This window comes from Symphodus melops (genome assembly GCF_947650265.1).
Source record: "Symphodus melops genome assembly, chromosome: 15".
Lineage (NCBI taxonomy): Eukaryota > Metazoa > Chordata > Actinopteri > Labriformes > Labridae > Symphodus > Symphodus melops.
In genome coordinates, this window is record NC_136705.1 from 2,738,460 (window position 1) to 2,810,374 (window position 71,915).

General features: G+C 43.3%; 3 protein-coding genes across 3 annotated transcripts; 2 read left to right on the forward strand and 1 right to left on the reverse strand.

Annotated features, from left to right (window-relative positions):
- The first annotated feature begins 258 nt into the window (after positions 1–258).
- Positions 259–31,976, forward strand: rmdn2 (regulator of microtubule dynamics 2). Its single transcript, XM_079362440.1, has 12 exons — positions 259–308; positions 1,391–1,520; positions 2,436–2,890; positions 13,273–13,459; positions 13,950–14,052; positions 15,406–15,466; positions 25,007–25,082; positions 25,881–25,958; positions 27,150–27,248; positions 29,220–29,273; positions 29,354–29,434; positions 29,524–31,976. Exons 3-12 carry the CDS (start codon positions 2,445–2,447, stop codon positions 29,575–29,577), a joined length of 1,239 nt encoding a protein of 412 aa, XP_079218566.1. The 5' UTR covers positions 259–308; positions 1,391–1,520; positions 2,436–2,444; the 3' UTR covers positions 29,578–31,976.
- A 1,964-nt stretch (positions 31,977–33,940) lies between these two features.
- On the reverse strand, positions 33,941–39,765 carry cyp1b1 (cytochrome P450, family 1, subfamily B, polypeptide 1). Its single transcript, XM_079362421.1, has 3 exons — positions 39,431–39,765; positions 38,294–39,298; positions 33,941–36,874 (listed from the first exon to the last, which is right to left on the reverse strand). The coding sequence occupies exons 2-3, from the start codon at positions 39,286–39,288 to the stop codon at positions 36,295–36,297; spliced, it is 1,575 nt and encodes a 524-aa protein (XP_079218547.1). The 5' UTR covers positions 39,289–39,298; positions 39,431–39,765; the 3' UTR covers positions 33,941–36,294.
- Positions 39,766–66,535: 26,770 nt separating this feature from the next.
- Positions 66,536–68,891, forward strand: nanp (N-acetylneuraminic acid phosphatase). Its single transcript, XM_079362443.1, has 2 exons — positions 66,536–66,715; positions 67,738–68,891. The coding sequence occupies exons 1-2, from the start codon at positions 66,626–66,628 to the stop codon at positions 68,377–68,379; spliced, it is 732 nt and encodes a 243-aa protein (XP_079218569.1). The 5' UTR covers positions 66,536–66,625; the 3' UTR covers positions 68,380–68,891.
- Positions 68,892–71,915: the final 3,024 nt, after the last annotated feature.

Below are 71,915 nucleotides of genomic sequence, written 5' to 3' on the forward strand. Positions count from 1 at the left end.
CAGAAAGCATTTGTGCAACACGCTGAGTCAGGGTCATTGTTGTTGGAAAGTTTTAAAATCATCTTCAAATCTACAAAATGAGAGGAACATGTGATAATTACAAAAAAAAAGGTTTTAAAAAAGAAGTAGTATCGAGGTGTTGCATCATCATTATATGAAATAAATCACTCGTTAACCACTCCTCCGCACCAATGCCAAATACTTGAATGAAACCAGTGAGGTCGGCAGGTCCAAGGTTGATGTGATAATAAATGTGTAGCACATCCTGACGCTCTGCAGGGACGCACTGAGCGGAGAGGATCACAGAGGTAGGTCTCTGTTTGAGTCTCTTATTACTATATTACTTTACTACTATTACTGTTTAGGATATCACCAAAGAAAGATACAGCAGAAGATTTTATGTGCACAAATCAAAACTGGGAAATGCAACATGCACTTTGTGTGCTTTAATTTTACAGATAGGACAGTGGAGTCAGAAACCAGGGAGGGAGGGAGAGAGAGAGGAAAGGACCAAGTCAGATGCAAACCTGTGCTGTTGGCTCTCAGGGACTTAAGCCTCTGTACATGGGGCGTGCGTTAACGTCTTGGCTCACGCCTCCTCACAACTAACCATTGTTAATGACTTTTTACTTCCTGTTTGTAAAGCTAATTGATTGCACACACTCCTCACACCGCTGTGACTGTTGTGTTGAACTTTGCTCTCTTGTTATTTACTCTCATTATGTTTGAGGAAGGTTGATGAAAGAGAAAAACAACTGTCATGAAAACTTCAAAAATGTGAACAGTTTTCTCCTCACGTGTGTAAAAACTTACATCTACAAATATCACCTCAAAACTACTAAATACCAGAACACAAGATCGTGAACAAACAGTGCATTTTTTTTAAAATGAGTCTATTTCATATATTTAAACACCCTTATGTTTTTTGGGGGTTTTGCACTTTAATTGTTGTCCATTGAGAACAACGTTATGAAACAGTGGACCATCTCCGCTCACTTTAAACCAAACACAAGTTCTCAAAGAGAGAGAAGCATTCTCAAGTCTCCTTAAAATCTGATATTTTCTCAAAGTCAAACTAAGCTTCTGCTTTAAAATTAAAATGAAATGAAATTCATGAACTCAACACATGAAAGTCGTGCAGAATCACCGCAATGCACTTCCTTAAACTCACGTTTACAGACTTGCTTGACCTGATGATCTTATTTTAAATTCACTTTCAGACAGTCTTACAGCTTGGCTCTGCGGCAGGCAGGTAACCTCCAGGTGGTCATTCTAGTTTGACAAGCTTTAGTAATTTACTCCACGCAGACATCTCATGAAGCAGCAGTAAAAAAACAAAAACAGATTTGACTAGTGTATTTTATCAAACTCATTGTGGTTTTTGTGTCAGACACCGTTTGACAGAAGCGAAGCCCGGAACCTTTGATTCCGGCGTCTGTGAGTCTGCACGGACTGTTGAGACGGGAACACGGGCGAACTGTCAAAGGCGACCGACGAGCTTCAGCCTCCTTCCCTGTCCAGTAAGATCTATTTTAACCTTGTTTTAGACACGTTTTACATACAAGACATGCTTATTGTAATTCTGTGTGTCTGACATTTAAAAAAAACTCGTTTTCTGCTTTAACAAACAAACAAACGTCTCTGCTGGATTCAATAATAACTTAATAATAACAAATAACTTAATAATAATCTTATTTAATCGACGATTTGAAGTGAATAATGACGAGACATGGCTTACTGTGTGTGTCTGTGTTTGAATTTATTCTCTTTTTTGATGGAGAGATCAGTGAGTGGTTAGCTGTGTTCATCCAATTATCTGAGCTCGGCTTGTTTACCCTGTCACAGCTGGCACGAGCTCCCACACCACGTGCACGAGCACGAGCCTCTGTGAGGTCTTTATATCCATTTTAAAGGGGACATGTCATGAAAACTCCACTTTGACAGTATTTTTGAACGTTTATTTCTGAGTGTCGATGATCCCACAAAATGAGAAACAAATCCATCCAGTTTCATTTTGCTTGTTTTACATCCCAGAGAAAAATGCTCAGTTTTTAAATGTACTCAGTTTGTGACATCACAAACACATCACGCCATTTTTTTCCTTGTCAGTGAAGGAGTGATGTCAGCTGGAAAAACTCAGGGGGCAGGTCGTCGCATTTAAAGAGACACGCACACCAAAACAGAGCGTTCTGAGAGCGCTGGTTCCCACAAGGTCACAAACCTCCTCTGCTGCTTGATTCATGTTATATTTGGACCAAAGCTCAGCACAGATGTTTCATTTCGACCACAGGGGGAGTGTTTGAAAAGGTGGACAAGGTTCATAATATGTCCTCTTTAATTCACGTCCTGTCATGTACGGGACCCTTGTGTTTTTATTTATGAGCTGATGATTTACTGGCTTCTTCAAACATGTGGTTCTTGTGTGTTTTCTGCAGGCCTGCAGGATGGCCCAGGCGGACAGCAAGGTGCTGGTTCTGGGAGCTCTGGCTGGAGTGGCTGGCGTCAGTCTGGCTCTGGTGTGTTACCGGGGCTTCAGGTCAAAACGAAGAAGCTCCTGTCCGGGATTCTACCTCAGCAGCAGAAACGAACAAGGAAGTGGCCTCACGCTGGTGGATGGTCCAGGTATGCCCAGGGGTCAGGTGGAGGTGCTGGAGCGCCTGGAGGCCCTGATCCAGTGCGTGTCCGAGCTGAAGGAGGAGATGAAGTCACTGAAGAACGCTCTGCCAGCTCTGCCGGACCAAATCAGGGAGGAGCTGAGGGGACGGGAGGAAGGGAGGCGAGCTAGCCCGCTCCAAAGGACCACACCCACACGAAGGAAAAGGGCTGCAGGCAGCATCCCCGCGGCCAGAGAAGGGGGGCGGAGCTCAGAGGAGGCGGAGAGTGAAGGAGGGTAAGTACTATAAGAACCTGTAGATGTATACATCCTCTAATTGTCACGTGTGTGTTTGTCAGGTCCAACCATTATCAACCATAAGAAAAGCATTTTGACTTTCATCACCTTCTTTGTTTCGAAGTCAAGATTGATTTTATGGATGTCACAGGGTGGAGCGTGGTTAAGGAGTTGCACCTTTAAATCCCAGCGTCCAGATTACACAAGAAAGCTCAAAGTAGCTTCATCTATGTCACTCTGAATGGGACCGTTATTCATTTAATGAGCATCATGCTGTATTGAAATGAAATCAGTGATTTCGACGGGACGATGTTTGTTGAGAGTTAATCTTCTGATGACACAGTCAGGCGCCCCCTGTTGGCCAATAAAAAGAGTGCTGGAAAAGCAGTTCCTGGTTGTTGATGCCAGGAGGCTTTCTGTGGTCTGTCTTTACTCGATATCAGACAGAAAGTGCATTTATTCCAACACAGATTTTGTGGCAGTGATTGTGAAGGCCATAGCGTCGGAGTCACTCCTTTGATAGAGGTGCTCGACCTGCACACATCACTCCCAGGAGGATTTAAAGATCAAGTCATTAAACAGTGCAACGCTTAATTAATTCAGTAAATGGGCTTGTGTCGAGCTTTTCTCGTCTCTTGTCTACTCAAAGTGTTTTTACACCGCAGGTCACACACTGATGGTAGAGGCCATTATGGATCCATCTGTAGTAACTAATCCTATACATACACATTCACAACTTGGGGTTAAGTGTTTCGCCACATTGGACATGTAGCTGCAGGAGCTTCGGGATCGAACCCCCAACCTTCCGGGTTGAGAGACGTCTAACTCCACCACTGACCAGCAGCCGCCCCCATGCAGCGTGTTCATTCACACTTTATATGTTCCACTGTTGTTTTAAAGGCAGGTTATCACTCAGGAGAGACCTGTTGCAAACACAGGCGTTGTGTAAATCATGAAGAACAGCAGATATAAATAATCAACATGGGTAAGATTAGGTCAGTTCGCCGTCGGCTTTTTTAATGAATTTTCGATTAATTGCTCAGCTCATGTATCAGAGCAGGTGGAGCAACAGACGCTGCAGGATCTTCACATGGCAGAAAGAACAAGTTCGAATATGAGGGGTGAATATTGAGAGGGAGATATTCAAAGTGCACATTAACCCCTCGATGCCTGATGTCGCTAATTTGCATCAAACCGCTTCTGCTCCAAATGCAGCCAAAACAGCGTCCGTATTCCTCCACCGCCGGCTGATGCACTTTCAATACAAGGAACCTTTCGCAAGCATTAGTTTGTCATAGGACCAACAACATCTTACAACAATCTTAATTTAGCATCGACTTGAAAGCAGAAACATGTAAAAAAGAAAAAGTTTTAATACTTGGAAACACATTCAGGCGTGGAGGGGTTAAGCAGTGTGAGCTGTGTGACGGTGAATACAGCTCTGGCTGCTTGTGATGATGTCGACACGGCGTCATCAGTTCATGGTTTGTCCAGCAGACTTCACTGTTTGCAACACTTGAGCCGACGTGGAGGCTGACGCAGGCTCGGCCTCGTCTTCACACTGAAGCTCGTCAGAAGCTTCTCGCTCACTTTCACCAGGATCATTTCACAACCAAAAAATAATCTTATCTGGAAAAATAAATCAGCTCCAGCCTAACAGGTGGCAAAGTGTGAATTGATGCCAGCTTCATTTAGCACATCTTATCTTAATGTGGATCAAACTTTTTTTTTTGCAGCCCTCCCACTTCAGCAGTTAGACTCGCTTGCTCCTTCTCCGTGCTAAATCATACAGATGACAGTGTGTACATTCGCCCGCGGCGCTGCACAGAACAGCAGACTAATCAAGCAGCACATGCCCAGTCATTCACCTCCAACCTCAGCCAAACGCCTTGAACGTGTGCCAGCCCCTGATAACATAAACAACAGATGTGTGTCTTTTCAATAGGCTACCATTCTGAGTCTCTTCTCATGTAAAAACAAACATCAATCTTTAAAAGATGGCGATTAAGCCCAGGCTTCTCTGCAGCCGGGTGAACGCATCATTTTGGAAACCGTATATATGAGAAGTGACAGAGATTGGGGGGGCTTAACCTGGCATGACCTGCGAACTATCCTGTAGGAAGTGAAGTTTGCAAAGTGCCAAGAAGTCAAGCCTCTGTCAGATCCTAACCGCACACTTTTAGGTGTTTAGTTAGATCAGAGGTGTGCGGCTCCTCCCTGCTTCTGTTACTGTTCTCACCGTGATTAATCAGCTGCCTCGGAGCCATTTTTTACAACTACAGCGGCTCAAAGTAGGCCATCCGAACATGCAGTGCACCCTGGGTAATAAATGTTAACTGTCTGTGTCCTCTAAGAATCACATTCCAGGCAGAGGTTGGGTCCTGTTTTTTTCCCCCTGTGTTGTTTATGTTTATAAAACATGGGATGTTATATAACATCATTTAGTGCGTAATAAAGGAGAGCATCAGAGCAGAAGGAGAGAAAAAAAAGAGAAGATTATTTTTAAGAAGAAGTTGACGCTATTTTTGATGGTTCATCGTTTTTCTCCTGAACGATGCGTCACATGAGGAGAAAAAGCTTCAGGTCATTCGTGTGTTCTGACAGACGGACAGCTTAAAACACCGTACGAGTCTTTTTTCATCATTAAGATGATTTCCTTTTTCCTTTAAAATAAATGATGCTTCTGTAAATAATAATAAGAAGAATGGGAGGAACATTTCGCCTAGTGTTTCTGAGGAACATCGACTGCTAAATTTTGGTAAAAAGTGAAAATAAAGATTTGTGGATGCAGCACACGGTCTCGAGACACTCAGGTTACCCCAAAAAACAAACGTTCAGTAAAACTGGAAATCCAAATCGATCGTCTAAAATGTGTTTAAGTCAAAGATTTTAGAGGCTTACTTTTTCATAGGCACACTTTGGACAGGTTTAGTGTGAGCCTAAAGTTAAGAAGAAAATGATTATTAATGATTAAATTTAGCTTTAAAGAATCTCATTTCTTCTGAAGGAGAAAGTTAAGAAAATAAATAAGCACTTTTTTCATGAATATCAAATCATCTTAACTCTTTTTTTTTTTCTTTTTTTTTAAGACTGAAGGAGGGTTTTGTGAATCCGGTCCCAGGATGTAAACTAAGGCCAACTTAACGAGAGCAGAGATGGATGAGATTGTGGGACACAGTATTAAACTTCTTCAGGCTCTTTAAAGCATTCATAGTTTGTTTTTATCGATGGAGGTAAAAATGATCATCTCTCTGCATGAAGGAGGAGACTCCGTGTACCACGTGCACGGAGGGGAGGAGGAACATCGAGCGCGCTCTGCTGGACAAACACCAGAGTGTTACGATGAACTCCAGCGTTGTTTTCTGTGATTTATGTTCTGCAAGACGGAATAATCACCCGTGCATATTCAAACGTATACACCAACATGTCGTGTATGCTGGTTAGCAGATGCACCAGGCAGCCTCTTTGTGTTGAACTGCAGGTTACACTTCACACATTTTGAGTGGCAGTTGTCGGCCGCATCAAATGCTCTTAATTACCACCCGGGTTATTATGCTTTAAAAGAAATCACATCACGCACACACCTCCCATAATTAAAGAGCCTTTCCTGCCGCTCTGTTATTTATGTGAGCAGAGGGTGTGGGGGTAAGCGGGAATGGTGCCGTGAAGAAACTTCAGCCCCTCAGGGAAGGTGCTGCGTTCCCCCTGAGGAGCCGGTTACACCCCTAATCCTCACATCCATTTAAAGGGCTCTTCATGTGTGTGCTCGGCGGCCCTGGGTCCTCACGTACGATTCCTCGCCGGAGACGCCATGCTCAGCGTTGAAATCTAAAGCCTTAAGAATGCATTTGAGATTAACGAGATTAGTGCAGGTACAGGAAGTGTGCAGACATCTTAGTTCAGTGTTTTAGTGCTGCATCGGTTGTTGTGATGAATTCGAGGAAACACGGCTTTAGGTGAAGCGGACTTCTGTGAAGAAAAGCTCAAGTCGGAGAAATGGCCCCATCAAGGTACAAACAGGAAGTGCCACACATCTCCCAGCAGGCATTGCTGCAGAACCTAATAAGAGGAAATCTTGAATAGTCAAAGCCTGGTATTTATATCCCTCTGCAGCGGACTTAAGCTCCTGGTTTCTTAAAATCGGAGTTGTAGGATTTTTAAAATCAGAATCTTTGCCAGCTATGTTTGAGCTGCTTTAAGAACAGCTGTTCTCCTGCTGAGAGGGAACTTACATCGTAAATATTTATTCCCCAAACATAGAACATACACAAACAATAAATACATAATAATTAATGTGTGTGATAGGGCCGACGCTTATTACGCTTACCCTTTGAATGTGCATTGAACCGTTTGTACAGTTTGTAGGTATGTTCACACTCACAACATGAAATCCCTCCTGTGACCAGTTTGATTGGCTCGTCTGAGCTCTCTGCACCGTGCTCAAACCCAGTACACCTCTGCACCGTGCTCAAACCCAGTACACCTCTGCACCGTGCTCAAACCCAGTACACCTCTGCACCGTGCTCAAACCCAGTACACCTCTGCACTGTGCTCAAACCCAGTACACCTCTGCACCGTGCTCAAACCCAGTACACCTCTGCACTGTGCTCAAACCCAGTACACCTCTGCACCTTGCTCAAACCCAGTACACCTCTGCACTGTGCTCAAACCCAGTACACCTCTGCACCGTGCTCAAACCCAGTACACCTCTGCACCGTGCTCAAACCCAGTACACCTCTGCACCTTGCTCAAACCCAGTACACCTCTGCACTGTGCTCAAACCCAGTACACCTCTGCACCGTGCTCAAACCCAGTACACCTCTGCACCTTGCTCAAACCCAGTACACCTCTGCACTGTGCTCAAACCCAGTACACCTCTGCACCGTGCTCAAACCCAGTACACCTCTGCACCGTGCTCAAACCCAGTGCACCGCTGTGACCCCGGCACGGTGGGGAGACGTGTGCTTTGACACGGTACCAATGCTCGTGCACGAGCTAGCCTTCGATTCGACTGTTCCTCTCCACAGTCAGACAGAGGCATGAGACGTTCAGAGTCAGCTGGATAAACTCCACGAGACCTCGGAGGTCTTCAGGGAATATCCCCGACTATCTAGTATTATGACTAGGTTTGTCCTAGTGCAATGTGAGTGCAGCCCCCCCTCCCTTTAGGGGGGGGGACCATGTTGCTTCATCACGGTGCAGGGTAGCTCGGTCTGGTGAAGTTACAGTGCAAATGTGTTCCAGTGTAGATTTCCACACAGAGTGCAGCGTAAACAGAAAATACTCAAGTCAACTCAAGTTTTATCGTTTGGTGATTGCAGTTAAATATTTAATGATCCCTATAAACCACGCTGTCTGTGTGTAAGTGTGACCAGTGATGGCACCATGTCTTGTTAAGTCTGCAGGTCAAACACAGTGAGCTCTCAGAGCCAGCCGCTGAAAGGTTGAAAGTTCCAGCGGTGTGTTTCTCTCGCTCGTCATGTGTCACAGCGGCTTCCTCAGAGCTGCCTCTGTGCAGGTAAGGAGACCTATCAATCACCCCGTCTGTGTGCCAAGCTGTCAGAGGCCTTATTTCAAAGTGTCTTGTAGGAACTTGTAATTCCTTGAAGAGTTCCCGTTGAGCTTATTCACATCACGTCGCTGTAGCTCAAGGACATTACCGCTTCTTCTTTTCCTTCTCCAGATAAATAGCATTTATGATATTGGATAGTTGTTGATTTAAGCAGATTTTAAGCAGGAGTTTTGTTTAGTGGCGGGCATGTCTGATCAACACACAGAAATGTTTAGAAAAGAGAAAAAGGGAGCTCTTTGTCTGCATAGCGATTAAAAGCTTTAGCACAACTTCCCTGTGACGTCATGGTACGTGTTGCTCGGCAGGCAGCTGTCCATAACCGAGACATTCACGTCTATATCCTCACATTGAATGAAAGACAAACAAACAATGGCGAACAGGGTAGACAGTATTCATCGAAGCAGACATGATGTGTTTCTGTCACCCTGTCAGGTTTGCTTCTGACCACCCACACCGGCTCTGCGATGAACCGACGACGCAAGATTAAAGACGTGTGGATTGTTGTTGTGGATCATCTCTGTCAAACGATTGTTTTCACCGCCATTTATCATCGTCAATAGTTACTTGGATTTTTTTAAAATGCATTTTCCAGAGAGAAAGGACAGTGGAGAGAGTGGGAATAATCAACAAAGGAATTTGAACCCGGGCTGTCGGCTCCATGGACCAGAGTCTCCACAGATGGGGCGTTTAAAAACTCCATATTACAACGCAGCATCATTTTCTCCTTTTAATCAGACATTACTCTCGATTAGTGGGCGACCTTTAACACAAGCGGATGCTGTGGTCTTTGTGGTGTGTTCTCGTGCATCTTTCGAGCCAAGACGTGATGCGACGCTACGGTAGTTCTTTGCCGTCTGAAGAAGGTGACGGCTTCAAAGTGCTCACTCTGTGAAATACACCGTTGTGATACTTTTCATTAAGAAATCTGCAGGACTGTTTGCACAAAATGACTCGCTGAAGTGGAATGATCCCAGTTTAATGTTCGGTTGATTTTATTTGTTTCCTGCAGCTTGTTTGTGTTCTTCTGAGACTTTGAGTCTTCCACCATGCTGACTGGCTTGCAGTCAGTTTCCACCCATTTAACATGAAACATTTAGTTTCATCCACACCAAAATAGTTCTCTGATGATGTTGGCGTTGCAGGTGCATGCTGGCATCAGTCCCATTAGCTGCACGTGGAAGCTCAGACTCATTCTGGTTCTGTTCGACACACGGTGCTGTCTGGGAGTTTTTCAAACTCAAATGAGTCCAGTGATTTTATTTTTTTTCCCGCCTCTGAGGAAGCTTAAAGCTTGCAGAAGTAAAAAAACAAACAACAAACAAACATCTTCCTCTCTAAGAAATTGGGGTTGCTTTCAAATTTATTTTTCAACTACAGCAGGAATGATTTGTTGTTTTTTTGTAGACTGATTTTGTGATTTTTAGAAGAGATCCATAACAAGTTTAAAAAATGAACCAGCTGAGAAGTCTCAGTGCTTAAAATAAAAAGTTAAGAAGCCCAAACTGGGTGGATCTATTTTCTCTGAGGTTCGTCTTTTCAATCATCTTTTTGGATTGATGTTTTTAGCTTTTAGTTTTAAGAGTCAGTGTGGGGAAGTGCATGTTTTGGATCTCAATGTTAGCTTTGTTTTGCTTTGAATTGGTGCATTCATCATTATGGACTCGTAGTGTCGTGATGTGTCAGTGACAGATGATTGACGGGTTATTTCCCCTCTCTGAGTTATTCCCCACAACAAAGGAGAGCTTATTTCTGAACTCGCTGATGATGTCAGCAGCTGATCGGTGAGAAAGTGAGAGTCGCTCCCTGCTCAGCCCACAGCTAAATGTGTGTGTGTGTGTGTGTGTGTGTGTGTGTGTGTGTGTGTGTGTGTGTGTGTGTGTGTGTGTGTGTGTGTGTGTGTGCATTGTTGTAGAGCTGGCTTTCAGTGGTACAGCTACACGCTGTGAATGAGCAGGGCTGCATGTTTCAGAGCTCGCTGATGTTGGGATGGTAACTCTGGTTTTGTTCTGAACGTGTTACCATGGAGACTGCCACAGTTTAGCTCTATTGATGGATCCCTTCTTGGCCCCTTTGGGGCCTGGGCAGTAACCGGCTCGTCTCCTCCAGTGAGCACACAGCATGTTCAAAATCAAGCCTTCCAGCTTTACACAATACAACAAGTGTAACACGGTCAGACAGGATATTAACATTATGTGTAGCCAAAGTGATGGTTCATGTTAAGCTCTGCTGCTCTACAGGTTGAAAGTCAGATAGTTGCAGGTGATGCATGACGTGCAGCTTCTGTCAGCATATGACAGTGTCTAAGAAGAGCAGAGAGCTGAGTGCAGTCAAACCAGCAGCAGCAGTTGTGGTGGGAAATTAATTGTGTGAAATCTGGTGATTGCAAAGAGATCCAGCACTCGCCGTCTGTGCTAACGGTTCATAGTGATACGGCCCTGCAGCGCCACAGTCGAGCTGTGAGAATATTTGCCTTTACATCAATGAATGCTACAAATAGTGAGGCAGAATAACATCGAGTAACGTAATGCAGCAGCGTAATCAGGTGCACAGAGGTCGTAGCGGCCGCGTGCACACACTCTATGCATCCTGCAGCGGTCACTCCCCTCCCATTGGCTCGAGGGTCTGACTCTCCAGGTGAGGTCAGAGTGAGAATGTGGGCCCACATACAGCTGAGCCTGTCTGCAGAGTGTGAGTCGTCCTGTAGGAAGGCCTGAAGACAATATTTCGACAGGTCCTATCAGAGCCGTGCACTGCTTGCTACTTCACAAAGATAATAATGGCTCCCACACACCATCATATTCACTTCATAAACACACACACACGAATACAAATAGATCCTTCGCTTGTTTTTTTTCTTTCAAGTCGAGTGATTGATGAGCCGTGGAACGGCGTGACAGGAATGCGCCGATCACTCAGTCGTCCAGCTACGCTGAGTAAATAAGTGCAGGGAGCGCTCAATGAATAAAAGGACAAACTGATGAATGAATGACACAAGTGCTACAGTGTGAGTGTCAGGATTCAGTGGGAAGGCCGGCCATGTTTGTCTGTTGCAATGCATTGCTCTATAATACAGTGCATGTAAACACACACACACACACACAGCTTTAATCTGCTGTGTCTGGTCTGTTAATGCCTGCAGATCTGAGTGATGATTCTCGGGGCGGTGCAGAGCGGTGCAGAAAGGCTGTTCACACTTATCGCCACGTGATTCTACAAGATCAAAACTAACTTCTGCAAAGTCCAGTTTCTCTCACACGAGGCAGTCGGTGCCGCGTCCGAGCACTTTGCACACCTGAAGTCCAGTTTTTTTTTTCGACAGATAGATACTTTATTGATCCCGAGGGAAATTCAAGGCATCCAGTAGCAGTATACAGACAGGCAGGACACAAGACATTAGTTACAATACACACCCGCTGTCCCCCCTCCCCTCTGTATACAATAATCCCCAAACAAGATTTAGCAGCCCCTATGTGACTAAGAGTAAACATAATTACAAGTTAAACCTGTGCGGTTAGCATTAGCATTAGACTTAAACTTATATAGCATAATGTACATAACCTGTGAAGGAGAGAAAAACATGTGCTGATTAAAAGAGACCTGTAAACAGTTAAAGAGCCTTAGAAACAAAGTGCTGACCTTCTAGAAACTAGTTACATGTGCATGTACAGAGGTGTTTGAGGTAGTGCCAGAGGTGTGAGTACAGTCATTAAACAGTCAATGCAGAGATGCAAATTGGGCCATTGGCATGCTCAGCAACATAAAGGAGCACACTTCTTCTCTCTGCACCCGGCACGCTGCGAAGAGGTGTGCTTCAGCACGGTGCAGGTCATGCATGAGCACAAGCACGGGGACGCGACCTGGACACCCTTCATAGGGAGAAGCTAACTGAACAGGACTCTGTATGAAGGATTGTTTTCATTATAAATCAGGATGCATTTGATGCATTTAACAGGCAACACAACAAAGTTTCCCCGCACACGATGCCCAGCTTGATTTGTGTTGTTGACATTGTCAGCCACTCCTGACAGTTCTTCTGTTGACTGAAGAAAAGCTGCAGCTAAAAAAAAAAATGCCCTCATATTTCTCCTGTGATCACAACACTCAGGGCTGAAGGTGTGTGTTTTGGGGCGGAGTCAGGAAGCCGCCTCGGGCACGAGGCACCTGTTAGGTCCCGAGTGTGTCTGTCTGTGGCCCGCTCCGACACATCCCGACCTCGGCATGGCTTACAGCCCAAAATATTCCCCTAACCACCAATGACGCACATGCGGCGACTGCCAACACTTAATAGAGGCTTTTCATATTTTCACTCTTGTCTGTGTCTTTCATTTTTTTTACCTTCACCATTAACACGACTGTTGTTTCACTCGAATTAGCTCAAGGTGTTTGTACATACTTACAGGAGTTGAAAGGCTCCATAAAGGTTCTAATGCCAGCGTTGCGTGCCTCGCCCTGACAAACAAGCCTCCCTGTGTCGGTGCGAAAGCCTTCAGGTATCCGTGTTTAAGGCTTCACAACCTTCAAACAGAAAAGTCTCTATAAACGATTAAGTGACCGACTTGTGTAAACAAATTCTGTGCGTTAACAGGCAGATGAGATTGATCCTGTACAATCAGCAGCTGGTACAAACGCCTTCAGTGTTTGATTTGTAAGAAAGAGGCTCCACAGCTGAGGTGTGTTTTTCTTTCCACCTCACAGGTAGGAGACGGTTTTTAGATTGGTTGTGAGGACATTCGTTCCCGTCTCGTAGGAAGGAAGGAAGGAGATCTTTAAAGGAGACACTCAATGTTCTTTATGTTTGTGTCCCTCTCAGGTACATAACAGCGCTGACTGACTCTGATGAAGAAGAAGAAGAGCGAGTGAGTGATGAAGAGCAGAGCGAGGAGGAGCAAGCTGCAGACCCGCTGTCCGTCCTGCTGGAGAGGATCGACGCCTGGCACAAGGGCACTGACTCTGAAAAGAGAGAGAGTCTCGAGCTGCTTCTGGAGCACAGACAGGAGGTGTGTAACGCAGGTGATCAGCTGCCTGCGGATGCTCAGGTTACAGATTATGTTCTCACAAAAAAAAAGAAAACATAAATCGATTTATTTTCTGAGATTTTAAATAAATCGAAGCCACTCCTAAAGCTCGCCCTTTAACTCAGTAGAATATTAAATTGAGCAGCTATGAAGACTTCAGGTTTGCTGGTTTGTTTTTTATTTTATTTATTCTTTTTTTTTTTTTTGCATTATTATTATCACAATGGAATTGATGGATGAATTATCACCAAATGAAATTATTGGAAGATAGACACCTGTAAAGGTTGACAAAATAAATAAAATAATATGTATATATATATATATATATATATATATATATATATATATATATAATTTTATTTATTATAAAATATAATATAAATATATTATTATATATTATTATATATAATATAAGGAGTCATGACAGCTCAGAAAAGTGACCAAACTAAATCTGTTTCGTGTCATTTTGCAGTTTGGACACAGCTCCTCGTTTCTGTGGCGGCTAACCCGAGCTTACTGCGACGTCCACGACATCAGCACCACTCTGGAGCAGAAGAAGAGTCACGCAGAAAGTGGTGAGACATCAAACCACCTTCGTGTGACGCAGTATAATCTCCTGACCACTGAGAGGCCATATCCACTCACTTCCTGTTCCTGAAGTCAGCTCTGTTAGAGCGCTCCGGTTCTTGGTGCCTGTGGTGATTTAGTCTCCAGCTCTCTGATTACTGTTCTCTGCAAGTTCACAAACTGTGTCATCTGTATTCAGAGGTTTGTAACATGCTTGTCTCTCCTCTACAATACAATATGGTGAAGTCTTAGCAGAGACTGACATTTTTTTGTCAGTTTCCAGGTAAATTTCTGCGTCAGCGTGCACAGGTTTAATGTCAAGATGTGACCACAACACATCCTGAGGTGAAACCTGTGCAAAATGAGACAAAGGGAAACTGTCGGGGGGTTTGTTTTTTTTAACGGAGCTGCAGAGCAGTCGTTGCTCAGAGATCCTGCGCTGTGTGCACATATTTAGAAGAGGAAGTAATCAAACAGTTGTTACAAACCAAGCCCTTTCTATGCAAATCAACCTGATTGCAAAAGAGAAATTCTTTCCACCAACACCTGCGTTAAAGTCCCCGAACATCACGGTGACGAAAAACATCTTCAGCACTTTGCTGGAAACAAACGACACCTTCAGGGTAAATCTGCATTCAGCAGTCGAGACATCGATCCCCTTCATGCTCTTTGTCCTCTTTCTTTTTTTCACCAAACATTTATCAGACTTGGCCAAACGTTAAGACTTTCTGACCCAGATATTTACAAAGAGCCTTTTTCACACATGCAGCTTCTTAGATTGTCGTTATTGTAAAGTCAACACGCACTGTCAGCACTGGAGGTCTTCAAGCCACGTTCATGATGAGAGAGCACAGCTCTTTACAAGCCAGCTCAAAGAACCGTCTTGTGTTACGCTCGCCGACTTTGTTCACTTCATCTTTAATGTTTTACTTTCTGAGCGGAGGCAGCGTGTGAGTCCACAGAAGTGGACTGACCTGTTTTCTCTGTAATCCTCGCTCACCTGCGTGCGTCTGATCAGAGCGGCCTCTGCAGAGACACCTGGGTATTTAACGGCGTCGTATTTAACATTCATCTTGATATTAATAGAGCCGATGGAATGAGACACTCTGCACTGAGTGATGGAGGGTTTAATGCTGAGCCCTCTGCTTGGATTGCATTTCATTCCACTTCTGTTTGCATTGCTTTTATCCAGCAGCCGCCTTCTTGTATGTCCTGTTGTGTTTGTTCAGTCAACACGCCCCCCTGATTCTCATAATCCTCTCTCCCCTCTTCTGCCCTGTGAACGCCGTGAGTGTTGCGTGTGTAGCTTGTGTTTCAGCGGCGCGTCATTATCTGTTCTCTGTCTTTATCTCTCCTCTCAGGGAAGAACATTGGCGAGGAGGCGGTGAGCCTGAACCCCACATGTGCTGACAGTCATCAGTGGTAGGTCTGACGTGTTTCATTTGTTCCTAAGGTCATCTCATTGAACATCACTGCAGCCTGCAGAGCGGGTCAAATCAGCCGCAGAGTCTGCATGCTCATTTTGTATCCGGGTGTCGAGCGTCACCCTGATATCACCGTTCACACGGAACAAGAGGAAAATAAATTTCCTGGGTTTGGAGTTTCAAAGTTTTTATAAGCTTTGTTTTCAGATGCTATGAACTCGTAATACAGAGCATGCTGCACCCAGGATCTGAATAAAACATGGTCATACTCTCAGTAATCTCACCCAATCAAGCCAGCAGTGGCCCCTAATTATCCACGTTTAAGAATCACTCTGCTGGGTGAATAAAACCCTCGATGAGTTCTTAAAAAACACTGTTTATTTCTGACTTCAGATTCACACTCTGCCTGTGCAGTGTTGCATTTCTTCACTGGCTTCATTTTTTAACTTTTGAGCTTGACACCTCAGGCCTTTGTCTTTTGGAGAGCAGATAACTTTTAGTCCGACTCCCTGCTGAAACTCAAAATAAATAACGACAAACGAAGGCATCATCAGTGGTACCTGAGCTCCGAGTTCTAAAGAGCGTATCAGGGAAACGCTGATTCTCTGCATGTCGTGTTTGTTTTAGAAATAATAATAACACGCCCTCGTGTGTGTCATGAATCTCCAGCCACTTCACGCTGTGATTATCAGGATATTGAACAAAGAGGTTTGTTCACCGTACGTCGCTGGATGTTTTGTGACTTGCACCCATTGAGCCCAGCGTGTTCCTCGCCTGGTTAAATCCTGATCTCGTTGCACTTCCTCGGTTATGAAAGCATGAACACGGGTACTTTCCCCACTCGAGAGGTGCTGGGAGCGGAGTTGGGCTTTTGAGTGACGTGTTAAATGTAGTTCTCTTTGGGGGGGGGGGGGGGGGGGGGGACACTGCATGTGCGTAGATTGGAGGAATCCTGAGGAACATTTCAGCGAACAAAAACAAAAAAAAACAACGTTTCGTTTCCCCTTCAGCCAAACTAAAGTGAATCGACGTGTGTCCAGTCCAGCGGAGGGACACGGTGACTCTCCAGCTGAGCATTTCTGCGTGCAGACGGTTGTGAGATAATAGCAGCTCACCCTCCAAATATCTCCTTCCTGCAGCCTCTCGATAGCATCACATGCAGTTTGAGGAATGTAAACATGGCCTGGGTTAACTTTGCTCGGATAGATTGACGGTGACGGAGGAATAACGCTGTAATTAAAGTGTCTCTTCCTGTATGCTGCTGGTTGGGAAAGATTACAGCTGTGTATACATAGATTCAGTGCTCAGGTATGTGGATTTATGTAGTAACAGAGTGATATCACATTTATGAGATGATTACTGATACCTTTTAGAAAACATTTCACCAGTTTATTTGGCCTTTCAAACACACAAACTTCACCTCGAGCCAATGGGAGGAGAGTGGCGTTTATATATTCTGACCGCCACGATCTCCATGCACGTAGTTAAACGGCTGCATCACGTTCTGTTGAACTGCACGTCGCACTGATAAAAAGGAAAAACTATTCTCTTCATAGCATCGTTTAACTGACTCTGTTGCTTCGTCTGCTACGTCTTGTTTCTTTTACGTCTCCATGGTTACCTCAGGAGGCCCTTCGAAAGTGTCAACTGGAACGCCACCGGAAGTCGTATTTACTAGTCGGAGTAGCCGGAGTCAGAATCCAACATGGCTGCCACGTGCAAACACACCGACCGTATCGTGACACTTCTCTATCTTTATGCACAAACGATCACGTCGTGTGTTGTTATCGTCTGGCCGTTAGCTAACTAAACAAAGGCGCTCCCGGAGGGGGCCATGTTGCTTTCCAGGTCAGGAGAACATCCTCCTGAAATTGTCCAGATGATTTCAGGAGTGCGTATGTAAAAACTGGCTCATGATATAAAAGACTGCTCGCTGCTCTGATAAAAGGAGCCTTCGACATCATCGTCACATCATGGTTGTTATCGACTATAAGATGGCACTATGTCTTAATCACCCCAAACTTTATCTCCTGCATGTTTTTTCACTGCTTTTTATTGGGAATATTTAACAAAAATCTCACAAAAGTTGATCCGAGTGGACACTGTAAAAGTGGTTCTGAGTCTAAATGCTCCTTCAGTGTTATGATAACTTCAGGGGAATTTCTCTGCCTTTGGTTGTTCGGCCTCCTCTCCACTTGTGTACCTCCCCGCTTGCTCCGTGACTCAGGCAAAAAAATCCCCTTGCTTTTAATTAGCTGTGCAGAGTGGGCCTGATGACAAGAGTCCCGTTTGTATTTGTGCAGGCCCCAAAGTGCTGCATTCCTCATCTGAAACACTGCTCGTGTCAAAACACGACTGCTGATCATCCACGGCCGAGGCCAAGAGATGAAGATTGCACCAGAAGCAGCTCTCAGATTAGGCCTTCGAGAAGCGCTGCCAAGTCTGCAGCTGCAAACAAATATCACAAATATGTTTTATTGCTGTTAAACTTGCAGCATGTATGGAATCCAAGAGCCGGCCGGTTTTTAATTGCATACCAAAAAAAACGTGAAAGTTTCCAGGAGTGTGTTTTTATAGCATTTAAAACTTTCACCGTGTTGCTCACTTGAAAAAAACCAGAAGTGACCTGCCCGCCCCAGCCAGCAGCCCTGCTTGCCCTCTTCGTTAAGGACTAATTAGCATTAGCTCATGCACATACCGCAGCACTCCAGACATCAAGTGAAATAGAAGGCCGTGTTTGTTTAGTTAATTAAGCAACAGCTTAAAAAAAGCTTAATGCTTAATCCTATATCCACGGATGGAATTTGTAAGATTCTTAAAGCGAGCAGAAACGCAGTCTGAAGCGAACAGACAGGGTAAAGTAGGTGAAGCTGCACTTTGAGCAGGGAGGAGGCGGGGAGCGGGGACCGTGCCAGGCCGTGTTGCAAGGAAGTTTATGTCTGAGGTAACTGTTTACTTAGCGTGGCGATGCCGTGAGAAAAGTTGTCACCTGCTTTCCTGAACGCGGCCCAGCTTGTCACAGTTTGACATTCGTTTCCTGCTCTGCCGCTGAAAGTGCACATAATGGACGGCTTCTTCAAACCTTCCATCCACTCTCATTTAACGGCATCCAGTCAATGCTCTTTAAACGTTTCACTTCTCAGACAGATTTTTCCACTCGGCGGCTCCGTATAAAAACGTGCATGCAACCTTTAGTGACTGTAGAGAAACATCTCAACAACATCAAGTAAACCCACGACAGCGTCAGTGTTGTGTGAAGCTACAGAGCCGGTTTCTATCCGTCAGCTGTCTTCACTGAGCAGCGTGATTGACAGCCGGGCGCCACAGCTCTGATCTGTCCATGCATGAAGGGAAGTGTTGTCAGATACACTGCAATTAACACAATTATTGTTCTTATTACTTCACCGTCTGTAATCTTTGTTTTTGGGCTTGTTGCTTTTATTTGGAAGCATAAGACAGTGGATACGTAGAGCAGGAAACCAGGAAGTGAGAGTTGGGAATGACGTTTGGAGGGGAAGGACTTAAACCTGGTCCGCCCACATGGAGGACGACAGCCTCCGTGAGGGGACAAACTCCTTCTCACTTCCTGCACAAACACCCTCGTGTTTGTGCAAGCGTTTGAGTACATGCACGTTTAAAATCCGTCTTTATTTGTATTTATAACAAGTGTTATCTCAAGACACTTTACAGAAACTCTTTGTCTGTTAACATTAACAGAAGAGCAGGTAAAAAGAGCGTCCTCAGCGTCAAAGGTCAAAGATACGTATCGCTATATTACAAGAGCCCAGCTTCATCCATCACAGCGGTGCAAGATGAAAAAAAACTTCCCTTTAAAGAGGCAGAAAATGGGATTGGGGGGGGGGAGATGGGATCAGATGCAGAAAGAAGGACAGGATGGGTGAGCATCTCAAAGTCAGTCTCAATCAATCAATCAGTGTTCATGAGTTAGCACCAATTCATCACAAACTCTTACTGATATTATCCACAAAGACCCAACATTGTTTTATTGTATTCATCTTAATAATGAAGTGTAAATGTTGATTACCTGTAAATATGTACAAGTTGTCCGTTGTTTGATCCCTGTAAACATATAAAACATTTTGTTTGGCTTTTTGAATGCCTGCTCAGCCATTTTTTTTTTTTTTTTTGGTGGGAAACACTGGCATAGTTTCCTAGTTAGACTGCATGCAAGCAAAGGCAGCATGCCCCTCATCCTGTGGGTTTGTATTCATCTGCTCAAAGCCCACAGTGAAAGATCTCAGACTGTTATCATAGAAGCAGGGATTACACTAAACAACCAAAAGCTTCTCCCCCTATTAGAAACCGTTGATGTGCAGCTCCAGACATTTTGAATCTCCCACAGTCAGAAACATGCAGCTTCCTCTCCCACACTGAACACGGCGCTCTGTTTAAAGACCTGAGGTGACGAGTGAAGCTGATCTCTGTGGAGCAGCCATCACTTCACAAGAGATTACGCATACTTTCCCACTCTGTCATGATCACCAGATCTGCCTCCTTTTTCCCACAGGGAAGTGGATGAGGGCTCTTTTGAAGTCGTGTTTTTCGGGGAGCACTTGCGTTTGTGATGGATACGATCAACTCACTATCATCTCTGAATTTTTTTCTCGATTCTGTGTGCATGTCAGTGTGCACACCTCTCTCAGCTCTCGGGTCATCAAAGCACCCGACTGAGGCATTTTCTACCACAGAGCTTTTCTAGCAAAAGTAAGCGTCTGTGTGAACCGCTGGATGGATACGTGCGAGTGTGAAGTCTATTTGTGTAATCTCAGCAGGCTGTGAGATGTGATGCCGGCTTTGTTTACAGGTGCGTTCTCAGTGATCCCACCGTGTGAATCCAGCCCCGCGTAAATCCCCGACTGTAGGGCCTCTCTGATGGTACAAAGGCCCGCGGATTAAGCCGAGAGCCTGTGGCAGTGCCAGTCAGAGAAGGGGGAGGGGGGGGGACAACGGGGGTCACTTTGACCTTTGCATAGACGACTTGGATTTCAAACTCGTGCCTCTGTTTGCCGCCGACATCGTTACTGTCACCGTGGTAACAGTGTGCCCACATCCAGCCTCATCACCGGTGCGCTCCGTCTCACTCAGGTTGTCCTTGAATTCCTCGGGTGACTCCTCCTGCTGCGGCGCCTGCACCCCTTCCTGGCCCTCTCCTTTCAATGAGCTCTCTATGTTTGGATTTGAAAGCTGAAATCAATCTGCTGTTTCCGCCAAGCAGCTGACACTTAGGCCCTTTTGTTTTTGCCCGGTAGAGTGGGGGATTTCACTCAGCCTCGGTAACAAACATCGACTAACCTCGTGCAATTAAGTGTTCCATCGGCCTCACGTCTTCCCCCCCTGCCCGACTTCCTCCTCCTCCTCCTCCTCTTGATGTTTCCTTTATTCTCGCCTTTGACGGCGAAAGGGAGGTAGGATTTCACCAGAGAAGAAGAAAAAGGTAAATAAGAGCTGGTTGGTCCCTGAGGCTCGACACGCCTCTCTGCACCTTCACATCCTGGCTTCTTATACGCTCGCTCGCTCGCTCGCTCGCCGTGCCTGTCCCGGCCTCTCCAACTCAAGCCTGCTGCTGTTTTCACACGAATACAAAAGATCAGTTACACAACACCAAAAGCATAAATCTGATCTTTCATTTGTTTATTCAAAAAAAAAAAATAATAATCCTCGACAGGACTTTTATATAACCACAAATAAAACCTCCCACAGTCCAGGTGCAGAGATGAGCCAACGCTGTTGCATGCTGGTCCAGTCCTGAACAGCTCTCTGCGGGATGCTAAATAGCGATCGAGCTAACCAGGCACAGACGGATCAAGGCAGCCGAAGTGTTGAGAAATCCTTCACACAGCCCTCACCTGCAGTGCTGGATGTGCGTGGTGATTACTGTTTCCCTCTGGTATGCTGCTCCACTCACACTCCTCATCTAACCTCCACAAGATTTATTACATTTAATCACAATCAGCATATTACAGCATGTTGTCGACACACAGGAATGACGGTCTGCTGAGCAGAGCTCCTGAAACAAAGGCTGCTGTTGACTTGTGAAGTTCAAAGAGCATTCTGGGTAATTGTCTGGACACAACAGAAGCTGGCACACGTTGTTTGTTTCTCGTGTGTTTTATGCATCTCTTCATTTCCATGAATGTGTTGTGATGATTTTAAAGGCTGTGATTGTTGTTTTTAGCTTCTTTGCAGTCTGATCATTTCCAAACGGAACGGGACGCGAGAAACGGAAAGTGTCGGTTTTTTAAAAATGTGGAAACCCCGTATTGAACAGGTTTCCACTGCGCCTCCGTCCATGAGCTCAGACCCAGAGTTGGATTTGTTTTCCACTTTGCATGCTGGAGTTTCTCAGAGCTCCTGAGCCCATTCAGTCCCCTGAAGAACAGTACGTGTTGTCTGATGCACGGTCTTGGTTTTCCTCCCCTGCAAACAGAGATTTAAAAGTTTTAATGATGTTTTGAACTGAGATGAAAATCCACAGATCTGTGTAATTTTCTGTGTCGCACTATTTGTCCTCCCCGCCATGTCTGAGACCTTATTAACTCTGGCATGTTCCATCACGTGTTTCCTTCTCGCACTTTCCCAACGTCTTCTGCTGCCACCGTCCCAACTCTTCCCTCATTTGACACGTTGCCTTCGTCTTATTTTTACTCGCTTCTCAGTTTCATAAAGCTGTTGGATCTTGTTTTGAAATAGTTTTTCAGCAGCTGGAAAGTTGGATCACACATTTCTATCTGTAGCACATTTTCTAATCCCATATCTTCTACCACTAATAGTCTACAGTCCAGATCAACCAATTTAGAGAGTGAATTTGTAAGTTTATCAGATGTTGAATTATTCATTTTGGTCCTGAAGACAGTTATTTGGTCGAGTTTAGGCTGCAAACACTTCTTCAGATACAAGTTTCATGTTGGACGTGTGCTGGGCTCTGAATGTCAAGCCCCGCCTTCAGCCGCCTTATTGCTCAGTCAGACAAAATTGATGATAAAAATGCTCCACAATTTGACAGACTTTTATTCATGTTGTTGTCGATTTGATTCTTTCCTGAACTTGGCCTCGACAGAAGAATAAAGACAGAGATGTCGTCTCAGCTGCAGTGACTGACCTCTGCACTTCATCAGAGCTTAGACCGATCTCTCAATCAAACGGCTGATGCACAGAAATAGACAACCATGCTAACACTGTTTAGAGGACCTGAGATTGTTGCATGAGGAAACATTTTCTTCACTGGACACAATTTGACCCAATAATGGTGCAAAACAAGAAAGAACACCTGAACCAAATGTTATTATCGTCCTTCAACAAGTAGTTGAAATTTCAGTCTCGTCTCACAGATCTGTTTTGACGCTCCGCTGCTAATAGTTTTGTTTCTGCATTGAAAAGATTTCATGCAACCAGATCATTATCCTCCTTCTTTAAATCTGCATCAAAATGTGTCGGAGAGGCACAAAGCACCAGCATCCCGTCTTCCTTCTTCTTCCTCCTCGTCGAGTCGAAGTTCAAAGCCTTTACATCCAGTAGTGTGTTTTCATTGGAAACCAGGCAGCACCACACCGACAGATAGCATCTCTGATCCTGTGAGGCTGTGGAGCTCTTCTCTCATCGGGCGCCAACCAGCGGCGGAGAGGCCGCACCCGGCGCTACCTTAAGAAAATAAACACGTCTTTTTGGTTACAGTGACACACGCACTTCTTCTGCCTTTGTTTGCATTGCAGAGAACATGGAGGGCACTTAGGAGGAGGAGGAGGAGTGATGATAGTTGGTACGAAGATAAATGTTTACATGATGCTTCACCAAATTACAACCTCCTGAGTTCTCTGAAATCCTCCTGACTCGCCTGTTCAAACGTGCAACTCTTAAAGGGAGGGTATCCATCTTAGACAAGGGGGGGGTGTTGCATACAATCCATTGTTGTGTGTCTGTCGCAGGATATAACCACCGCTCTCTCCGACCACATCAGCTCAACCCGACTTCACACCTAAAGTTGACCAGGGGAGCTCGCAGGAAAAAAAGACTTCAGCTGTTTGCATTCAGCTCAGGCAGAAAGCTTCTTGTTCACGTGTGAGAGAACCATTAGGGCTCTGCTTAGTTTCCAGCATGCCGGCCTCATTATGATGTTGTTAAATGTGTCTTTTGTCACAGCTTCATACTTCTAACACTTCAAGTTTTTTTTTTTTTAGTTTTCTTCGTATTGTAACCTGTTGGCATACAGCCTCTGGTCTTCCTCCAGACAGTCTCGCCCACTGCCCAATCATGCCCTGTTAAAAACTCCATTCACTCATCAGACACCTCAGTGTACACACACACACACACACACACACACACACGCACCCACTTCCAGATTCCATCTACCACCATGTCAGACAACACTTTGGACCTCCTCCGTATGAAAAGGTGTTTGTGTCGCTGGGTGATGTTTGACAGAGTACCAGCAGGATTAAAGCCGCCTCGCGGTGAGAAGTCTTTGATCCGCTCTTCCCTCTCCTCTCCAAACCCTCAGCGTCACGCTGACTTACACATCCCAGAGCTGAGGCCGCTCTTTGTTTCCCCTCCACCTGCCCACTGGTCCGCGTCGGGCTTTTAATTAGAGAGCGAAGGAGGAAGGTGAAGCAGCTTATCTCTGCTGACGTTGTTTAATGAGGAGTCTCCATCGAGAAGGTGGAGCGTTGGTGTTTCTCACAGCTCCTTTGGTTTCTCATCGTTAGTGACCCAGAGAAGAGGTGGCGTGTTTCTGCGTCCCTCCTACCCACCGTGCAAGAAACTTCACAAGAGGAGAGTCGCCAGAAACAGCCGACTTTGAACTTTTAGCTCGTCCACAACATGCTCAGTATTTCAAAAGACACCTTCAAAACCTGAGCAGCTCTTTTATTCTTATGATTCAATCAAAGACTTGAAAACTTCCCTCTTTAAAAGAGTCTTCAAGAACCAGAGAACAACCTCTGCTTTTAGATCTTATTTTTAACTCTGCATGTATTTAATTGTCTGACTCTTTAATATTGTTTCATTGTTTGTTTTTAAATGGAAATCTACATTTTCACTGTCGATGAGGACGAAGGGTTTTCAGACACTATCTTGCTATCTAAAACACTGTCGAGGGCCGAGACACTCTGAGGCCGCAGCAGTGAGGTGAAAACAAACATCATCAACAAACACAGCAAGTGTTGCATCCTCAATTAGCCAAATTATTAATTAGCTAACTGGAGCAACAGCAAGAAAAAGAGGACAGGACGGATTTGCACGCCGCTCCGCCTGTTTCACATCAAACAACCACGGCTGTGGATGAACACATCTTTTCTCATTTGTTAGCATTTACTTGGACTTTAAAAAAAAAAAAAAGATCTTTTCAACAGCCAGCTGCAGAGGTTCGTGCAGCAGGAAACATGAAAGAAGATTTAAACCGTTTTCTAATTTCATAACTCAATTCAGGCTTTTTTTAAATTTTGACACAAAAAAAACCCCCCATGGTTTGGTGGAGGAGTGTTCGTGGTAGACGTCTGATGAACACGATGTTGTGTGTCCTCAGGTATGCCATCATGTGTGGGATCATGGCAGAATATGACACAGTGCAGAACAAGATAAAGAACGGCTACATCTTTAAGGTAAGTGCTTGTGTAACAGAGACGTTTCTGAGATGTGCGGCTCCTCGCGTCGTCTGTATCATGCACACACGTTTACAGTACACTATGCAGGTCATAGCTTTTCCCACGTCAACCTCCACATATCACTTAAGCCGCTAAGCCACTCCCACAGCCCGTTAGTTGCATAAGGTAGAGTGTGGAACAACGGCACGTAGCGTTTTCTCTCCTGTCAGCGCCCCCCCCCCCCCCCCCCCCCCCCCCCCCCCCCCCCCCCAACACTGTGTACCTGCAAAGCTTCCGACAGGTGAAAGAGACAGAGTGCCGGAGAGGGAATATATGAAAGAGAAAAAAAAACCCTGAATCAGAGCGAGGGAGAATGGAAAAGAACAAGTGTGTGTGTGTGTGTGTGTGTGTGTGTGTGTGTGTGTGTGTGTGTGTGTGTGTGTGTGTGTGTGTGTGTGTGTGTGTGTGTGTGTGTGTGTGTGTGTGTGTGTGTGTGTGTGTGTGTGTGTGTATGTGTGACAGCTGGGAGTGTGTGGTCGCTCGGTGAGATTGCGTGTGTGCGAGGTGTTTGTGAAATAGTTGTGGGTTGGTGAAGCAGGACAGATCAGGTCAGAACAGAAGGCAGGGGAAATAACAGCCGTGTCATGAATCAACAGTGAAAATCTTTCTGTGTGTGTGTGTGTGTGTGTGTGTGTGTGTGTGTGTGTGTGTGTGTGTGTGTGTGTGTGTGTGTGTGTGTGTGTGTGTGTGTGTGTGTGTGTGTGTGTGTGTGTGTGTGTGTGTGTGTGTGTGTGTGTGTGTGTGTGTGTGCCTCAGGATCATCTGGATAAAGCGATCGAGCTGAAGCCACAGGACCCCCTGTCCTACTACCTGCTGGGCCGCTGGTGCTACGCCGTATGTCATATCATTACGATCTCTCCCTGCAAAGAACAAACAGCACATTTATGGAGGCTGACATGTTTGCTAACCCACCCACAGTTTCCTCTCATTCAGTCCCACTGTCCAGCTTTCCCTGAGGTTTGTTTTTTCCCCCCCTGTGATACTCGCTGAAGTCGCAACGGGAGGTGAACAGCAGCCATTGTTAGCTGGAAATCAGACGGGGACAGGCTGAGATTTTCATCCTGTTTCTGTCGCGCTCATGTTCCTGCAGTGCTCGGCTGCATTGATCACGACACGGTTGTTTTTGGAAAAAAAGAGAAATGTGCAGCCTTTTAGAAAAGTCCTCTATCATATCTGGAGTGCACGTCAGGAAGGAAGGAGGCGATTACAGAAAGTGCTCAGACTCGGTTTTATAACACTCACAGAAGCAGTCAGACACTGTGCACATTTAGTGCAGCAGTAACACCTGATATTTCCAGGGATTGAGTTTTATGGGCTCTCTGTGGTGCGTTCATGTCTAACAATGATCTACTGTTTGTATTCAGCCAGCGGTTCTGTTTCTGCAGTGACGCCAGAGCTATGCTACACCTGCAATTAGATGCTGCTTTGATGAATGGTGCGAGGCAGGAACATTACACGTTTGACCCAGACTCTCCTGACCATAATCATCTCGTGTACAGGCTACAGGTAGCTCATGAATGTAGAGGGACACATGACTTTCAAGTCTGGGACAACAGAAGGAAAAAAAAAAAAAAAACCTGGATATGTTTGGGGGGAAATTATTGAATTAAAAACTCGGAGGCAAACTGAAAACAACTTTTTGCCTCAGGTTCGTCCGGCACAGACGAAAAGCGTTCACTCACCGAAAAAACCCCCAGAAAACTTACGGTAGCGCACGTGTCACCACGCGGGCGGCCCGGGTTCGATTCCGGCCTGTAGCCCATTTCTCCTCTCCCCGATTTCCAGCGCTATCCACTTTCTCTCCCTCTATCCAAATAAAGACATAAAAGCCTGAAAATAAATCTTGAAGAAAAAAAAAAAAAGTTATTTTGCGTGATCCTGAGGAGGTATCGGCTGTGCACAGGCAACCTGTTATATTTTTCATTTTATGTAGAGGAGTAAAAGCACCAGCAGGCCTTGATGCTATAAAAACCATGTTCGGTGTTGTGCAGCAGTTTTCTTTAACGGCAGGCTTTTATTGTGCAGGTGGCTCAGTTGTCCTGGATCGAGAGGAAAGTCGCTGCGACGTTATTCGGAGAGCCTCCAAGTGCGACCATTGAAGATGCCCTGAAGAACTTTCTGAAGGTACTTTGATTCAGTCATCACGTCGAGCACCGCGTTCACACGTTTCACACCTCAAGTATGCTAAAAACAAGGGAGCTCCTACAACATGTCGTAAACGTCTGAAGTCAAAGTGTTTCTTGTGGTTTTGCACCACATTTAAAGGCAGCGGGTGAGACGCGTCATTCTACCTTCTTCTTTCAGAAGTCATTCTACCTTTTAATGAGCGATCAAAGCAGCTTTGATGAATCAGATCCAATCCTGCATATTTTCTCTCTTTGACACGCAGAAAAACACTGTGGAGATGAAGGTTAGCGACTTTCAGTTTAGACAGTAACAGAGTTTTTTTAGGGGGGTTTTAATCCAATGAGACGGGTTACAGGATGGTGATCATGTTGCACCCCCCCTGACTCTCTTAAGCTGTCCGAACTAACCAAGGCGAAAAGGCTCAAAATATAACTGACTGAAAACGACACGATACAAAATGTTGAAGCGTTTCTTTCTTCCCGTCGTCTTGATGCTTTTAATGACCTCGTTGCTGAAAGAACCGACAATGTTTGAACATCAAGCTGATGTGGATGGAGAGGAGTCTGAATAGGATGTTCGTGGCTCTGGAAGAAATCTCAGAATCATTTGAGGAAACGACTGTAAAGACTCTAAACAGAGGGCCGTAGCCTTAGTGGGCGTGGCCTGCAGTGCTGTGCATTCTGGGAGTTGTTGTCTTTCATTCACATAAACCAAAAAGACACTTTCTGCCTTTTCTTCATAATTAACTTCAGAATCGGCTTCAGATTTCTACAACATCTATGACCCAATGTCAATACAGGCTCATGTTTCAGTGGGCGAAGTTTACTTTAAAGTGCAGCAAATAATCTGCACAGAGTGGTTTATTTCTAACTTTACTGGCTTCTCTCTGAAAAGTTGTCCATCACTCCCAGAGACTGTGTCGTTGTTTCAGACGTTAGCTAATGGCTTCTTTAGAGATGCTGTCACTCACTGTGTGTGTGTGTGTGTGTGTGTGTGTGTGTGTGTGTGTGTGTGTGTGTGTGTGTGTGTGTGTGTGACCGGTGAACTTGCAAAGTTCACTTGGATAATAAAACGATGGCACACTCTCTCCTGAGCTGCCCTGATTAAAGAAAACATGTTTGCTTAGCGCTCTCTTGCAACATGTCTGCAGGTCGCTCATTGTCTCAGTGTTCAAAGAACAAACGCTGGATATTTGAAGAGGCTTAATCTGTGATTCCACATGTTTATGTAGCACAGGAATGAATCTCTCTCCTGGCCACTGTTCCTGTGCATGCCCTTTCTTCTTACCATCCGTCAACTTGGTCCCTGTTACAACATGTTGCTGGTCCGTCCCCATCCTCTCACCAGTGGTAATCCCTCTTTAACCCAGTAGTTAGAAAGACACTGGTCCTCTCAGTGATGGGTCGACAGTCACTGGTTCCCTCGTGTCTTACCAGTGTTCATACAGGTCACCAGCCTCTAATGCTTCTCTGGCCTCGAAGCAGCAGGAATCCAGGAGCTCCAGATTCTAACCAGTTTTGGAAATGGCTCCTTGAATCAGTGATTATACTGTACCGAGCCTCGAACCAGCAGGTCCCTTCGTCGTTATACGAGTCCCCCAGCAATACACTTCATGTCCACAACATGTGAGTCAGGTCCCCATCTTCTCACCTGTGGTTATCCCTCTGCGCTTTAACAATGCTTATATAGACCCTGGACTTAACCCGGGTCATACGGGTCATCAGAGTCAACCCCCCCAGCTTCAAATCTAACCTGTTGCTCCTTTTCATGCCATTTCCATTTCTCTCTCTTTCTCTCTCTCTCCAATTTCTGACTCTATCCTCTGACCTGTCTCGTAAAAAAAGGAACGGGACCACAGGTCGAATTCAAACCCGGGCCACCCGCCATCGTACAGCACCGCCCGCTGGGCCACCAGTGCTGCACAATAAATGTGTTTTGAAGCTGAAAAAATCTTTGTGTTTCACTCAGGTGGAGGAGCTCCAGCCGGGATATTCCAAATTAAACTACGTGTTTCTGGCAAAGGTCAGTGTTACATGTTTTGAGACGGTGCGCTCTGTTTCCGCGGCTGCAGCGCTGTGACTGTTGACTCTCGTGTCTCACAGTGCTACAAAGACCTCGGGCAGAGGGAGAGGGCGAGGAACATGTGTGAAGCTGCAAGTTCAATGAGAGCCGAGTCCAAAGAGGTTCGACCTTCTCTCTGTCCTGCACTCGTATCCATCTCGCTGTCTGTCTCAGACTTTTTGGATTAAAATCCTGTTTTTTTTTTTCTCAGGAGGAAGAGGCACAAAAGGAGCTGGATTTACTCTGCCCCGCTTTGGGAGTGTGACCACGGCAGCAGGCGACGCATTTTGCTGCTGATGGCGTGAATGTGTGCGTCCATTTGTGTTTGTGTGTAGTGTCTATTCAGAAGCTGTGATGATAATTCACTCTGTGAGTGGAGGGAAGTGTTCTGTGGCGTCATATTAGCTGTGACTGTCAGACCCGTCCTCGTCCTCGTCGGTTTGACATCAGAACTTAGTTTCTGTTTTTCTTTTTTATATTTTAAAAACAAACTTTTCATATCTGGTTCTGTAAAATCGGATGGCTCGTTGGTTTTCCCTCTCTAATCAAGTCCGTGAAACTGGTGATGGTAAACAACTTCTGACCGTAGCTTACTGTCTTTTTACAGGTTTGTGTATTCTCTGTGTGTGTGTGTGCAGCAGCGTGTAGCAGACTGCTGACACTAACGTGTCTCCAGGATATTTGGTTTCCTTGAAAACAAAAACTTGACACTCTTAAGGTGACCCATAGGACTCTGTGTTCTTCCTCCTCCGTCCTGTTTTCTCCGTTTTGTTTTTGTTTGTTACGTCTGCAGCGAAAACATTTAAGAGGCAATAACAACATGTCATCAGACAGCGTGGATGACCTCAGAGTGAACTCTTGACCCTGCCTTCAGTCTGAACTACGTCAGCGCTCTCTGACTACATTCACAGAAAGGTGTCTGAACGTTTCTAAAATACTTCAGGACAGCCTGACCCGAGTCGCCCTTTGACGTGTGTCCTCCGCAGCGGGAGATTTTCTCCAGTCGGTCGCTATGACGCAAAAAAATAAAAAATAAATCAAAGATGGCGGACGAAGCGTCAATCTGACCCTTTAATGACAGTTTGCCTTTAAATCCATGTCAGACATGTTCATAGTGTCAACGGAACAAATAAAGCAGAACACACACGGCCGTTTTTGTGCGTAATGGTCACACTGGTCAGGTTCAGTTTGCAGGATATAAACGTCACCCCACACACACACACACACACACACACACACACACACACACACACACACACACACACACACACACACAGAGACACACACACACACACACACACACACACACAGAGACACACAGACCAGCAACATGCAAAACTTTTACTAGCGGGCTGGCAGGAAAACGTCGGGGTGGAGTCGTAAGTGCAGGTCTGATTCTGAAGCGTATCGGCGGGATGCCAAGTTTTATGTGCAAAAACAGCGATGTATTTTTAGAGATTTATATCGAGCTCTGACTCACCGTCTTTGGTCTTTTTTAAAGTCCATTTTATTAAGACGTTTATCACGACAAACGCGTGTGTGTGTGTGTAATATAATGATTTTTTACAGCATCATACCATTAAAAAAGTTCAGATACTTTTACAAACTGTAGTGTGCATGGAGGGCTTCTGTTGTGTAGATCAACTGATCCTACCTGATAAGGTTTAATCGAACGATAGAGACCATGCAGGCTGAACTCGTCTCGTAAAAATCAATGATTGGATATCCCGAGTACTCCAAATAACAAATATCATGATGAGCATTAAAGACGTGACTGGTTCGCAGAGTCACTGGGGAGCAGGTTGGGTGTCGTGGAGAGTCAGGCCGCTCGCTCCTCAGTAAATCAATGTTGACTTTAAAGCAGGCGTCGTTCATCGTGGTGTTAAAGTCACACATTCTGCTTTCCAGCTAAAAGAAGGACGCTTAAAGGAAGAACGTGCGAGCACCAGCGTGAAACCAAAACAAACTGTTGTTTGCTGCAATCACCTGTGTCCTGCATTGTTGTGTTAGCATGCTAATGTTAGCACACTTTGCACACTCGTAGCTTCACACTGAACATAAATGGACACAAAATGGCCGTGATTTAAACTCACGTACGTGATTTAGCAGTGAGTATGTTATTCTCCTTCCATCTTGTCCAGCTCTTATACGCACGCTGTCCCGTCCATATAAACATGATGTAAACACAGCTCACACAACAACACCGCCGGTGGGACTCGAGCTTCACTCATTGAGACATTTACAGAGGACGAACTGGATTTCTGCTTTATTATATTTATAAATATGATCTGATCACATGATCAAGTGATTCCTTTTGTTCTAATGCATTCCTGATTATGTTTAACGTGTTTTCACTGATTCTTAAATTATTACTAGTTAAATGATGTTTGTTAGGAAAGTGAGATTTGAGCTTCTGTACCCGGGAGATTTGTTTTGATTTTGAGTCTAATTAATTTATCTTTATTTATGTTGTTTAAAACTACATCAGCTGTTCTGATTTGTCATTTATAGTTTTTCTAGCAGCATAACGAATGTATTTGATTCGAACAAGCCAAAGTAAATAATCCTCAAAGTTATATCCCACCTGACACACTACAAAGAGATGGCGGTGTGCTCTGAATGATGAAAGGTACGCGACTCTGTAATTAAATCTGTGCAACAGTTTGTCATTTGTCTTGTTTGTGTGCTCGTTAGTTTGATGTTTACGAGGAATAGCCTCTGCAATTACTTTATATGATCTGTAACTTACTATTAAAATGTTCCGAGATTTTTGGTTATAAAATATATCAATCTTAATCAGCAGATATTTAACAAGCAGGCTCCTGCATGACGATCCGTGGTTGTCGAGGTTTTTCCCCCACAGTGAACATTTTGTGCCAAAGCAATCGAGAATTTGTTTCCGCGCCTGATTCAGGCCGACCTCGCTCCAGTCGAGTCATGTCTCCGCATTTCTCTCCGTGCTACAAACCTCTGTAGTGAGCACAGGTGTTTGTTTACACGGCCAGGAAAACCGATTTTATAACCCTGCTGTGAGCTCTGAAGCCCGGAGTGACACACAACCACAGCTTGTTGTTCCTTTAACATGAAGGGAACTGTGGACGTGTTGTATTTATGCACAGGCATCCTATAGTATGTTCCTGCACGATTCCATCTAATCTTCCAATCTGTACACGCTGGCCTCAAAGACAGGACTCTGTGTTTCACAAGAACTCAAAGGCTTTCTGACTTTCTCTCTTGAAAAGTCCAGACTGACAGTTTCAGTGACTCTTCACTCTTTTACTTTTTACCAGGTTATCCCTGACTGATCTGTAGTTTGTTTGTTTTGCAGAGTAGTATGAGAAAATGCAAAAAAAACCAAAAACTGTCTGGTTAGAGACTCCTCAAGTTGTGCTTGTACAGAAGTTTCATATTTTTCTAAATTTTTTAGCGTCTGTTTGGGGACCATAATATGTCCGTCCCTTACAAATGTCGTACCAGCTGCACGTTAGCTACGCATCAGGACCGGAGGTAGAGGACATACAGCATCCTTTAGTCGGAATATATAAAAAAGAAAAACATCTGTGTGTGATGTAGTAGAGGCTAAATGAACAGATTTCCTTTTGTCTGTCTTATTCTGCTCTAACCTGACCTCGGCCTCCTTGCACACGGGGCCTTGACTTGACCTGGTCTTGATGTATCTTCAGATTCAGCTGAGATCTCAGAGTTATTGTTCCTCCTGCGACCTTCTCTGGGAACATTTCACATCAGTACAATCAGCCAACATTCACCCAGATCTGAGTGTCCCTCCATTCAGAGTCTGAGCCGAGGTATGTCTGTCTCTGTTGCACAACCTGCTGCGTATACATGTACATGGTTTATAATCAGTCAGAGACATTTATGCTGATCTGTTGATGCCGTCCTGACAGGTCTAAGCTGCAGAGACTTAGAATGGCTCTTACCACTTCTGCATGTAATATCTCGTCTTTTTCAGCCGGCATATTCCACCATCACCTTTCTCCTCATGCAGGGTACGAATTTGACTTTGCAAGATATAACATTACTCCGATAATCCTCTGCTTTATAGGCAGATGTTCTCGTTTTCTTAGTGTTGCATGTTGCAGATTAAGACAGGGATACTTGCTTCCTCCTTCAGCTTCCTGTAATGCAAGAAGATAATCATAACAAAAGCAATCACTCCCTGGAGGCTGATAGTGTCTGCCAGTCGTTATCCCTCTGAGTCTGGGACATAAACCACGACAATGTCAGCTTCTTGTGTCCATTTTAGGTCAGATTTGTTGCTTATTTTGACTCCTTTATTTGCAAAAAGGAGGCTCATACTTCCTCGGCGGATCCCTACAGATTACAGCGTTCCTGCCCATGACTTCCTCGGCACTATTTAGTCTCCAGATTTAATTTTGTAAGGAGAACAGAGCTAAAGGCAGAGCTGTATCAGTAATCATCTACAGTAGTTTTTATCTCAATTTGTCACGCACTCTGAGAGTAGGCAGGCTGGTTGGCTGCACAGACAGGATGTTCTGGCAGGGTGAGATAAAACGCAGTGCAGGGGAAAGGGATCTCCCAAACACTTCCCTTTTGTTCCCACCTGACATGGCAACCAGCCAGGTGCTCAGTGCAGAGAGAGAGAGAGAGAGAGAATGTGCATGACGGCTCGTCACACGGCTGTCAAATCTTCAGAGAACTTCAAACAAACTTAAAAGAACATCATGTTTTCCCTCCTTTAGTCGGAAAAATGCAACTGACTCATCCTTTCACCTGGAAGTCAAAGAAATCAGCATGAAACCAAAGTTTAATTAAAGTGTCCGTTTATTATGTTTCTGTACATCATCATTCAGGAAGGAGTACTTACAGGAGCAACGTTACAGCTGCAGGTACAGTTTAGCTTAAAGTAGGAGTTATGAATGTTTAAAGGAGTGAAAGACGCTGTGAATGGTTCTTGACCTCCAGGTGGTTGTTATTCATGCATCATCTGCAAAATGTAATTTATTTTAATCAGTTGATTTCCTGCTTTTTACATGGTATTATCGCCTTTGATAATATTCTGCAGTATTTTAGAGCATGTCTTGGACGTCTGAAGAGATGACTCCTGCCGTGGATCAGTTTCACAAAGAGCGCGCAGGACGGCCATGTTTTCTTCATTCTGTGTTATCTTTGTCAGGGTTTTACTATAACTGTGTTAAATCTGTGGATTTCTTTATTTATTTAAGTTACCTGTTGATATCATTCTCCAAACAGGACCAGCTTCTGCGTCAAAATCCTGCATTGCAGTCAACCAGTCACAGCCTGCTCTTATAAATCCTCTTGTGCTTGGCTAAGCTTCTAAAATGAAGTTGGTACAAATTCAGAAAATCCCATTAATTCCAAGACACACACTTGAATAGTTTACAAGATAAGTCATTTCCTGGAAAAAACTACACTGGGAGCTACTCTCACAGCAGAGCAAACACGTCTGGGAGAGAGGCTACTGCCCGTTGTGATGTCACAAAGGGCGGTCTGCTTGAGCACACATTTTCTGAGGAGTTTAGCAGGCGACTCGGTAGACCGAGTAGGGATACATGTTCGTGTTAGCAAGACATATTTAGTGTATTTTGAATAATATGCGGCCTTTAAATGAAACAAAAACAATCCGCCTGGCCACCATTATACATGCAGAATACATAGTCTGTGACTAAGGCAAAAAATATGCAAATCATCATAAAACCTATATTTGGATGTTTTTGTGTTTTTTAAATGTGATAAGAGCCGTGTTGTTTTACTTTTGTTCACATGCACTGACTTCAAATCAGAACAGGAATTTTGAAGGAATCACAGGAGTATTTTGTTTACTGCAGAGTTGGCTGTCGGTCCAGGAATGTGTCCTACTTGGCAGAACCAGTTGTTGCTAAATGTACCTCTTATTTCACAGATTAACCTGAATCGTGTTTCTCCAATGTGCTTTTAGCAGGAAGCCAAATCCCAAACTGCACAGTCAGTGCATCAGTATCTCATGCTGAGACGGCAATCAGACAAACACGTACACACACACACACACACACAGACACACAAACAACAGTGTGTATATTTCTGTAAATACAAACATAAAGGTTACTGGCATGGAAGTTAAAGTGAGCAGCATTCAAACAGAGGACTAAACGAGTAACACTGATCTAACACGCGGACAGCAGCACGGACAGTGTGTTCGGTGCACGCTCCTCACAGACGGCGTTTACCGCACAGCTTTCAGATTACATCAGGAGACTTTTAAAAGCATTTTTAATAAAGTAGCATGAGTGACTATGATGTCACACTAAATATATCTAACTACACATTAGTGCTGAACAGCTGGGGGAGGATGCACTCTGTTAGCTTACTGGCCGGTTTGTGCAGAATCCCTGCAAACATTGTGACTCCATTTTTCATGTAAAAATACAACAAAGGGTGTATTTTTAATAGGTTTGATATTAAAATGGTTTTTTAACAAATAAACCAAATGATGGCCACATTAAAGGGGATGGCACTCTTTCTTTTGACGCATGACGACACCTTGATTGAAACAGGGATTGTTGCAGCAGCTGTCTTCAAAGTGTTGTGTGCACAGAGGTTGTGGGATGATCTCCAGCTGCAGCGCTGCGCTCTGATCAGTCAAAAAAAAAAAAAAGATGCCGGGGGTCAGGATGATTCAGGTGAGCTGCTGGTTGTGTGAAACAGATGCCACATTATCAGGTTATTTTAGTGTCTTTTTTTGTGTGCAATCAAACAGAAATGGGGAAAAAAACAGACACTAAATTCTTTGATTGTAGTGCGTAATGCCTCATCCCTCATCTGTTCCCTGCTGGTGCTGTAATACTTAGGAAGGAGTCCGTAATGATGAGTGTTGACACAAGAGCCTGAGATTTCAGCTTATAAATAAGGTTTTCAGCCCAGATATGTGAGCTATTTGTCTGTCTTTGTTTCAGCCTTCATTTATTCTGTTTCTTAGAGTTTTCATTGGATCAGCTCGTCCTGTTTACGACGCCTCCTTGGCCTGTTTGGCAGCCGCGTCCAGCAGCTTCATATCTTCCCGCAGAGACACTGCGATGGAGAAGGCGTACGGTTTCAAAGTCAGGCCGTACTCCGAGTCCAATGTGAGTGGCTTGTCTGGATCCCCGGTGATGAAGCACTGATGGGCGATCAATGCCGTGAAGAGGAACAGCTGCATTTTGGACAGATCCTCGCCTATGCAGCGCCTCTTCCCCAGCGAGAAGATGAGCACGCTGCTGGTCAGGTCCTTGTCCAGTGCTCCGCTGAAATCCAGGAAGCGCTGTGGGTTAAAGGTCTCTGGCTGGGACCAGATGGCTGGGTCATGGTTGATGGACCACTGGTTGATGAAGACCACGGTGTTCTTGGGTATTACGTAGCCCATGAGGGAGGCGTCGGTGGTGGTGGAGTGTGGGATGGTGAGTGGCACGAAACTGGTGAAGCGCATCACCTCGTAGATGAACGCCATGACGTAAGGAAGCTTCACCTGGTCCTCCACCGAAGGCAGCCGGCTGCGGTCCACCACCCTGTCCACCTCGTGCTGGAGACGCTCCTGGACCTCAGGATACCTGTGAGACCAGGTGAGAGCCACGTTAAGGTTTCCCAGTTGGTTAAGCTTATAGGCGACTATGGGCTTAGACTGCGCTCTCTTTATTTTCTCCCCCTCAACCCGTGATTACTCTTGTGTGTATTTATGCATGTTACTGACTTTGTCTCATTGACCAGAGATCTTCCCATAGTTACTGAACTGTTGCCATGGACGACCTGCTGCTGCGTTCCTGCATGCATTCATCTAACACACCTTCTAATATCTATTTTCATTATTATAAATGTCAATGTGTATCCTGGAGCTGCTCAGCCTTTACTTCTATAATAAACAGTCTCAGTCCTCCCCCTGTTATCACCAACATAAATGTAAATGCCAAAATAAAATCTGTTGATCGTTGTTATTGGTGAAGGCTTTGATTGTATCGACATTTTTCAATTACAATCAAAAAAATTATTTTCAAAAGAAATCTGTTTCTTTACTCGTCCAACTCTAAATCGAATATTTGGCTTTCTTTATCGTTGAGCTGAATCTAATTGACTGGAACAACTTTTTTAAGGCGAGTCTTGACTCGAGAGTCCCCTTGGCAAGGGTTTTGTTGATGAGCAGGATACTTGAATTTGCATGAAAGACAATTTTAGATTAAAGAAATAAACGTTTTTGATGAATTATAAACACGTTTGCAGACCAGAACTGTGATTGAGCAAACCGAACTCTGGGATAGCAAGAAGGCACAGTTTAAAGGCTTGAAAACAAAACATTTGATTGTGCCCTCCCAAAAAAAGATCCAAAATTCAGCTCATGAATCTAAAATCTTCCCAATCAAACACTCCAGTCTTTGACCACAAGATGAAGCTTAAATACATTTTGGAAACCAACAAAATCCAAAAACAAAACTATGGTCGAAAAAAGAAAAGTGTGCAAGTGAAACTTCTTAATTTGCACTCATGATGCTTCAAACGTCTTGCTCTTTCAGCCATGTTGGGTTTCTCTTAATTCTCTGAGCAGAAATATTAGAATATATTGTGAGAAACTTAGAAGCTCTAAGAAGCAGGCACAAAATGGTTGAAACAATTCAGCCAGAAAAGAAACTTCATGAGTGTCAATGAGCTCCTTGTGCTGACTGAGCGCTTCACTCTCACTGGTGTTCCGTTTCAGCTCTTTGTTTCATTCTGCTGGTTTACCTGCCTCCCTCCCTCCAGCTCTTACACAACATAAACGCTACTGAACTTCCTCAAGTGTGTTCAGCTTAAACAACAGGCAGCTCTGATTTATTATCTGCTGCTGCTGATTCACTTTGTCATTCTGACGGTTTGATTTATGTGCATATAGCAACAGGAGAAAAAAAAGGCCGATTAAGACTAAAACAACGCACATTTGGATTTAAATGTAAATTGTAAAGATGATATCTGTGAAATTAAATTGAAGAATGAATTCTTACTTGACCATTATGAGGATGATCCACTGCAGCGCCGTCGACAGGGTGTCTTGACTCGCTCCGAATATGTCCCCCATAGAGGAGGACACGTAGTCCTTCCCTGATGAGAGTCCACTTTTGTCTCTCAGTTGGTCCAGCGCCACAATAAAAGCGTCCGTCATGTCCCGGACGCTGCCGGACTCGAGGGTTTTTCTGTGTTCTACCACTTTATCCCGGATAAAGGTGCTGAACTCCTTGTTGAGACTCTTGAAGTTGTCAAAAATGTTCTTGATGGGGTTTGGAAAGTACTGCAGCCAGGGCATCACGTCCACTATACTCCCTGCACCCACAGTCTTGGTAAACTGGTCGTTCCTGCCCACCACCTGCCGAAACTCCTCGTCCTCATACGAGTACCTCTTCCCAAAACACACCGCGCTCATGATGTTGGCTGTGGACACCACAAGGTATGCCATGGGCTGAAAGAAGCGCTCCTCCTGCGTCTTCCCCACAAACAGCTGCAGAAGCCCCCTGACCTCCCCGAGTATGTGGCGCTCGAAAGTCCTCTTGGTTTGCGGGTTCCCGGTGGAGAACATGCGGACTGTGGACTGCGCCACTTTGCGGTGCATCTTCCACAAGTCCGTGCTGGTGCCAAAAGCGAGGCTGTCGCCGTTGGAGACGTACTGAAAAGAAGTGAAATCCGGTCTCCCAGAGAAGTCAGGTCCTTGCTTGACCAGCGCCTGTCTGATAGAGTCCCCGTTCAGGACCACCACGGTCCGGCTGCCGAGTTTAATCTGAAAGACGTTCCCGTACTTCTGTGCCATGCGCGCAAAATACAAGTACGGGGCTTTGCCAAGTTGCGCAGCGTTCCCTATAACCGGCCAGGCGAAGGGACCGGGCGGGAGGCGGCTCGGGCGCTGCCGCAGCCACCGCAACAGGTGGAGGGAGAAAAAGAGAGTCACACATCCTAGCAGCAGGGCCCGAGGGCTCCCTGCAATTATCCACTCCAGTGTCACAACCATAGAGTGGATCCTGCAGGACAGGATGGAAATCACTTGTTCAAATTGGAATATAAACAACATATATGGTTAGATTTGTGTTTAAAATATAAAGGTAAAAAGTTAATGTGCAAGTGTACAGGTGTTTAAAATCAAATAGGGGTACCTGCTTACGTCCTTGGCTCATGGAAGAAACAGAAGCCTCTTTGATTTATCCACAAAGTTTAAAGCTGCTCCACTTTCCGAAAAATAAAATTTTGATCAGATATATATCAGGTTATTATTCTAAAAAAAAAAAAAAAAAAACAGTAATTATTGCATGTTGATGAGCAGCCTAGTGCAAACAGTCAATCACAAACTCTGCAGCCTACTGAGTGTTTGTGTGTGTTTGTGTACGCGTGTGAGAGACGCCTCTGTCCGCAGCCTGCGCACACTCTGAAGCTCTGCAGCATCCTTCCCGGCCTTTCAGAGGCCGTCTGAGCTCTGATACTGTGGGCAGGTTTGTAGTAAAGGGTGTCACCCCACCCACCCCTCCCACCATCACCTCCCCCCTCTCCCCCCCTCCTTTAGTGTACTCACTCACGGGTAACAGGCGGGATTGTTGGACGCGTAAACTCAGCGCCTGCGGCTGTGCAAAGTTGAGAAAAGTAAACTGAAGTGTTTAAAGGCATTTATTTGTTTAACAGGAGCAGAGTGTGAAGATACAAACGAAATAAAGCTCAAAGATTTGACTGACGCTTACTGCCTAATTGTCTTTACTAACTTTCTAACTGCAAACGTGCATAGGCTGTATTTGTCCGCCTTTATTCTTTTCCTATTTTGAATGTTATATTATTTGAGGCCTATTTTACATTTTTCATAAATTATATTAGTTATTTAAAAAATATTGTTGCACTTGTATATATGCTTTTTTTTCTTCATTTGCCACCTTCAATAAATACAGTTACGCTTTACGCATCACAATTAAGCCAAATCAACAAAAACCTTTGAGCTCCTACTTTCGTCCTAAATTTGCGCACTTTTACTCATAAAACCGGAAGTGATTATAGTCATATACAGGCCTGTGTTTGGCTTTGGAAGCTGCGCATTTTCTCCGCAGCGGTGAAATAAAAAAAGCAGCGCCTCACTGTCCCTGTTTGCATGCGCTCTTTGTGCCATGTCTCCTTTAAAGCCACAGTCTGGAGCTGATTGCTGTGTATTGAGGGTGCGTTTTCCCAACAAGCCAGCAGGAGGAGGAGGACCCCATGTTCTGACTCATTAATGCCCATTGTGAAAAATGCACCATCAATTTAAAGCTGTTGCACAGTTCTGCATCCTCTGTGTGTGTCAGTTATAATGTTGAAAACAATGTAAAGAAAGGCAGACTGGGCATGCGCGCAGAAGCAGGTATCATCACTGTATCATCACCCTCCTGTGTGTACCTGGCTCTCCGCTCTGTTCAGACCTCCAGACTCTTGGCTCAGACCTCTGTCTGTTCGTTTCTCTCCCCGCGGGTGTGTGATTGAGTTTCGGTGGAGTGTGGCTGGTGTCTCTGCCTCTGCTTGAGCTTCTGCTCAACCCGCTGAGGTCCGGATGGGACGCGGGGATCGAGGTTCAGCACCGCGGACAGCGTCTCAGAGAGACCCGCTCCTGTCCTCTGACCCTCCGCTGCTCAGACACCACAAACTCCTCCCAGAGCTCAGTCTGCTGTGTTCGATGTTTGATGGAACAAAAAATACTATTCATATGATAATAACGGAAAAAAAATCATATTTGAACAATTGAATTTCCATAAAATCAGTCCGGGATTTTCTTTTTTTTTTTTTAATAACTTGATTGATCATGAAGTTTTTGTTGGTCTTCTGTGGGAGAAAAAAAACTGTGGCAAAAAGAGGACATAGGCCTGAAAAGAATAAGGTCAGAAATATGAGGACAAGTTAAATGTAATATATATTATTTAGGGGAAGGAGGAAGACCCGCCCAAATTGAGTGAGAGCTCGGGTTTAAAAGAATTAGAAAAATCTATCACTAAAGAAAATACAGATAAAGAGATCTAATTCATAATTTTGTATTAAAAAAAAAAAAAAACACTTTAAAAGCTTCAGAGCCATAGAATGAAATGCACTAATGTATACATGATAAATATGTTTAGGATAAATAATAGTGAATAGTTCAAATAAAAATATAAATAAAATGTCTCTCAACCAGAAGGTCGAGGGTTCGATGCCCGCTGCTAAGGTGGTGGTGTATGAATACTTACCTTCCACAGAAAGATATTACATAGCTAGATACTACACTGAGTGTGTGAAATATTGTGTGTGTGTGTGTATATACATACATACATACATATATATATATATATATATATATATATATATATATATATATATATATATACATATATAGATAGATAGATAGATAAAAGTGCACATACGTAAATAAAAATAAATAAACTGTATTGTAGTATTTGCAGTTGTCACCAAAGAAACATAATATCTACAGTAATGATCTTTAGTCTCAGAAATATAAAATAAATATTCACTATGAACCACTTTCACTTTAAGAGATAAGACAGATCAATGAGACCAATTACAAAGAAAGATTGGATTTATTTCAGCACATGAAGAGAGAAGCATCTTATATGATGACAATTAAAAAAAAAGTAGGACAGCTTCATAAACTAAACAAGGCAGCATCACTTTCTGAATTAAGAGACGGCTGTCAAACACTTTAAGGAGCACTGATCATATTCAATGATGTTTAGTTAAAAATCTGTTTTTATCTTCTTTAACAGCAGAATGACTGATCACACTTTTCTCTGATGTTTCTGCTGTTTTGAGATCCTGTCATAAGACTCACTCTACAGTGTGTGTGTGTGTGTGTGTGTGTGTGTGTCCTGTGATCCTGAACCTCCCCTGGTCATGGGACTGCCTTTTGTTGCTCATTAAACAAGTTGTGTGTTTTGTAAAAAGTGCACATACTTTGTGCTCGGCTGGCGGTGATGAATTCACTCCTCGGTCAGTTTAGTCCAGAACCAGGATTGTTCATTCTTTACATTTATTATTGTTATTTTATTATTTTAAAACTCACCTGTGGCTCCTTTTACTCACACAGTTCACCAATCTCTCTCTCTCTCTCTCTCTCTCTCTCTCTCTCTGTTCCCTGAAGGCATAAAAAGCATAAAAATATAAATCTTAAAGTTATTATTTTTTTGTATGTTGCTAACTCATCAGGTGGCTCGAGTTAAGGATTAGAACCAGATTTTATTTCTGGTAGATTCAGTGGATATATTTCATGTTGCTCCTTTTTTTTTGTGATTTTCTTTATCATCTTAGCATCACAAAAAAATAGTGATAATAACTACAGCCCAATACTTCCAATGCTAAAATATGATTTACTCTTTTTATAAGCTGGAGGGTGAAGAACAGCAACACCCCCGTGTGGACCCTGCATGGTTCACATGGTTCTCTCTGGACACCCTCCACTTGTTAGTGTTTGTGTTGGAGCGCCTCAGGTAATTCCCCGTGAGGTGCACTGAGGTGACTGCAGATAACAGACGGGCCCACACAGTGGCCTCAAGCCGGGGCCCCGACAGCTCCTCACTGCGAGCTCGCTCAGTTTCAACACAGTTTCCCTTCCTGCTTGACTGACAGCTCAGTTGCTCATCGCGTGTGAGCGAGCCGGGAGGTGAGGGAGGGGCTCAGGAAGGTGTGTGCACGTGACGGCTCTCACAGTTAAGGTAGAGTTAGAGAGTGAAACTCCAGCTTGTCTGATTCCCGCAGGATTTCTCACATTTAGAGCACCGATCAAATCAAAGGAAGCGACATCAGGAAGTTACGTCATGTTAAAAAAAACCAGGAATGACAAATGAAACGGGTCATTACTGTGATTTATGCGTGTAATTAGAGGAAAGCATCTTTTGCAGCACTTACAGGGCTTATCTGACTCTCTGAATCAATGCTATATGAACTGGTGGGGGGAAACGGAGGGGACCGCCCAGGGCTGTTCTAAAGGTGCAGAGCAGTCACGCACATGTGCTCCATCACGGGAGTGACAGCAGAGGGGAAAGCCGCTGATGACGTCACTAAACGCAGCTCCGCCTCTGGGCCTGTCGGAGTGAAGCACATGGAAGAGCTGCGTAGCTCCTTAGATATAGTTGAGTGTTTTACAGGAGTATTAATGTCGAGCACGTTGTAATGAATGAAGGTAAAGAAGCAAAGAAATGAGTTTAAAGAAGTGAATTTAACCATAAGTTTTGAGTTGAACTCCACCACACATTGAGGTGATGTCATGATAAAAAATGAAGTTTCACAAATCAAGGCACTGACACATTTTTGGGCTTCAAAAATATCTGACGACTCTTTTGGCCTTTTTCACACATGCACATATCTCCGTAAAATATCCCAAAAATATTTTAGGGGTGAGCAGCACGAGAGTGGACTTTTCCCCCTTCACCCAGATTTTTTTTTTTTTTTAAATGAGTTCCTCAAGAAGTCAGGATAAGCTGATGTTTTACATTTATATGTAGCGGTCGCTCTTGGTGCACGGAAGGAAACTGCTAAATATTCTTTTCCGCTCTTTTGTCGACACAGTAAACTGTAAAACGTTTGACATACAGGAAAAAACTGTAAACAAAGCAGTGGACTTAGTTGCTTTGCCTGCCATCCTAAATATGTCTTCACGTCGATGGCGTTGTTTTCATGTCGTCTTGCCTCCAGCGACCCCCGTCCTGTTCAGGAAGGATCACTGCAGTGTGTGCATGATGTGATGACATTGTGTAGTTTAACATTTACAAGTCTACAGAGCGCGCACACACACACGCAACTGTCCTGTTAATTACTTTCCATTAGAGATGAGCTGAGCTGCTGTCGTCTGATTGGTCGTTCTACCACCAGACCAAACTGTCATCTGGTTTGGCCGTGAATCAGGGAGAGTTGAGCGCCGGGGCAAACTCTTTCACTTTGGTCCGACCGCGAGTGCCTCATTACGACTGAATGACCCCGCTGACTCCAAATGTCAAATCAAACAACCCCCCCCCCCCTCCTCCCGACTCACCCCGATATTTCCCACAAGTCCACGAATCCTGTATTTTTCTTTTTTTTTGCCGAGAGCGGAAAAAAAAAAAAAAGGAAAGTTCATGAGAATGATGCTAATGAGTTTTTCGAGTATCCTAATGATCTTGCAGATTAACCAGGCGCTCACTGAGGTACCTCTATCTGTAGGCTGGGTTTTTGTGTCCGGCCAAGTGCTGCAGAGGCCCTTGCCAAAGCGTAGCCAGCCGCCCGTGAAGGCGTCTCCCCTCCATTCTCACACTAAAAGGGCATTTTCCCCCGAATCCTGAATCGCTGTGCATGTCGGACTTTTTTTTGTCCTACTGGAGGAAAACCTTTTCAGGGGTTTGTGGAGTCCAGCTGAACTGTTGGTTCTCCTTTGGGAAGAATGGGAGGCTTATTACGAGTTCAGCCGCATGACTGCGCTTTCACATCCACGCCAACTAAAAAAGCCTAACCGTTGTCACTGCTCTTTGTTTTTATTGGCCTAATTGATGAGAAGCCCGAGGAAAACAAGCAGTCAATGGATTCAAAGACTTTTTAATGAAGGCGGGGTGTTTTGTTTTTTGTGGATTCAAAGGAAAAGGACGCAGAACGATGGGAAAAAGAAGCTCCAAGTTTGATCTGGACCTCACTTTTAAAAACCGACGAGGACACACTTTGTCCCTTCCTAACTTTTAAAGCAAACTTTATTCTGCAAGTATTGTAAATGAATGTGGTGCGTTAATAAATAGTCGACCTCCTTTACCTCGCTCTCATGTGACGTCGGAGCTTACTCTTTAAAGGAAAATGAAAAGATCACACAGAGATGCATGCAGGGAAAAACAAACTTCCTCCACCTCGCATGTTGAGTCTTATCTGGTCTCTGCATGACGACAGGGTTGCTATTCTAACCCAAACCAAGTCTGTCATTAAAAGTCATTGAAGCTTAGTCGTCTCCCCCCTCATGTTTATCTCTTCCCTCCTGTGAGAGGTCAAAGGTGTAGCAGCGCTCAAAGGGGAGCGAGGCCTCTCCTCGGCGACCCCCTCCCCGGGCCTGTCTTTGCTGTTTTTACAAGAAAGTAATGATGACGGACAGTCATGCACGATGGGCCGCGGCCTGCAGAGGTGGAAGTCACGCGAGGCGCTGCGTCTCGTCCCAGGCAGAACTCCTCCAAGACACGTGAAACGCTGAGAGACACGGGAAGCAGAAAGCTGAGATGAGCAGTTATTAGGCCAGCAGACAGATTTTACTGCCTGACTGTCTCACAACATGCAGGAAAAAGAACGACCAGCACACACTCCGGACGTCAGGCAGGAAGAGCTGATTATAAAAGTTTATGAACAGATTTCTACAAGCATTATTTGATAAAAAAAAACTATAGATGAAGTTGTGGAGACGGCACAAACCTGAAGTGACTAAAAAAGTTTGTGCTGTGGATGTAGAGGCCTCTTCTTCAGTTAGCTTGATTTGTTAAACGGTAAATAGACTTGAGCTCATATCGTGCTTTATACATCGCAGGTCACACCTACACACTGATGGTGCAGGCTGCTATGTAAAGTAAAGGATCACACTCATACACACTCACACTGCTAACGAAGAAGCAGGAGCAGAGGAGTTAAGGAGTGCTGATGGAGTTAGATCGAAGACTCAGCCCTCTGCTTGTTCTATAGAGTGCATGCTAGGCTGTCTCCGGTGTTCCCCCTACACAACAAAGTTCATAAAATGTGAAATATACTTAAGATTTCAAATCAGTGCGCTCAAGACGACCACCTCCAAACAGATCCCAAATCACCCTGACGATCACGTAGTGTCTACCTGCATGAGTCCTTCAGAGATAAAGATTAGTGATTCAAACCACAGTACGGCTCAGTTATGACACGGTGCATCATTTCACGTGTAAAGAACCTATTAGGTACTAATCTGAGAATTTCCGTCCCCACACGTTGTATTGTGATGAGACGTGAGTGAAACAAATTTCCTTGCGTGGTAAGAACTCGAGCTCTGTTGCTCAAAGCTTCATGATGCATTTCCTGAGATTTCATCACAAATGGCTGCTCTGAATCATTCCTCTACTCAAACAGCTGATGCATGTCTGGTCGGAAGACAAAAATGACAAAGCAAAACTTTTCAAGCTGCAACATCATGTTGTTATTTTAGCATTCACATCAGCCGTTTTGTTACAGTCAAAATCACATGCAGGGAAACTTCCAATCAGTGCAGACAGCTGGACAGGCAGAGCAGAGCAATCCTGTTTCTGATCCTCGATTACAGGCCTTTAAAGTGGACACTGACTGTCTCAGGTGGATGAAAGCAGTCGGACAGTTGATGCTAAAAAGATCATACTTATGAAGGTTCATTAGGTCCCCATTATTATTATTATTATTATTATTATTATTATTATTATCATTATTATTAATATTATCATTATTATTATCATTATTATTATTATTATCATTATTATTATTATTATCATTATCATTAGGTCCCCATTATTATTATTATTATTATTATTATTATTATTATCATTATTAATATTATCATTATTATTATCATTATTATTATTATTATCATTATTATTATTATTATCATTATCATTAGGTCCCCATTATTATTATTATTATTATTATTATTATTATTATTATTATTATTATTATCATTATCATTATTATCATGTCCCCATTATTATTATTATTATATTATTATTATTATCATCATCATTATGTCCCCATTATTATTATCATTATTATTTTTATTATTATTATTATTATCATTAGGTCCCCAGTATTATTATTTTTATTATTATTATCATCATCATCATCATCATCATCATTATGTCCCCATTATTATTATTATCATTGTTATTATTATTATTATTATTATTATTATTATTATTATTATTGTTATTATTTGTATTATTATCATTATTATTAGGTCCCACATAACAAGAGGTGGGCTCAGGTAATCAAAGATGAAACTTTAATAACAGTTAATCATTTCATTCTGTTAACACTTAACTGAAGGTAACGTCCAGGGAAAGAAGAAAGAATGAACCTATGTGTTATTGACACACATTCACACACCACCAACAAATTAGCAGGAGCAGCTTGGGGTTAAGTGCATTGCCCAAGGACACATCGGACATAATGAAGCAGCTGGGGATCAAACCCCTGACCTAACAATTAAGTCCTATATCGCTGCATGCAGGGCACCACTGGTAGAGAGATTTTAGTCTCAGTGGGTCCTCCCAGGACAAATAAATAAATTGCATGAATGACACAAGAGAATTTGATTGATAGTTCATCTAGTTGTCTATCTCACAGAACACAACTGGACAACATTTGAAAAAACTAAAAACTTAAAGCTTTGCATGCTCAGATTTTCTCGGTGTAGAAGTATAAAACTTCCTAAACAGTTGTAATCTGTAATCTCGTTGGAGCTGGAACAGAAGAGAAAAGGTTGAGCAGCCCTCCGGTCTTTGTATCACATTACGGTTTGTTGTCTTGTGTTTGTGTCTTCATGGCTGGAGAAGCCCAAACAAACCGGGCATCAGTCCTCTGAAGCAGTAAACTGTGACTTATTTTCCAGTCATGTGAAAACAAAGAGTGTATAAAAGCATCAACAGAGGGTTGATCTGATTCTGCAGCACGAGAAAGTGGGAGTCGGGCTTTTCATGAAACACGGACATCGACTCACGGATGTTGTTTCCCTTCTGAAAGTTTTCACGTTTGATGATGCAGCTCGGACGCAGAGGTTTGATGCCTCCTGTTTTTGGAGGATGATCATCCTGAGGAGTTATACTGAGCTGTCTTTCACTTACAGGGGATCAACACAGCTGACAGGAAATCTTGTCTTTTTCTTCGACTGTTCAGCTCGATCACCTCGGGAGGAGTTCACCTCTTCGGTGTGTTGTAAGTAAGACTGGATGTTTTTGAACTTAAACTTTGATTTCTATAAATCTTAAGGATACTCAGTCTGTGTTGTTGGTTCTTTATTTTACTGATGAGTCGCCGTGTTGACAATTTTCTACCTAATAATGAGAAGATTCACGTTTGTGTTGTCTCATGTTTGTTTCCTACAGAGTGTAAGGTTTTTATTTTCAACGTCTGCGTGTGGCGTTTGACAGCACAGGTACCGGGTGATGACAGAGCAGAGGGAGGGACTCGAACTATGTCAGCTGAAATAGACAGCTGATTGGAAGAAGGTGTTGTCAGGTGATTTTGGATGATGCCGAATGTCATGTGTGAAATCTTTATCTCCTGAACTAGCTCGCAGGCGTCGCTTTATTCGTAATATTTTAAGATTTTAAGTCCACTGAGTATACGCACAGTATGTAAAATAACGAGAGATGATGTGGAGGCTGACGGGGAATCATGGGAGTTCTGTCTGCTACTTGTTGCTTGTTTTGTTTTCAGCAATTCTGAGTTTACAGCATGTTTCTTTATTGTGAAACCTTTCAGTCAGCGTACTCATAATATCAGAAGTGTTTCACAACCAGAACAAAATAAACAGTGGAAATTCAAGTGAGACCTTGAAGAGTTAGAAACCCCCTTCCTGATATATGCAGCCCCTCTCCCTCCCTGATCTGAGACTGTCTGCAGGCTCGGACTGGACGCTCTTATTGTTTCGCTGCGGGCCGGTATTTCCTCTGTGTCCGTGTTTTATTTCTGATCAGCATTATCCGACAGAGTCACGTTGAGGCTGATTGGCTCATTTCCTCAGATTTTTTTCATTTATGGTTGTCGCTCGAACGTTAGTTAGACAATACTTTATTTTTACATCACAGGAGAGCATTTCCCCGTTTTCTACGGAAGCCCTGATGTGACGATCTATTTTAGCTCCTGACCCCACTTTGACTTCACCAGACACCCAAAACACACACAGCTTTTTGATCACATTGATTTATTTTCAATCATGTAATAGTTTTTCTGTTGAGTCGGCGGTAAACATTCATCTCAGAGCACGTTTAATGTTAATGGTGTTTATTATCATGGACAGAGGCAGAGCGGCGTTTCTGCACCATGAGGCTCTGCAAGTTTTGTTTATCGATGACCCATAGTAGCCTGCGTTCAAAACATTTTAATATTCATTTTATTCTTGATCAATAAATGAACACTGAGGCGACTCCACGTGAAAGCCTGCACTAAGTTAACATGTATCCATACATTTTATTTCACCCAGTTTTGCTGCGAAAACAAAAGATGACGTGGAGGCTGACGTGGAGTTCCGTCTGCTACTTGTTGCTTCTTTTGTTTTATTTGACCCAGTTTTACGAACAGGTCACTCCAGGTTATTTTCTCAGGATCTTGATCAGATAGTAACGCCGGTTTTCCTGTTAGAAAGACTTCATTTCTCGAGGCGCAGTTTGACGTCATTGTGCGAGCATCATCTGTTGTCTACGTGAGATCGGTGCGAAGGCAGACGTAACCAAATGAGGTGTTAAGGTAGCTAACTGGATGTTTTACATGCTCACACACAGTTTCTCTCCCGCTGTGTCGCCTGGACTGCGTTGATAATGAAATGAAGAATGGCGAGAAAGTGTTTGAATGTCACTGACATGGTTGACTTGGCGTGCTCGTGGCGGCCCCGACAGAGCGTTTTGTGTTTTTCATGTGAACGAAGATGTTTTTGAGAACTCAACTTCTGTGGACAGGATTATTTTGTAAAACAGGAAAATCTCAGTTTTACAAAATGCGTGCCGATGTGTGGACTCGACCTCAGAGAGACAACGAGCTAATAGGACACAGGTGAAGACAATCACGCCAATCAATATGGAGAGAAACCAGACGAAAGGACATGAAAGACGGTGGACAAGAATGACCAAATAAAACAGGAAATACTGTAGACACACAGAGATCTGAAGAATATAACAGCACACACAGGGTAAAAAAATACAAAATTAAACAGGAAATACTTCAAACTAAATTATCCTTCCATCCATTACCTACTGTATCCTGCTTTTCCCGTTTGGGGACGCAGGGGACTGGAGCCAATCCCAGCTGTCACTGCTGTTTTCCCGATGACTGTCTGCCCTCTGAATCATGGCTGACACACGAAGGCCTCGTCCACACGTAGCCGGGTTTATGTAAAAACGAATATCCTGCCTCCTCTGTCTGGGAAAAAAAATTAAGTACACACAACCTCGTTTTTAGAAAACGCAGAAGTGCGTTTATAGTACTGTTTCTGAATGTAAACACAGGTCGCATATGTGACGTTAGAATATATTTTGTCACAGGCAGTGACGTTTCGAAACGCAAAACCCCGGTTATTGACGTCCACGTGCAAAACGCATAAACGGAGAATTCACAGATCTTCACTTTGGTCGGAGGTTTTGTTTTCGATCTGCATTTCTGTGTGGATGAGAGGCCAAAACGTAGAAAAATATCTTTGTTTAGTGAGATACCCGGCTACGTGAGGCCTGACTCACACTTCACAGTAATTTTAGAGTCACCAGGTAACCTAACGAGGATGTCTGTGGACTGTGACAGGAAGCCAACGCACCGTGCAGTCCAAGAGTAAACTAAGAAACATTCAAATAAAATAAAAAAACACAGGAGAAACAAACAACCACGGGAAGAATGAGACAAAATAAACAAGAAAAGGAATCTAAACTCTGAAAAAATATGCAAAATACAAAACTGAACAAGACATTTTCACTGTCATTCATCCCAAATCAAATCTACAGAAAACAGATTAAAAAAATGATATTTGTCAATAACAGGGATATAACAGCTCATAACAAAACAACAAATATTAAACGGAGACAGTAATATAAGGCTGCACATTATCTCTGATATGTTGTTCATTGGACGAATAATAAAGAACTCTTTCCGAGGCACAGCGGCGAGAGGATGTCCTTCATTCTTTCAGCTCCATCTTTTATTTAAGCTCGTGTTCTCTCCACGAGTGCAGCGATGGGTGTGCTCATAAACAGACGTGTGTGATGTGCTGCTTTAACCTACGGGGGGAAACAATCCACTTCCTCTCCACCCACATCCCCCTCGTCTCCCTCCGAAGACTAAAAAAAAAAAGTTCAAATCGAGTCCCAGCGGGTCGAAGTCTGTTGAGAGAAGGAAGGGTGGAGGGAAGCAGGCGGAGCAGCAAAGTAAAAACACACACGCTCTTCTCACGGCAGCGAAAACTAAACAAATGCTGATCTGGTCTTGACAGAACATTATTACTTTAAATACATCATTTAAAACCGTTGAAATGTTTCATCAGACGGAGGCCTGTGGAGTTTACAAAAACAGGTTGCAGATTCAGTGTGCTTCTTCTAGACTTCATGAAATGCACCTGCGGATATTGCAGGTGCATTAAAAACGAACAGTCACAGAGCAGGTGCATTGCAAAGATGTTCAGTGTGGAGGTCAAAGGTTGTTTCAGAGTTTGCTTTTAACATGCTGCACGTTTTTCTAAATGTGTTTTGTTTCGCAGGTTGTCGAGTCTTTGACCCCTACCGGCCACCGTACAAAGCCTGTTATCCAATCAAATCCACTTTTTTTACAATAAAACTAGAAAAGTTAACCAAAGTGCTGCTTATTTGATCGAAACACAAAATGAAAACACAGACACATAAAACCTTAGACACACATGAAAACTATCTTAATAAAGACGGCTTGTGTTCATGCAGAATATCAAAATGTCATTTTATATTTAACTATAACTACATCGGGTACAAATCACACGAAATCTCAATATCTCTGATTTAATATCGTTTTTTGACGTTTAGATTTGTGTCCAATAGATCAGATTTATCCTGACATCAACATGTTTACTCACAGGAAACACTTTTCAGTCTCAATGAAAGGATCCTGATGTCAAGAAGCGACGCACACGTTGGTTTGTTCTGCCGTCGCTTTTTAACCACGGATTAGTTCATGTTTCTTTCAGTCTTTTTTTCTTTGCTGTACTTTATAGAAACAAACGTCAAACTGTAATAACCAGATGGATTCAGAGTGTTCATTCGGCTGCTGTACAATTAAAGGACCCCCACTAGATAAATAACCCGTACAGTATGGCGGCCCCCTGTTGTGATAAGAGTAAACCGTCAAACACACCCAAAGCGACAGTGAGGCGGCGACACTCAGATCCCTGAAGCATCATGTTGCCATAACACGGTGAGATTGTCACATACGCACCGGGGGTCCGACACACTCGGACAACCAATCTGACGAGCGGTGGGGTGACGTATTCGTTGTTCAACAACAGCCGTCTTCAGGGGCGTCTCCAGGACCACGTGACCAGACACCACAACCTCATTAACGCTGTGATGTCACTATAACCACACGGTCAGGATGCAAATTCAAAGTTTCCTTCAGTATATACCCTCTTTTTGGAAACGATCTGTTATTATAATGATCCGAAGAATCAAAAAGTTCTGAAGCTTTAAAAATCTATTTCATATTTATTGTGTTTATAAAATGATCGCGTACGACACTAAACATAAATGTTGCTGCTTGATCAGTCGATCAATCATTATTTGTGCCACGCTTTACAGAACATCTATAATATGCAGGACAGATTTCTTCTATCCCTCACGTTCAAATATCAAATAATCAAATAAATTGATTACATCTTAAAAGTTTTATCCAATAGTTGTTTATTACTGGGAGTTCAGAGTTTGTCATAATATTCTTATCTTCGCTGATTTATGACTCAGAGAAAAACAAATCTAACGACCTTAAACGTGATCTGAAACATAACCAAGAAGAATAAATGGACAAATAATCTGCTCTGGATTAAACTCCATGTAATCGTGTGATGCTTTAACTGCCTGTTCATGGTGTTCAGCGTCTTTCGTCACTTATACTGTGATTTTATGCTCTCTTTAACCTCGGGTAGTAAAGTTTTACAGTCTAATCCACCCGTTTTTATTGTTGATCCTCATCCAAACCCGACACTGATTAGACCAAACTGCACGTCTGGTTGTCCAGCTTCGATCGACACGACGAGAGAGTGTCAGACGTCGTCACATTTTGTGCGTCAAAGAGTTCAGTGAGGGAGAATTCGATGTTTTGAGACTGAAAACATGAAGTCTGAACAGTTAAGCGCTCAAAGGTAAAAGCTAATTTTGCGTAATTGTTCAACTAACCAGCTGAATTCTGTTAGATTTTTTTCTTCACCCCCCCTCCCCCTCCCCTTGTCTTTGCAAGAACATGTTTTAAATCTCGGGCTAATTGAAGACATGAACTTGTGTCATTCCTAACCCCGGATACAAATGTTGACAGGTTTATTCGGGGTCAAACGTACGGAGGTGGCGGTGTTTGGGTGTGTCTAACGGTCGATGGCACAAAGACAGACATGCTCTAATAACTCGCACTGAACTCTAATTAACTCCAAGCGTTGGTGAGCGCGGGCTGACAGACGGACCTCTAACTGCTCGCTTCTCACGGCCCTGATGCATCACGTTTATCGGTTCTGTTTGCACTGACTCAGGACTTGAAATCTGTTGATTGAAACAGAAATTTAAATACCACATTCCATCTGTCACGCTGCGCCAGGTATGCAGGCCCAGTTTGAGCGCGAGGCGCCGTGGTTGCCAAGGTGCTAACAAGGTGTTCGAAGCCTCGCCAGGATTGTGCAGGATTGTTTTGTTTTGAAAAAAAAAATCTGTGCTGTCATGACTTTGGTACTCTGGCAGAGAGGTGAAAGGCTGGCCTGTCACTCGGGATTACTTCTGTCTCAGCGGGGCTTTGATGTGCACTGACAGCCACAGATAACTGCAGGAACATACGCTTCCTCTCTGTGTTTGGGTTGGCTCCCATGGACAGGACGTGAATTCATCCAGCCAGCACGAAGAAGACAAGAGCTTGGAGTCTAACTCTGTGCTGCGTCGTCTGAAACAGTACAGAAGACTTTTGCTGAGTTGTTATTTCAGTACGAGCAACTGAAACAGCGGAGAAACAAAAAGATCTCTCTTTCAGACTTTATGAAAAAAAAAACAAAAAAAAAACAAGCAAAGAAACAGATAAAATACTAATGTAAAAATAATTTTATGAAAACTGACGGCACACAAATTCTGTGAGAAAGTTGCAGATTGCTAATAAGCCATTTAGTTGGTTAGTTAGATAGATTTACACACAGGTATGAAGAACATTAAATTCACCTTTAAAGTAAAAGGAAAACAAAAATACAATATGAGGCGATGTGTCGTATTTCTACGTTCAGATTATTATCATACTTTTTTAAAGTCATCAAGTGAAACTGCAGCAACGTGTGGAGGATACGTCAAATGTCATAATCACAGCCTGTCCTTCAATTCACTAAAAACACCAAAAATAAAAAAATGTCCCATCAGCTTTGAGACTTAAACGTGTCAGTGTGAACGTTTCCACGGAGATAAGTGGAACCTTCATGAACAGCCCTGCACACGGTGTCGTGTGGTTCCTTCTCTGCAGCGGCTCACATGTACATTCATCAGGATTTGTGAATGGTATGTGAGAAAAACTGTTTCCATTCATAAGTCTGATAGTCCACATTCTTTTAGTTTACATACCTGTTTATGGTGTGTGTGTGTGTGTGTGTGTGTGTGTGTTGTTAATGGGACACACCTAACTGGATGGACAAGGTTGTAGCAGCAAAGCACGCAATGCTCTTTAATCTCTGTTGCAGGCGTGTGTGTGTATGCACGCACACACACACACACCTTCACACACCTCTGATGTTTGCTCTGTAAGCTTGTTTTACATTTACCCTCTTCATAAAGGCATTTATATCTATTATGGGTTCCCCTCTGTTCTGTACTGGTTCAGATTTACGAGCAGCAGCAGGACTCGGAGGTAAGATGAGCTGTCGACTAGTTATTGTTACAGTGCAACCACCACGTGTGGCGGCTCTGCCCCGACAACTCTCTGTTGCGACGTCTTCTCACGAAAAGATCGGGAGAGGGAGGGGAGGATTTGCAGCGCGGTGCGATATCTAATGAGGAATCTCTCAGAAGCAGCTATTAGGAGTCAGAGACATCAGATAAACGGGGAAATCAAGATGGAGCAGAACGCCTGAAAAGAGCTCATCTCAGTGGGACAGAGCTCTGTGTGTGTGTGTGTGTGTGTGTGTGTGTGTGGGTTGGGGGGTGTTTGGCACAGACCAATGAGATGAAAGCATGCAGGGAGTGTCGTATACTGAACAAAGCATCACATATCAAAGTGTGTGTGAAGAAGACAACTGATAAACATTGTTTGAAATACAGACTCAGCTGAACACCGACGAGCGACGTCGTCTCACACGAAAGTCACTTACAGGTCTAACAGGTGAATTTCTCAGAATCAGACCAGAATCATTCAATAATAAAATTTCACACAGGAGGAGCTGTATGTGACTGTATCCAGAGTTTATCCTGCAGCTTCCCCGGCTATTTTTTCCGCAGACAGTCTGAGTGAGTTGATGTGAGAGTGCAGCAGGATGTTATCAGGAGAGTTCAGCTTGAGCTAGTGGGCGGGGCAGACGATGATGAATCCCTGCATGACTGTAACCTGTATGCATGCGACCGGTCGATCTCCAAACATCCTTATTAAAGCCCCCCCCCCTTCCCCCCTCCCTCGTCTGACAGGGATCGTCTTCGGATGTGAGGTGCAAGTGTGGTTTTTGATCCAATCCTCTGAAATCTTCAAGAAATGTTCAGGAGTGCATACAGTACGTGTAAACAGCTTAAATGTGGCGTCTATAATGATTTAAAATAAAGCACAAAGTAAGAGAGTGTCGAACACTTTGGCAGAGAATACGCACACACACGATAAGAAAATGCATGCATTGATTTACTCACTGTGACGGTACGAGCTTAAAGGGATACTTCACCCAGTTACATGAAGCTGTGTATCATTAGAAACATGGTAGTAGTGTTGAATGGTCGTGAATCCAGCCCTCATTTTGCCCTGAGACGAGAAAAATGGGTTTTTCTTTGCCTGGAAGTTTTCTTCACGTGATGCAATATGACGCTTTTTGCATCACATGAAGAAAACTTTCAAGAAGTATCCCTTTAAGAGCCACATACACATATCAACACAGTGCAGCTTCATCTAATGTGAGTGTGGTTAGCTGGCTGATGTGTTTGTGATCAGTCATGATTCACAGATTGAAGAAAACTCCTGGTTACTTGACTTGAAGAACAGCCGCCTGTTTAAGACTCGACCTGCTGTTTGTAGTTTGCACAGGAAACCACTGAGCCACAGGCACTTTTTGAGAGTACCCTCTTTGATCGTGTAAGTGACACTCGAGCCGGCCCTCCTCTTTCTGCGCGGCTGACACAAGAGTTCAGTATAATTACCGACCTGCTGATCGTGGCTCCGACAGCTTCTCATTGTGTTGTGTAAGCCCGGCCTGTGCTGCGTGCCGCTGACGTGTGTGTGCTGAATTTGACACTTTCAACAGAACTTAGTGACAGACCTTTGTTTTCCCGTGTTTACTCGTTGCTAATGTGCGACTTTACTCGTACAAGAACGCCACTGAAAAAGAAAAAGAAAAGTCATTTCAAGTGTGCTATTATTCTGGTTCCAATACTTAGCTATGACGTGACTCTCCCTCCACACAACAATGCCGTCACCGTGTTTTCACAGGCATTTAGGTGTATTAAAGCGATCTGTGACCCACCCTGGAAATTAAAGAAATTCCCTTTGACTGGAACTTGGTGTGAAGGAGCGACACGAAGCCTCCTGGTGATCAGATAAAACCTGCATGCACCAGTGGGAATGTTTTCTAAAATGGGATTGTGTACCTGCCGTGCAGTATGGCCTACGTGATATTACCACATTTCTATTTTTAACACTGATGGATTCAGTGGTGGCTGCTATTGTGTTTGTACAGTTGGCTGCTTTTGGTTGCTTTGATGTGTGGTTGGAAATAACCATCAGGTCAGGTAAGGGAAACATAGTGGTGCCATTTTGTCTGACTGTTTTTATCGAGCTATTTACAGTTCCTTGGTTTGGGTTTCACAGGGGGGGGGGGACAGAAACACCCCGGGCTGACGAAAGGAGCCTACCAAACCTTCCAACCAAGCCAGTTTCTATTTGTGAAATCTACCAAGGGACACTGTGTGCATCTTCATTTATAGTACGGTGATTTTATTTATCACGTGTTTATGAAGAATGTATTTTACTGAGTGTTACTGCAGCTTATACATGCAGCTTGTGAGGCGATCAGCGGCACGGATACTGCCAGTCTGGAGCTCTGAGCTCATTGAGGGAGTGAAGATGTTTTCACTTCAAGCTCAGGAGCTTCGGACAGAAAAGAGGCAAAGAAAAGGAAAACTGTGACGTTACAGTTCCAGTAAGAGGAGCTCTGTATGATTAGATCGAGCGGCACCCTTAAATTAGTTTTAATGTTGACGTTATAAGATTTGCCCCTTTCTTTATCTGACTGTTTAGGACAAAGTTACGTCGGCGAGCACAGCTGAACTCATTCAAACTGAGATCAACAAAAAAAAACAGCTGACACTTCAGAGTTTTTTGCACTTCAGGTGATTTGCAATGAAAACAACTCAATGCATTGGTTTCTAAAGTGGGCACTGCAAGTCTTATTTGACATAGGAGCTCAATGTTAAGTCAAGCTGACAGGCGAGGACGCTTGGGACTATACGCCAACTCAAAAGTGGGGTGTGTTCCATTTTTCCCGAGACCTCTCCATCCACTCTTAAAATCCAAGTTGTAGCAAAAATAAAAAATGAATGCACCTGATTGGTTAAACGTATCTGGACTCATTTGCATAGAACAGAGCTGCGGCGAACGAGCCCGATCTCCTGTCGAAACTTTAAGGTTCAGTGACATATATAAGGTGCATACTCTCAAATGGCTTTTTCATTCATAAGACTGCAGGTGAAGTGAAGGCACGGTGAGTGACTCAGTGTACATATTTACTGTACAACACTCAGACACATGTCATGAGAAAGATAATCCGGTAGCAGGATTAGGCAATAAGACCCAGCAATTATCTCTCACGCTGTTCCTGCTGGCAGCCACTTTGACTCATAGCAGCAGAGCAGGAATGTGACCATAGTCATCTTTAGCATGCTAGCACACTATATTAGCCTTTACAAAGCCGAGTCCCAACACATCATTACATGCTTACTCACCGATCTTTAGTCATGGAAAATGATCTCAGGCCCAAAATCATTTCCAACACGTACTTTGTGTACCCTCAGGTTACACCATTCAAAGCATAATTCACTCTGTACACACCTTTTCCACGTCTGACTGTTCCAGAGGATTCCCGCCTCTTCTGCTCCTCTCCGCTTTGCTGATCTTTTTTTCTTGCTAGGTCAAGGATTTTTTTTTTTATAAAGAGGTGTGTTCCTTCATTCAAAAGGATAACGTTGTATAAACTAAAAACTGCCAAGACACTGTGATTTTGGATCTTGGGGGTTTTGGATTGGGGAGAAACTCAGTGCACCAGGACTTGGCTTCTCTCGCCCAAGTCCAGATTTGGTTCCTGGAGAGGTTTAGGTTTACTACCAGAGCACTGACCATAGTATGTAAATATTAATGGATGAAGGCTGCGATAATCTGCGGTTACTGCGGGATGCTTTGTCCCATGAATAGCGGGTGCCAAAATCTTTGTGCATGTTTGTTAAAGACTTCCTGATTCTAGTCAGTTTTCTTTTTTTCTGTTATTTCTGTTAAAGATCCAAATACATCGCTCTGCAGAGCCCTGGACTGGTACAAGTGCAATATGAACAGGGACATGTCCTGATTCTAAATTTATGACGCAGCTCACTAAGTTTTGTTGCTCGGTTTGCACACTGTTCTCTACATCTTTGACTTCCGATGGTTTTGCTGTTTACCGGCTCGGACTGCAGTCGGATTTGGTAAAGACGGGGCTTCATGACCTTTGTGGATCAGAGGGTTCCAGCATCACTCACATCCAGAGTTCCCTTCTCTACTGAACCCCAATGTTCGACAATAATTCTTAACATGTTCTTACTTTAATTTGAGAAACGCAGCAGAGCCAAATAGAAATCTGTCCATCTCTTTTCTTTTGATCTTTTCTCAACATAGCTTCTGACTTGAAGATACAAAGAAATAAGAATGTGCCAAACTAAAGTTATTTGTTTGGGATTCAAACTGAACAACTCATTTGTTATCTATAAAACTTCATCAACCCTTTTTTTATGCCACATTTTAAATTTACCTTCCTCCTTATTTGGGATACAGTCCAGATCTTCCCTTCTTTCTCTCAACACCCAGAACTCCTCATTAATCTTTAGTTCCCTCCTGACTTTACTCCGAGTTGTATTTTGATGCATTTCTTATCGATTTTTTTGTTTTTGTTTTTTTCCCAGGAATGGCAAATATTCCCCTGATCCCACATCAGGTTTCTACAGACACACAGGTGTACCTGTGTACCTGATGAGAAGAGGAGGCTGATTGTTGTCCTCCGGTGCTGCCGTATCACGCTGACAACAAAGGTTCCCTTGAGCCTCTACGGGGCCGGGTCAGAGGTCACACTGCTCTCAGCCAGGTGAGATAAAAGAGGGTCCACCTATCAGTCTCCCCGGGGGCCGTCTGTCAGCAGCCCTTATCAACATCAGACTCCTGCTTCATGAGAAACTCCTGCTAACAGACCCCCAGGATGCTCAGTGAGGAATGTGCCGTCACCACTGATCCTCTCTAACTATTCCTCCAGAATCATCAGATGAAAAGAAAACACTGATAATGCTTTCAAATGTTTATTTGAAGTCATCAGTGTTAAATTCATGTTGCTGTGTTATTGAAAAGGGGTTCCTATAGTTTGCAGCAAGCTTGCTTTCATCGCCCTGGAAACAAAATCTACTTAATCCATTTATTAAAATGACATAAGCCATAAAGTCACCTCTATACAAGAAGCAGATTTTTCCAACTCCCCGAGGCGAAGGATGGATGGAAAAACTCGACTCCACGCGGGCTCAAAATAACCACAACCTCTGTTTGAATAGATGGACCAAAACATGGAGCACTGCAAAACAAAATAAAGACAAATCAATATTGATTTAACAGATGAATAATAATGATCTCATTTGTATCAAACTTTTTTTTAAACTTTAGAAGTCACCTGGAATTTCCCTGCGGCAGAGATCAAATACTAGTATCAGGAGCTCTGTCTGCCTCACTTATGTGATTGAATATGCACTACGTGATCACGTGTGGTCCAGGTAAAACAGCTCTGTTAGGGGAGCAAATGTTTAGTGAATAACTTTTGTCTTTACTTGGATTTTGTCTCGACTTCAAGATAGATAGATAGTTAGATAGATAGATAGATAGATAGATAGATAGATAGATAGATAGATAGTTAGATAGATAGATAGATAGATAGATAGATAGATAGATAGTTAGATAGATAGATAGTTAGATAGATAGATAGATAGATAGATAGATAGATAGATAGATAGATAGTTAGATAGATAGATAGATAGATAGATAGATAGATAGATAGATAGATAGATAGATAGATAGATAGATAGATACATAGATACATAGATAGATAGATCAAGTAAAGGTGACATGTTAAAAAAATACACTTATACACTATGTTTTTCAAATCTATTTGTCTGTCTGTGTCTTCAAACCCCACAATGATGAGAAAAGTCCATCCTCTCCGTCTTGTGCCTTCATGACATCACAAAGGGCAGTAGCCCCTCCCCCATGTGGGTGACACTCCCACAGCTAGGTGTTTGTTCTGCCTTCTCACCGTAAACAAAAGGACATGGAGCGAGAAAGCCCGAGCCCTGCCAGAGAGGGGGCGTGGTCAGACGCAGCTCATTTACATATTTAAAGCTACAGACACAGAAACAGCCTGTTCTGAGCAGGGCTGAAATAGAGGGGTTTAAAGATGTGATCAGAGTGGATTTACAACAACACACTTCACACACGTGTTTTAAGGAACTGTGATATTTATTGAAGCTGTTTAAATGGGCGAGAATATATTTGACCTTTAAGGGGAAATTCCTAGAAAGTGCCATGATTTGAAGAATGGCCTTTCATCAGGAGCAACTGTTCGTACTTTAGAAAGCTTTGTGACTACGACCCCTGGCATGTATGTGGATTATTACCAATAATAAATTAAAAGAAAATCTGCTCACGATCAATCGGGCCTTTGTTTCAGTGCTTTGTGTTTGTTTTTGGGTTTGTTTGTGTATGCGTGTGTTTGTGTGTGTAGATGTAATTACGTTCCGGTTATTTCCCAGCAAATTATCAAACCAGCTCAGGCAGTCTGTCTGTTCCTGTAAGCAAATATTAGCAACAGCATTATGTCACAAATATTTGGCACCATGAACAGAAACTTTGCATGCTCAACAGAAACAGGAAGGCTTTCAGCGATCTGTATCAGCTGCACACATGTATGTTCGCAGGGTATTTTAACAATGTGAAAACATGATTGAAACTCGATATGAAGCAGTGTCTTCACATCCTTATTTTCATCTTTGAAAGGAGAAGATTTAGGACAGGGAAAGTTCCCTTTAGATATCTGCTGCTCTTTCATACGATATAGAAAAAAAATTCTTCTTGGCACTGATGCAAGAGTTCGAGTTGATGACTTGATGATCTCACAGTGAACTATACAAGGACGGGCAGGAATGACACAGAATCCATATGGAGTCATGTCTCCTGCACGTCCAAACCAGACTCTCCATCTGGAAGCTTCTTATAAAACCCTTCTGCATCTGACACTGCACCTGTCATGTCTTCAACTCCTCCCTGAAGAAGGAAAAACACTTCACATGGAAAAGGTTGGTGCAGAGTCGAACAGCTACACAACATCTGTTCTCTCTGCTGCCCGTGTGTCTGCGTCGCATATCACGATCCGATCAGAGGAGAGGAGAGGAGAGGGGGCGTGAGCATTTTTCTAAACAATCAAAGACGCGTAACAAGGGATGACAAAAATCAAACGACGAAAACAATACAACGAAAAATAATGTAGAAAAAGGAGGGTGAGATTTGAGATCATTCGTGGTTGTAGGCGATTTTGAAGAGATGAGGCGTTCAGATAGGCAGCGTGGGAGCCGGGAGGTGAGGATGAGGAGCTGGACGATGGACGATGGAGAGCCTGTAGAGGTTATGAAGAGTGTGGGCTCTTTAGACTGTGATCAGATTTATCCCACACTTGGAAGACTAAATTATTTTACAAATTTAGTCGGGGTGAGAGGGATGTCAGGGACAGACTCCATCTATTTTTCGTTATTTATTCAGCTTATTAAACTTCCCTTAGAGCGGCTAAAACCCAGCTCTTCTCCTGACTGTGACACCATGCACCTGCTTTACTAACAGGCTTCACTTAGAGGCTCCATCCATCTCATCACATGTACCTTCTGTATCGCCTCCTATAAGTCTTTTCTTGAACCCTCTTATTATTTGCCTTTCGGGGGCACCAGCGAGCAGTTTGAAGATCAGGATTCATAACTTTAAACATTTCACAAGATTTCATGTAACAACTTCAAAGAGCAGCGTTGGATGAGTAATCAGCTGACTGATTGTCCCTGCAGGGTTTTTCCAAAAGTTGTTGTCTACACGAAAATGATGTCAGAGTTTCAAAATCACACAGGGAAGCAGTTCGGATTCTTTGCCTTCAGTTCTGCTTGGGCTTTTTATCGTTCCACTTGGAGGTTTAAAAAAAAGTGCACACAAAAGGTTACCATGTGAAAAGATGTCGTACTTCACTTTTCAGTTTCCCGGCTTGACCTTAAACGGGACTGGACGGTCCAACAGGGTACAAGGCTGCAGAGTCCGCCCCCTCCTCCCTGAGGCTGCAGCTGGTTCAGCGTTCGGTCAGGAGAACTCAGGTGTATCATCACACACACACACACTTGAAGATCAGGCACCGTGCCACACTCCATGGGAGGTCTTTTGTTCTGGAACAATCTGAATGATGCAGAGTGTTTGTTGCATAAAAGCCTTCATGGACAGTTTACATGGTTTACCATTGACAGGACTGTTACAGAATCCCCGCTGAGTGGACAGAGATGGTGCAGGAGGCCACCAACACACAATTTATATAAGCAGAGAAGTATATCGCTCCTGGATCATGGAGCGCGTTACATAACGACCCAAAGAGGCTCCGTCCTGACCCAGATCAGGTTGTTTTTGTTTGTGTGTACGTGCAGGTTGCCAGACTCCCTTTGTTACCATGACAAGTGCCATTAGGCACAGCAGTGTTTCTCTCTTTAGACTGTAGTTCATACATTCCCCTGGCATGGATAAAATCTAACATCTATGTGTGTTTGTGTCAGAGGACAGGACTGATGGGAGCTTAAGTTTCTGTTCTTCTGTTCTATCGCTGCAGCATTGGCACCATATTTGATTCAAATCTGTCCGATCTGAGAATGTTGAAAATGTCAGTGCTGGTAGGGTAGATATTGGATTGAATGCCAGCCGGTCAAGAGTGGCTCCGGTGCGTCATATCTGTGTGAGGGAATCCTCATATCAAGGCTTACGAGTGACATGTGCGATGTTCTACATGAGTGTGGTCACGTAGGGATCAAGGTTAGTTGTTTAAAGAAGATGAATATTCATCCAGGTTGATACACCTTCAACAAGCCCAGACTCTTTTGACTGTTGAGTGCATCTACATGGACTTTAGTATCTGATGAATGAGCCTTATTATCTGGTGTTTTAAATCCTTGTATGATGAATCCAAGTTTCTGATTACTGAATCTTAATTGTGCAGACGTGTGTGCAGCAATCTTAAAATCTCAGACAACTGTGAGGTATGAATGTACTTCTTATCCAGTAGAACTTCATCACTATACTCTCCATCTCACTTGGCGCTCAGGCAGTCTGCAGCTGTCACACAGCAGGGGAAGATATGCAGAACTTTCTTTGTAGTCCGACCCTAATGTCACGTTGGTAAACTGATGGGTCTGTACAACTCTAATTACAAACCAGGAGCATCTGAAATCCTCTGAACCCCACCTGTGCTTTCCACCTGTCCCATCCAGGTAACATTGACACACACACACACACACACACACACAGAAACACACTGACCCCAACGCACATCAGAAGAACATGAGAAGCGATGGGGAAAGTCTTTAGTACCAGCAGAACACACACACTCAGGTGTCCTCCTGCTGTGCAAAGGCTGTGAGGTGTCTGCAGGAGCGACACCCTTAATAATGGACCTCGGCAGGGGGTTGGTGCCCGCCTGAGAGATAGCGTGTGACTGTGTGCATGCTGGCCACCCACACAGATGAAAGAGGAACAAAATGGCGTGCCTCTCCAGTCGTTCAGAGGACCAAAGACACACATACACACACACACACACACACGCACACACACACACGCATACACTCTTAGGGAAGTCATTTGCTCCTTTTTTCATCTGAAGAAGGGAAATTCCACCTTCACACTTGAAGTTCAATCCCCACACATTGACTGTTTGTGTTTCTTTTTCTGCTTTAAGGTTTAGGATATAATAAAAAATAAAACACCCGATGCTTTAGAGATCCTTTTCTGCACGTCTGTCATTTTTATATTCCTCCTTTGCATGCAAGCACAGATGCTGTTTTTGATTTATAGTTTATCTCTTTTTTTTCTGGTCTGAGGTGTTTTAAATAATTAGGCGAGGCTCCTCATAAAGACACAGGCACCTGAGCTGCAGTCTCAGGTAATGTGAGGGAGGGTTGTTGTGATTCCTGCGGGTGCAGCAGTCTGCACACTGTTGCGTGTGAACCTCTGGCCCGCTGCCAGCTGACAGAGTGAGGTAAAGGACAGGTTGCATAAGAATTGTGGTATGTTTTGATTTTCAAAGAGTGCGTGTCACAGTCGGTGTTTAAATTGGCAATATGCATGGTCAAGAGTCACGTAGGGTGTCTAAAATGACAAGTGATGGCTGTGATTGTTTCCTGCTTTTGATTGTCAAAATAATTATGATGCAATACGAGCTCCAAGTGTGGCACCAACTAATGGAAAACTTGCCGACAGTGAAACAAGATGCATGTTTAGTGTGTGAAAGAAATATAATAAGAAAAATGACCTGATTTGATCTTCGTCTTTTTCAAATTAAAAAAAGGAATTTCACTGGTCTTAAAGTGAATTTCAGTGAGTCATGCCCCTGAAGTCATTTTTTAAAACTTTTTTTGTGATAAATCTTAAAATCTATAATAATTTTCCATAAATTATTAATTAATAGAGAAATAAATATATACAATTTAATTCAGCAAAATACGACACACTGATCAAATGCAACATGTTATCTGTTTTAACATTTCTCTTTATTTTTCTGCATTCGAATAATTCATAATTTTCACAATGCAAGACGAAGGAGGAAAGATTAACAGGAAATGATATCAATATGAAAATTATTTGTGGTTAAAAGAAAAAAAAAGATAAAATGGGACACTAATAGAAAAATGATTGAATCCATGAATTTATTTTTAAGGATCATAAACTTGAAGAAAACTCGACAAAGATTCAGGAGGACTGAAGGGTAAATGTGAAACTTAGCAAGAGCAGTTTGTGGGATTTTTTCTTTTCCATTAATTTATTAATGTAAAAATTAATACATTGAAATTAAATAAAAAATCAAATAGAGGGCATTATTATTTTTAAAAAGAAGCAGAGAATATTCTGGCACAACTTCACCAACTACCAGGGTGCACAAAGAGGTCAAGAAGCTCCAGCAAGTACAAAGATAAACTTTATTAACAAATTAGACCGACGTGTTTCGGTCATGACCCTGATGAAGGCCACAAGCCCAAACAAATTGTCCTAATTTGTTAATCAATCAATCTTTAATAGCGTCAATTCATAAAAGGCGTTATCACGAGACACTTTACAAAAGCAGGTAAAGGACCTTATTTATAAATAAAGTTAATAAAGTTGATCTTTGTTTTGTTAGTGGTGCTGAAAGTTTTTGACAAGCTCTTTAAATAAAAAAAGAGAAATTAAATATGGGAAATAAAAACACAAATGAAGTGTATATTAATATAAATGGAAAATCAATTTAACATGTGATTTTAAAATATATAGAATTAAAAGTTAGTTAATTTATAAACATATTTGTTTGTAACCAAAATACAACATTGAAAATGTTGCTTTTTTTACACAGTTGTATTTTTGATACAAATATTGCTTCTGTATGACAGATTATGTTTATATCCCTTAAAATGAAACAAACTTGAAGTTTCACAATTATTTTAATCATTACATTATAAAGTTATTTTAGCATCTTAACTGAATTTTTGTTTAACTGTTTAAAAATATTTCTGAACTCCGTTGTGACTTCTTACAATCACTTTCTTCCTAATTTGATTCTTTGGCGCCATCTAGAGGCACACACTCGCTAGCGCTCATTTTGAGGACTCAATCTCCCATCATGCATCTCACCCGGCTGTACTTCCGCAATAAAACGATCGGTGTATTTTTTTTTAAATGAATGGTGTGCAGCAGAAATGGCCGGTAAAGGTGTAAAGGCGGTCCTGTTGGACCTGGACAACACGTTGATAGAGACGAGCCGGGCAGGTCACGAGGCGCTGCGACAGGTGAGACTGGAGCGACAGGTGTGCAGCTTTGGAGGTGTTATTGACTCTGTGAAGGGCCGGGGGACTTACCTTCTATTAAACTTTTTTCAGATAATTGTATGAATGTCTCTAGTTATTCACAGATACAGGATATTTATCTGTAAACTAAACACGATCTGAATTAGTTTTCTTAAAAAACAAACTACACAGCTGATTCAAACGTGTCAAGCTTCCGGGTTTACTTCCGGGTTGTTTGGCTCCGTCGTCAGCAACAAGGTGAGCTGCAAGAAAGGACAGAGCTTTTCCAAAGTCATTTAAAAAAAGGTGTTTGTGGGAAAATAAGATAATCACAAACCAATAACTACAGGGGGTGTATTTGAAGTTAAAATAATAAAAATAAAAATAATAATTAGGAAACAAGTCATGAAAGATTTAACAAAGAATTTAAAGACCAGAAGACTGAGAATTAAAGTCAGAATCAGAAATAATTTCAGAAGTGAGATAATTTGTTGCTCTAATACAGAAAAAGTATAAAAAAAACGTACAAATATACAGCATAGAAATCTGTAAAATGTCTTGGATATATTCATAAATAATGTATAATAACAGAAGAATGACATACAAGACAATATATTTCAAGAAACTAGAATAAGAAAAATATGGACATATCACACATGCTTGCTTTTTAAAATACAAAAAGCTACAACCGTGCTGTCTTTGTCCATATAAACATCTTTTTTTTTTAATGTGCTTGTTTTAGCACAAAGGACACCTATTTCATTAACTTTTAATCGTGGCTCCATTCTCCAAATCATTATTTAATGTAGTACATTTGTTTCCTTTAATTAAAAACAGTGTTCCTCATGAGGATGAAATATTTGAAGCCTTTTACAACCGTTTACAACCAGTGCCTTTTTTTTTTTAAATGTCAGCTGCTCCTACAACTGAAAATGTTTCCACACTTCAGATTAGAATAGGCTGACCCATTTATTACTTTACCACTGGATGTCTTTTGATGATTGTTATCCGTTTGATTTTCGCAGACCAGCGACTTGTTGAGAAGCAGCCTGGCCCTGGATGAGACGACAATCAGCAGCATTTGTGACAAATTCAAGCAGAAGCTGTTCCAGGAGAGTTTCGCCCCTTCAGCCGGCGGGTCCATCGATGAGGTGCGTGTAGGTCACTGGGAGGAGAGCATCCAGGAGGCTGTCGGCAGCTGTTCCTCGCCCTCTCTGCCGGCTCAGTGCTACTACCTGTGGAAGAGCAGCCGCCTGCAGGCTCTCCATCTGTCCCCTGAAATCTGCGAGCTCCTGAAACAGCTGCGGCGCAGGTACAAGCTGCTGCTGCTGACCAACGGGGAGACGCAGACGCAGAGAGAGAAGGTGGAAGCGGTCGGCTGTGAGGAGTTCTTCGACGCCATCGTAATCGGGGGAGAACACGCGGAGCAGAAACCGTTCGTGTCCATCTTCACTCTGTGTTTTAACATGCTGCAGGTGGAGGCTCAGGACTGCGTCATGGTGGGAGACTCCCTGGACACGGACATTCAGGGGGGCTTTGACGCAGGAGTCAGGGCTACAGTCTGGATCAGCAAAGCAGGAGGTTCGGTACCAGACGGGTCAGTGAAACCAGACTACACCATCCCTACAGTGCTGGACCTGCCAGATATTCTGGATCATCTCAAGTGAACGATGAGAACTCTCATTCTGAGTGGGGATTTTTTTTTTTTTTAATGATGGGTACGTTTAAAAAACAAATGTCATCATGCAATTCAACTTTCACAAGAGTTCTGTTGGTTTTTTTTGTCATTCTGCACAGTGTATGAATAATTTTTAGATATTGGCATTTAACTTGAGTCATGTTAAATATTTTTACAGTTTCTAAAACACAACAAGAGTCGGTCTTTAAGGAAAATAGGAAAACTTATATTATAAGAATTGTGTTTTGTTTAATGGTATAGAGCGAGTCAACAGTTGCCACACTACAGCATTAATAGCCTATAAGCTCATTTGAACGGGCTTTTAAAATAAAAACTGACCAATAATGCAGCTGATATCAAAACATTAAGTTTGAATGAAATCCTCCTTTTCTACTCGGACTGTACTCTGATTTTGCACAGATGGAGTCTCTATGAAAGCTGCTCTCTGCTTCAAACATGATTATACACGTGAATGAATTGTAGCAGCGACCCCCGTTTCTAAATCCCCCTGAGCACGTTTGAATTCCTCTTAGAACATTTTGTGAAATAATTTGAGAGCAGCAGAAACGCAGAGAAACTCGATCTTTCCCACATGTTCTGTCATTTTTTGTTCTGTCCTATCAAGTCAAATAAATAATAATAAAATGTGTATATGTTCAGTAAATATATCATTATTAAAGATTAAAAAAAAAAAGATGCTCCACACCGGCCTGTCAAATATTTGATGCATTCAAGAGTCAAACACGAACTTCATGAAATCAAATATTTAACATCAGGGACGATCAAGACGTCTTCTCTCTGCTCGTTGTACCGAGACTTTTTTTTTTTTTACTTCTTTTCCTCTTGAAATGAAACGGTGATTTGTTTCTCAGTGAGGTGATTGTACTTCAGTAAATCTTCTTTACACCACTTGTTTTTATTTAAAAGAGTGTACAGCTTTTACACACCATTACCACCAAGCTGCTGCTGACCTTAAACCGTATCTAATGATGGAAATATTTGATCATTTGAACTCGTCCAGACATTTCAGTTCACAGTTTGAATTTCCATCAGTGAACGGTGGTCGACCCGGGTCGTACCGTGGACAGTCAGGTCAGGTCAGGTCTGTGTTGGTTCTCTCCGTCCTGCTGTCTCAGACGTGCTCGTTAGGTTAGCGGTCAGTGGTTCGTTGTCCTGTGATTGAAAAGCGACCGGTCAAGCCTCCAACCCAAAGACAGCTGGGAGCCGCTGCAGACCTGCGACCCCGACTGGGAGCAGGATGGAAGTATGAAGGAGGCGGTCGTGGTAATGAAGTCTACTAACACGTCGAGTCAGACTATAAAATGTTTTTTATTTTTACAATGAACATAACAGCTTTTTCCCCCCATAATGATAAGTTGGTATTTTGATGTATGATTTTAGACGGTCTTTGATCTTTAAACACGTGATGCCTTCAGGTGCGGTGACGATCACTCTGTGCTCTTTAGAGATGTCAGATTTATCTCCATGAAAAGGTCTCAGTGAGTTCTGTGACCTTCGTCGTCTGGCAGCAGCTTCCTGTCGCCTCAGAGTCACAGCTGTGGTTTAGAAGTTAAACGAGGACTCGTAATGAAACTATTTATAGCACGTCATCCGCGCTCGCCATCACGCGACACTTTCATCACGTCTATTTATAACAACGCATTGTTACCTGCCACCCTGTGTGAGGATGGAAAACCATTCTCTGTTTGGCCAGCAGATGGCATCATAGGTCTGTGTGTGTGTGTGTGTGTGTGTGTGTGTGTGTGTGTGTGTGTGTGTGTGTGTGTGTGTGTGTGTGTGTGTGTGTGTGTGTGTGTGTGTGTGTGTGTGTGTGTGTGTGTGTGTGTGTGTGTGTGTGGCTGAGAAGCCCAAACAGGCTCACAGACCTCTGCAACAACAAATGTCCCAGCCAAACTTCCAACTCAAAGACAGCCCAGAGAAACTGATCAAACTGGAAACAATGGTGTGTGTGTGTCTAAAGTGTGTTTTAACACACACACACACACACACACACACACACACACACACACACACACACACACACACACACACACACACACACACACACACACACACGAGATGTCAAAGAGGAAAATATCTGTTCACACATGCACGCACGTGTAAGGAGCAGGGAACAAGAATTTGTTGAGCTGTCCTAGTTTTTGCAGCTGCCTGATGCTGGATTGTTTTTGTTCCTCTGTGTGTGTGTGTGTGTGTGTGTGTGTGTGTGTGTGTGTGTGTGTGTGTGTGTGTGTGTCTCTCAGTTGCAGCCTGCAGCCTTCTTGTCTAACCAGAAAGAGTTCAGAGAAGACACCGAGGTAAACACAGTTATGCTTCCATCACTTTGGTGAACTTTACTTTGGCATACTGTAATCTCCCCAGAGACGACCTGTGACCCCTCCGAGCCCTCGTTTCTCAAACGAGATCTGCATGTGGATGCAGACTCCGCTGGGGATGGATGAAAATGTTATGGTCGGATGCTTTTTGGGTTCAGTACTAAAATAGGTTTGAATCACAACCCTGAAACCTGTTACGCATGTTGGAGACAAAATGTGGGTTCACTTTTTGTCATTGTGTGTGTGTGTGTGTGTGTGTGTGTGTGCATGTGCATGTGTGTGTAAAGACAACAATCAGGATCAGAGACCCGGTGAGATCCTTGCACCCATACTCCATCTGTGTAATGTGTTTGCTTCGACCCAGGTGACTGCGTTTGTTTGTACCTGCATCGTCTGTTTTTGCAGCTGGTCCTGAAAACAGAGAGAGGACTGATGCAAGCGGTGATCAGGAAATACACTCGGATGCAAACATGTATTTTTTAGAGTTAGACAAGATGGAAACTCCTGAAAAAGACAACATGTAGAAGTCATCCTTGCACACCTGCTCATCTGAACTCTTTGGATCCAGTTACAGCAGAACAGGAGTCAAAGAGAGGTTTCGCTAAAGGGCAAGTTTTTCTCTCGTGGACTTTATGCTTAAGGGACTTGAGCTTCTATATTTCTTTTCTAGTCTTCTGACTACTCTAAGGACTTCTTAGGTCACAGGTAACAGTAAAGTGAGTATCAGAAGTGACTAATACCATCCATACACAGTGAGAAACAACTCGAGTGTCTTACCCATGGACGCCTCGAAGAGACGTGGCTGCAGGAGCTGGAGATCAAACCCTCCACCTTCTCCCAGTCCAGAGACGACCAACCCTCTCTCTTTCCTGTCTCACACAGCGACCCTACAGCCTGACGCGCTCCAGCTGAAAAGGATCATTTGTGTTCTGACTTTGTATCGTTTCTGTATGTGCAGCGCGTTTTAAATCAATGCCACTGTTTTGGCTTTCTGCAGATTAAGTCTTTTAAATCTTTCATTCGTTTTAGCTGTTGCATATATTTTGGACGTTTGCATTTGCTTTTGAATTCACAGTTGTATATTATTATTAAGGTAGCAGTAAATCAGCGAGTCCTCTGTTCTGTCTGATTGCTCGGACAAGACTGAAAGGATTTTACTGTCAAACTAAAAAGTCTCGCTCTGTCGGGA

Bases quoted from the DNA above. Each gene is read 5' to 3' on its own strand.
- rmdn2 (XM_079362440.1), top strand. From the start codon at position 2,445: ATGGCCCAGGCGGACAGCAAGGTGCTGGTTCTGGGAGCTCTGGCTGGA. The intron at 2,891-13,272 runs GTAAGTACTATA...TGTCCCTCTCAG, and splicing joins GAGGCGGAGAGTGAAGGAGG to GTACATAACAGCGCTGACTG. The intron at 25,083-25,880 runs GTAAGTGCTTGT...TGTGTGCCTCAG, and splicing joins AGAACGGCTACATCTTTAAG to GATCATCTGGATAAAGCGAT.
- cyp1b1 (XM_079362421.1), bottom strand. From the start codon at position 39,288: ATGGTTGTGACACTGGAGTGGATAATTGCAGGGAGCCCTCGGGCCCTG. The intron at 36,875-38,293 runs GTAAGAATTCAT...CTGGTCTCACAG, and splicing joins ATCATCCTCATAATGGTCAA to GTATCCTGAGGTCCAGGAGC.
- nanp (XM_079362443.1), top strand. From the start codon at position 66,626: ATGGCCGGTAAAGGTGTAAAGGCGGTCCTGTTGGACCTGGACAACACG. The intron at 66,716-67,737 runs GTGAGACTGGAG...TGATTTTCGCAG, and splicing joins GTCACGAGGCGCTGCGACAG to ACCAGCGACTTGTTGAGAAG.